This window comes from Marmota flaviventris, chromosome 9 (genome assembly GCF_047511675.1).
Source record: "Marmota flaviventris isolate mMarFla1 chromosome 9, mMarFla1.hap1, whole genome shotgun sequence".
Taxonomy (NCBI): Eukaryota; Metazoa; Chordata; class Mammalia; order Rodentia; family Sciuridae; genus Marmota; species Marmota flaviventris.
Window position 1 is genome coordinate 45637171 of NC_092506.1, and position 70917 is coordinate 45708087.

The following is a 70917-nucleotide window of genomic DNA, read 5'->3' on the forward strand; positions in this document are numbered from 1 at the left end:
GATACACCTGAGGTGTGTGGGGCTAGCCTGCCAGTTTTGTAGCTCAAAGACTTTAAATAGAAACCCAGCAGGACTTAACTGTTGAAGCATCTGCCCTCTGGCCCAGCAGGCCCCTTCCTGAGTCAGTGACTTGGAAAGCAAGATCCTGGCTGCAGGAGCCCCTCTTGCTCCTCACCTCACAGCACACTGGGGCACCATCTTAGTGCTCTTTCCCTGCCCCTCCATCGCCTCATCTCCATTACCTCTTCTCCCTCAGAGCTAAGCAGCAGAGCTGCTCACCTGACTCATGGAGCTGCCAAATGCAGAGCAAAGCTCTGTTGTGTCTTCAAATTGCACAACTGAGGAAAATGACCCATGGATGAAGAACACCTAGAGTCCAGTAAGATTTCTATTGCAGATTTTTACAGGAAATGACCTGCAGAGACTTTCCAGGAATGCAGGTTGGCTCTCCCTCCCTGCCCATGACCTCAGAGGGGAATGCTCAGGATAAATAGCAGCCTTCTCTCCCTGTCCTTCCGCGACCAGCAGATCCACCCAACAAGACGTCAGGTGATTGTCAAGTGCAAGGAGTGAGTTTTTAAACCTTTACTCTATTTTCTCTTTCCTATCAAGATGTGATTTTCTTTGAACGGAATGATCCCTTACATTTTTATTTATTTATTTATCTCATGTGTGGTGTGGATTGGGTTTAGGGGACCCATGGAGAATGCATTATAGCCTCCTCTAGAGTGGCAATCTGGTCCCAACTCCCCTATCCTCTGTTGGAGCCACCATGCTATTCTCTCAGACAGACTTGGATTCAGGGCTGATGGGGTCAGAGTGAAGGCTTTTGGTACCAAGTGAGTTCCTATTGCCAGATTTCCTAGAGGAACTACTAGCACTATAACGAGAACCAGTAGAAATGAAGAACTAGGCTCTCTTAGGATATAAATGTCAAAGGGAAAGGTGCCAGTCTCATCGGTGGCTGATTATGCCTCTCTTTCATTTCAGCACCATGAAGCTTCTCACAGGCCTGGTGTTTTGCTCTTTGGTCCTGGCAGTCAGTGGTGGGGTGTTTTCATTCGTGAGGGAAGCTGCTCAAGGTAAGGGTGGTGGAGAGATGGCTCTAGGGTTTACTTGGAGCACTCTGAAGGCCTGGAGCCAGTCTTATGTTGTGCTATCTTGTGTGGCAGGATGCCCCAGGTACACTGAGGAGCATTTCTTTAAAGGGACTGAAAAAAGCAGGTGGCAGAGTAGAGGTTTCCAATGAGCTATATATGAAGCCAATTTAGCCCAGTTGATGTGTCTGCTCACCACTTCCTAAAATTCCATTGTCAACAATGTCAGGCACACGTGAAATCACCTGGAGTTTAAACCCTGTGGATGCTTGGATTTTCTTCCTCCTCATATAGTCTGAGGAATTGGGCAGGGTTGTGTTCTGGGTGTCAGGACTTTCAGTATCTCCCCAGGTGATCAAAACAGGCCAACCCAGGTGAGAACCATTACACTAGGGTTTCCTCAAGCAACCACAGCATCAGTGCACTTCACTGAGCTTGCCAGAGGCACTCATGTCACAGTGATGTGCATTTAGGGTACAGAAACACATTTTCCTTGGGAGTCAGGGCAGAAGTGCCTCATGTCTGCAGCCCACTCAGGCTTTCCCCTCCTGGATGCCCCCTCCCTCACTGCAATTTCTAATCACATGGAACTTCATTCTGGAACAGTGGTTCTGGACCCGGTGTAATGTGCTGGCCCAGGGGACATTTTCAATGTGTGGCAATGTCTTTGGTTGTCCCACTGGGCGAATTTGCTGCCAACATCTAGTGGCAGACCAGAGAGCTGGTGAATATCCTACAGGACTCAGGGCAGCCCTGAACAACAGAGAACCACGTGACCCAATTTTTTCAACAGTGCTGAAGGTGAGGAATCCTGTTTGACAATGACACCTCCCTTCTGTCCTTAAACATAGCACATCTAAGTATGGTGAAGCTCACCCCAGCACAGTGGACCACCAAAGACAAACAGGTGTGGCCCCTAACAACTCTCACTAGAGTGACTTGCAGAAGCCAGCTAGGAATAGAGACGATTCCACTCAACCCATGATATCTATGGGTGCAAAAATCACAGATGAAATTTTGAATATATTAATTCCTGGATCCCCCTTGAAGGTGTTGTCACGATCTTTATGTATACTTGATATCCCTTTTGTCTTTTCTTTTCCAATTCAGGAAGTTGGGACATGTGGAGAGCCTACCAGGACATGAAAGAAGCAAATTTCATAGGTGCAGACAAATACTTCCATGCCCGAGGGAACTATGACGCTGCCCGAAGGGGACCTGGGGGTGCCTGGGCTGCTGAAGTGATCAGGTAAGGCAGGTTCCTGTGGATGCCAGGCCTGGGTGAGCAGAGCTTGACTGCCCTGGGGATCAGGAGGGAATGAGCCTGGCAGCAGTTTTCTGTGAGGCTTGAGTCTTCCTTATGTCCTCTCTGCCTAGCCCTCCACCATGGTCAGTGCAGGGCCTGGGCCATTGACAGAGCCAGAGATGGCTGAGGTTATGTGTGCCAACTCAGAACTAGAGAAAGGGAGGGCCACAGAGTGATCCCTAACCCTCCCTCCCTGGTGCTGTTCATCCAGGTTCAGGGTGAGGAGCCAGGCTGAGTAGGGCTGTGCCAGGCAAGGGTGGTATCTCAGCCCCTCTTCCTTGATCTTCCTGGGCTCCCCTCAGATCCATCCCCTGGACAGCAGAGAATTGGGAGGGTAGCCTGGGGTTTATCAGCCTTCTGAAGAATCTCCTTGCTGCCTTGCTTGATTTCAGTGATGCCAGAAATAACATTAAGAAATGTTTTGGCCGTGGACATGAGGACTCCCAGGCAGACCAGGAAGCCAACAGAGCGGGCAGGAGAGGAGAAGACCCTAATAAATACAGACCTAAAGGGCTGCCTGGTAAATACTGAGCTTCATCTTCATTTTGTCTCAGGAGACTGTCTGTGAGCCACCAAAGATTGGGATATGAAATCACTGCATTCTGTGTCCACATAAATGTGTGGATGGCCCATAGTTGTTGTTCAATAAATACATAAGAGATGGAAACTCTAGCAAGTGGGTGTTATATTTTGCATTGAGGGTGGGAAGTTTGGTACAAAGTGGTATACAATAAACACCAAGAAGACCCAGCCTGGACCTCAGGGTGTAGGGGATGTGATTTCAGTGGTCACACAACACAGACAGATACTGGCACTGAGCCTTCTCAGAATCAGACTCTCTCACTTGTCCAGGCCCCCGTGGTTAGCTGTTGCTATTTCCAGGCCTTTCCATGTCCAGACCACCTACTCCTGACAACTGTGTCCTGTCACCTTCTCTGCCCCCAGGGCCTTAGTCCTCAGTTCGTCTGCCTTTGGAGACATGGGGCATGGCTATGGGAAGGCTGGCTCTGTTATCCTGCCCCAGATACCACCATCTTGGTTTTCTGCTTAGTTTTTAGCAACATCTGCAAAGCCAATTATTCACCAATTTCTGTTCATTCTATCCAAGAAATACCTTCAGAGCAGTGTCTCCCACTCTATTTTTATTGCCTTATTTCAAGCCTAAATAAAGATGTAAGTGAACACCATTTGTGGTGTTGTATTTGTGAAGAACAGTCATGGTGGAAAAGATCTCCTTATCAGTCAGGTCCTGTAGGAGACAAACCAGGCAGAGATTTGAAAAGGGAAATTTTAATACTAGGAATGCTTAATTATCAACAATAGTTACCACCATGGATAATAAATCAGGAGGGTATAAACTTTGTATGATCCTCCCTAGAGGTAGACATTTGGTTCTCCTAGGCAAATCTATAGCCCATTACATGGAGAGAATGTTTTGTTGGGTGCCATAGTCAAAGCTGAGAAACAGGAACTCTATAGAGATAGCAATGGAACTTGATAGCATGCTGTCCAGGAGCCACTGTGCTCACTGGGAATGTGGGGTGAGGGAGCTATAAACCTGCTCAGAAGCTGTTCTCATGGGAGTAGCAGAAAGCATGCTACTGATCTCTCTGGAAAGCCAGCTGTGGAAGGGATGGATTTCTGAGTGAGTTGTATGCTCTCCACTTCATGTGCTGAAGCCTTTTTCCCAGAGTGGCTTTATTTGGATTTGAACCGATAGTCCTTATGAGTGAAGACAACAAAGAGCCTCTCTCTCTCTGAAACCCACAAGGTCACAGTAAGGAGGTACATGTTTGTAAGCCAGGAAGCGCACAGTCACCAGGTGCTCAATTAGCGTGTACCTTCATCTAGAACATCCTGGTGTTCAGAATTTTGAAAAATAAATATCTGTGTGGAAGCCACCTGTGGTACCTTGTTATGGCAGCTCAGGCTAACAGAAGTGGAGTGCTGTTGAACACACTGAAAATCTAATTGAGGTGCCACAGAAATTGTTGAAACAACCACGTCCTTCAGGTTTCACTAAAACTCCCTGGGCTGAGTGTCACTGGGTGTGGCAGGGGAGGATCCTCACAGGAGCCTGGGAAGCCAAAGCAGGGTACCAGGAAGATCTTCATTTCCCCCTATTTCTCCATTGCCCTCTACTGACAGAGATTAGCATCCTGCACAGCTGGCCAGAGTGAGGTGTTTAAGGGTCCAGCTCCAGGACCACAGACAGTCAAGGAAATGTGGATATGGGGCTCAAAGTAAACAAATTGATTACAGGTCTCCATTTTTGCTTTGAAAGTGGAATGAAGGAGGACTCTTAAGGGTAGGAGATTGATGAGAAAGTGAGATTTATAAGCTAAAGTCATTAAATTAGTTGTCAATTTGATTAGTAGGGAAGCTGTTGCTATAGTAAATCCCAAGAGAACTTTCTCATATAGTTCTTATCTGAAAGCACTAGTAGACATGGAGGTAAAGGAGATTTGGGATATTTGAGGGTGAGTTTATTTCACAATAAGACATGGGCAAGATCAACATGACAGTATGGATATTGACATCAGACTGGCTGGTGAGAGCAGTCTCAAGGCATTTTATCTTAGGGTTCCGGGAGGGTCAAGTTTGAAGGTGTTAAAAATTGTCAAAAGTATGGGGTGAAGGTGGGAGTTCATAACCCACTTGAATCAAAGTGTGGAATATGATATGTCAAGAAATTTGTAATGTTTTGAACAACCCACAATAAAAATTAAAAAAAAAAAAAAATTGTCAAAAGACAGTAATGCTCAGGACAGCACTGTAGATCCGTTGTAGAGCGATTGCCGAGCACATGTAAGGCACTGATTTTGATCCGCAGCACTACATAAAGAAAATAAAATAAAAGTATTATGTCCACGTACAACTAAAAAGTTTTTTTTAAAGGAGTATAATGCTGATATGTGGATGTGCATAAGTCGATTATTTGTTGCAGTATTTAAATAGATTTGGAAGCAGTAGGGCAGCAGCAAAAGAAGAATAAGAGAAAGAATGACTTTTATATCCAAGTAAGGTAAACTATTCAATCTTCTGTAGGTATGTAAAACTTCCTAATTAGTATATTATTACTAAAAATAATACACGGGAATGAAACTTGGGTACAGAAATTCATTCACCAATTTGTAATGGATCACCTTGTCATGGGAGAAGAGGTGACTCCTGAGTAGGGTCTGAGAAGCTCCCAGAGGGAAAGGGAAATTCAACTCAGGACCAGTGGGGATCTTGGCATGCATAAGGGAATAGCATTTCAGACTGAGCCACAGACAAAGGCATAGACAGGTTTATTTAGGAAGTAGGTGCACACTCAAGGGAAAATGTGGGCTATCTCAGGAGGGCGAAGTCCCTCCTTGGGTTGGGAAGATCCGACATTTATAGAGGAGCTGTAGTTTGGGACCAGTCTGGAGATAGAGCCAGTGTAGTACTGAGCCATGTACAGGAAAAAGTAGTCAACGGAACAAAAATCTCCAAGTAAGTCCTGAGTGCGTATGATAATTTAGTACATAATAAAGACTGTATATCAAAGTAGTAATAAGGGAGGGGTTATTCAATGAATGGGATTGGGATAATCAGGTGATCATCTTAATGATGTAAAGTTGAAAACATATTTTGTTATGTTAAGACAGGTTCTAAATGTACTTCATATTTACAAAATAATGCAAATGTTATCAATTTTTTAAAATTTAAAAGTAATGAATACAAGAGGTAGTGAGGGGAAAGGGAAAAATAATACAAGTGGGACAAATGAATGACACTAGAGGGGGTAGAGAGAGAAGAGGGGAGGGGAGGGGAGGGGAGGGGGGATAGTAGAGGATAGGAAAGGCAGCAGAACACAACAGACACTAGTATGGCAATATGTAAATCAATGGATGTGTAACTGATGTGATTCTGCAATCTGTGTATGGGGTAAAAATGGGAGTTCATAACCCACTTGAATCAAAGTGTGAAATATGATATATCAAGAACTATGTAATGTTTTGAACAACCAACAATAAAAAAAATAAAAATAAAAGTAATGAATAGTTACAAAATAATGAAAATATTGTAGCAACAATAAAATCTGCAGCACCCATGGAACATGAAGTGGGGAAAGTCAAACTATACCACAAAATTTAGAGGGCACTAACGAAAATATCAATAAAGAATATATAGAATTACTTTGCATACTGAATCACCACATGAAAATATAAACGGAAGCTGGAAAAAATAATTGTAACTCATATCAAAGAAAAAGGGCTAATTTTTCCTTGTATAAAAAATTCTTGGTGTCTGGGGTGTGGCTCAGCAGTAAAGTGCTTGCCTCCACGTGTGAGGCACTTGGTTCAATCCTCAGCACCACATAAAAGTAAATAAAATAAAAATACTGCATTCATGTACAACTAAAAAATATTTTTTAAAAAATTCTTGCAAAATAATAAATAAACACACCAAGCACCAATATGAAAAATACCATTTTGAAAAGAAGATATCATTGTATAATTCCTAAAAAATACAAATGGCTCTTTTTAAAATTTTTTAAATATTTCTTTTTTATTTGTTCTAAGTAGTTATACCTGACAGTAGAAGCAAATGTCTCTTAAACATAGGGGAGGATGTGAAATCAAGCTCATAATAAGAGAAATAAAAAACTAAAATTACACTGAGCTATATTTTATCTACCAAAATTTCAAACATCAAAAGGTTTGATAGTATACTATGTAAGAGAAAGTGTGGAACTAGGCATTCTCACGCATTTTGGTGAGAGTGCAGATTTATAGAGACCTCATGGAAGGTAATTTGTGACCTACATAAAAGTTTTTAAAGTCTCCTATCTTTTCACCAGGTCACTTACTTAAAAATTTATTCTAGAGAATATTTGTACATGTTCCAGAGATGTATAAACAATAAATGAAGTATAAGCCTGTTTTGTTTACAATAGCAATATATGAGTAACACTCACAGCGGCCATCAATATTGTATTGTGTAATAATGGTCTATTCAAACAGCGTAATCATGTGCTGCTGTTAAAAACAAACAAATAAATAACACAAAACTGATATGGAAGGATTTCCAAGATATATTAAATTTTTAAAATATAAGTAATATATGTTGGTATGAAAACGAAGTATCTATCTATCATCTATCTTGAATCAACTACCTAGAAGACCCTTACCCTTGATCTTCCTGCTGTATGCCCTTTCTTCCTCTGTTTTGCCAGATCATTACTTCATCTCTTGGCTGGTAGAGTAGCTGGAGACTGTTGTTCTTTAGGGAGAATACAATCATAGGATCCTTGGTGAAACCTTACTTTTTCTTTAATCAAATTTTTGTACACATAATCTTTCTTGTTTATTGATCGGAATCTTACAGGTTTTATCATCAAATAAGTGTGAGATTTCTCTTATATATTTATAATCATTATCCCCCAATTATAAGACTCATTTTTATGAAGACACAGCCTGGATTTGATGCCCATTTTCTGCCCAACATGTCATGGAGTGGCTGTCCCATAGAAGGCACTCACTAACTGGTGCATGAATAGACAAAGTCATGCTCATAGAATAATAGAAGTGAAAAACTCTTACCACCTAGCAATGTGATAACCACAATAACACTGTACTCCAGGTTATTAGTCACATGTTTGTGTAATGCTGTTGTAAACAAACCTACAACACTGCCAGTTACATAAAAGTATTACACCAAAAGTTCTGTATGCATATAATAGTAGATGATGATAATAAATGACTATGTTACTGTTTATGTATTTACTATGTCACACTATTATGGGGGGGGTACTGAGGATGAAATTAGAACCCAAGGGCAATTAACCACAGAGCTACGAACCAGACGTTTTTTTTTTTTTTTTCTTTTAATTTTGAGACAGAGTCTCTCTAAGTTTCTTAAGACTTCTCACTAAGTTGCTGACCTTGGCCTTGAACTTGTGATCCTGCTGCCTCGGCCTCCTAAGTCACTGGGATGACAGGCATGAGCCACCAAGCCTGACTCTACCCCACATTTTATTGGTATTTCCTAGTCTACACTATGACTTCTTCTTAGTAAAAGAAAGCCTTGCTGTAGAACACTATGCCCTGTGCTGCCAGCAGCAGTCTCATACATTTGTATCCACTGTGTGTCCTGATGGAGTCAAGAGGCCACATGGACTGACTGACCTTCACTCGAAGATGTCCACTCAACAGCATGATAGCCTCATGCATCAGTCAGAACACATCCCTGCCTTTAAGTGATGCATGATTGAACTTGTGAAATTCTGAAGACCCAGAGTAACATGAGCTTCCCACTACCTAGAAACATAGACACCATTTGATGTCCAACTTCCTAGGTGGCCTTTCACTAAAGAATCATTTCTTTGACCAAATGTCATCTGCACTTCTCGAGTATGTGGAAACCCCCGCCCCCACGTCAGTATGGCAGAGCAGAAGTCACACCAGTTCTGTCTGAGCCCAAGACATGGCTCTTTACTTCAATGCCAAGCTGCTTCCAAGTCCAGGTGGCCAGATTTGAGGATCTTTGCTAGGAGGGAACCCAATGGCACAGCCTCTACTGGATAGGTATTGGGGTGTTTAGTAATGGAACTTTGTGGTAGAAGCATGGCAAGACAGCAAGGGGACAATGTTCAGGTGTTGGCTGCCAGAGCTGATATTGCTGTGCCCTATGGCATTCTTCCAATCCAAACCACTCAACCTGTGATTTACCATAATCCACCCCTCCTCTTGTCAAGGGGTTTACAAATTCCAAGAAAGGAACATTTGGGATGTTCTGGAGGCAAAGAACTAGAGTAGGAAGAGCATAAGCCACAGGGCGGAATGTGTCCTGGGTGCCGGTCCTTGAAAGGTTCCCTTAGATGCTCTAAAGCTTCCCTTCAGAAAGGGTTTACAGGCAGATTCATCTTTAGTTGTAATTTTTGATTTTGTTAGAAGGGATTGAACCCAAGGGCATTGTGCCTCTGAGGTATACCCCCAGACCTTTTTATTTACAGAGAGGTTCTCAATGAGTTGCCTATGTTGACCGCTTATTTGTGATGCTCCTGCTTCAGCCTCCTGAGGCTCTGTGATTTCAGGCATATGCCCCAGAGCTCAGCTCATTCATCTTTATGAGTAACAGAAAGTCATTCCTAGGACATGTGCCTATATGACAGAGGAACAAAGTGTTTGTGACTCCATGAGTTCACAGAAAAACGGAGCACCCTTCCTCGGGGGAGACTCCTCTGTCTAGGTCTCAAAAAGCAGACCTGGCCTAGGAGACCTATTGCATCCACATTTATAGGCTGTGCTCAGCTCTAAGAGCAAACTTCCTACTCATAGATGCTTCCTGTTGCACACATGTTGGAACCTTAGCTCTTATCTACCTTTCACTCACCATGATTTATCTACCCTCCTCCCAGTGCCCTCCATCTGTCCAGAACTTCTGTGAATAGTAGTATTAGCCCCTGTGGGAGGAGATTTGGAGGGCATCCCCAGGGCTTCATTGTGCAGTCCATGTGGGCCTCTGGGGAGGTCCTTCTGCTGGCTCCTAAGAATCTGCCCTCCTTTGCACAACACCCCACACTCAGCACCAGAGCAAGAAAGAACCCCATCTTCTGTTGCTGGCCCATGTGCTAAGCCACTGTTGCCTTTATCTCTCCCAGCCTGACCTGCTTTCCCTGCACAAAAATAGTTTCTCTCTGGGTCAATCTCCATCCTTCTCTTCCCCTTTTGCCTTCTGGTGAGCTGTAGCCAGAAATCTGTTCTGCCTACTTCATTCACCATTGCAACAACCTAAAACCACCCTATCTCTGTGGATCACACTTTATGTTCATCCTCACCCATGGGGTGCTCCTCTTGCAGTTCCTTTTAAAGTGGAACAGTAGGATCTATGTCCTTTTGGTCCCACTGCTATTTCTCCTTTCTTTACCTCCCCATCTCCCACAGATCCTCTTTGGCCTGTGCTATTTTGAGTCTGTGCCACATTATTTATCACTCTCTTTCCCAACAAAGCAATGTTCTCTGTACAAGTTACCTATAAAACAGGGAAAATTTCAAACACAGATACTATTGAAGACCACTCAAAGTTGCTGACCAGCACCTCCAACATTCTGGCCCAGGAATTTGTTTTCTTAAAACACCCACCAGGGCTGGGGATATGGCTTAGTGGTAGATTTCTTACCTAACATGTATGAGGCCCTGGGTTCAATCCCTAGCATCACAAGAAACAGCAACAAAACTCCCTAGCCGATCCTTCTGGTGTAATTAATACATAAATATTGTAATCCATTCAACTATGTAATCACAAACACAATCTTACATTGTCAGAACCTGGGTAATTGAAAGTAAGTGCATTAGAAACAGATGTTCATTTTACAAGAGTGTGTTCCAAAGTGTGTTCCAAAAAGCATCATCTAGCTCTGAGACAGGATCTTGCTAAGTTGCTTAGGCCCTCATTGGTTGCTAAGGCTGGCTTTGAACTTCCAATTTCTCCTGGGATTATAGGCATGCATCACCACACTGGCCCATGGACAAACTTTCCATGGTCAAATAGGGATGGCTGTCACTCAGGTCTTTGAATCTGAAACATATATGATGTAAAGGAAAAAGAAAATCTTGACATATCTCTCTTCTCCCATATGCTAGATATATTATTCAATTAAGAATGTGTCTAGAAGGGATTAAGCAGAGTTTTACTCAACAATAAAAAAGAATGAACATATGACATTTTCCACTAAATGGGTGAAAGGACTTAGAGATCATTGTGCAAAGTAAAATAAGACAGACTCAGAAAATCTAAAGTCTAATGTTTTCTCTCATATGGAGATGCTAGAGGAAAGTAAGGGAACAAAGGAGGGAGATCAGATCTCAGGAGGATAGAGGGAATATCATTGGAGTACAGGAAGGAGATTGAGGGGGGAGGGAAGATGAATGGAAAAGGAAGGAAATGCAGAATTTTGAGGGCCACAGCCGAGTCGGGATGACGCATGGCATTTTTGCCAGAAGTAGTGGTTGAGAGGCGATGCCAGCAAGCCATTAAGATGATGACTTTTGAGTTCTCTAGGAGTTCCCCTTGAGTTCAGGTTGAGCTCTCCCGGGGATTCCTGAAGAGTTCTCATTGGTTGGGGAAGTGTCGGAGGAGGGATTTCTGGTTGGTGGTTGCTGGAGGAGCCTGGTAGGTGGCATTCGGGAGAGTTCCCGGGAGCATGTGTAGAGTGTGCTGCTGGAGTTCAAAAATAAAGTTTGTTCCTCTTGAGTGGCTCCTGATTTGTGCCCAGCCAGACTGCGGCAAGAATTAATTTGACAGAATTATTCACAGAGAGCGGCTGGGGTTTAGCTCAGTGGTAGAGCACTTGCCTAGCAGGTGTGGGGCCCTGGGTTCTATTCCCAGCACCACATAAAACTACGTAAACAAAATAAAGGTATTGTGTCCATGAACAACTAAAAATATTTTTTAAAAAATTTACAGAAAATTCCACCTCATGGGTATCTATAAAGCACCAATTAAAAAAATAAATAGAAGAAACACCAATGGAGTAGAGGAAGGGGAAGAACCAGGAGGCACTGGGGACTGAAATGGAGTAAATTCAATTCAATTCATGTATTATTATGTCAAAATGAATCCAACTATTATGTGTAACTATAACACACAAAAAACATTTTTAAAAAGAGTGTAAGAGTCTGTAATCCTTTTTATGAGTAAAAAATGAGAATATAACTGTTGACTAAAAAAGCAAGAGGTTTGAGTGACGAGTAGCCCTTGCTGCTCCAAGTAGCATCCAGCAAAAGGAAGGGGTAACAATCAATTTCATTTGGTTTCAGGCACAGAATCAGACTTTCTCTTTAACTCAATTTAGAGAGTTTTGTAAATGATATTCCTTTCTTTAGGCTGAACTATGGTGCCCAGAATTCTCTTTCTAGAATGTTTCGGTTAAGGTAAGTAATGAGAGGTTTTCTCTTGAGAGCTGGTGACTGTTCACATACATACAAGCCTTAGCCTTGCTGAGCTCTTGTGGGAGCCTTGGAACTCATTTCCAGCACCAGCTCCTGCAGAGCAGGGCTTACTTGGCTGAGATTCACAGTGAAAGAGGCCAGATAGTGACACTCTCACCCTGCAAAACCCACAGGGTAATATAGCTCAAAGTGCTCTCCCCAACTTTCACCTGCCTGGATGCTTAACCCTTCCCAGTTGGGCTCCCATTTTCCCACTGCAGATTTTACCTTCATAATGCTTTATTATAAGCTTCATAAATTACACTTTAGCTCCTTACACCCAGAAGCTTTCCTCCCACTATGTGGGTCTCTAGGATTTACATTTTCTAATTCGCTAAATCAGCTGAGCAGGCATTTTCTATGCCTTTGAGAGCTTAGATACACCTGAGGTGTGTGGGGCTAGCCTGCCAGTTTTGTAGCTCAAAGACTTTAAATAGAAACCCAGCAGGACTTAACTGTTGAAGCATCTGCCCTCTGGCCCAGCAGGCCCCTTCCTGAGTCAGTGACTTGGAAAGCAAGATCCTGGCTGCAGGAGTCCCTCTTGCTCCTCACCTCACAGCACACTGGGGCACCATCTTAGTGCTCTTTCCCTGCCCCTCCATCGCCTCATCTCCATTACCTCTTCTCCCTCAGAGCTAAGCAGCAGAGCTGCTCACCTGACTCATGGAGCTGCCAAATGCAGAGCAAAGCTCTGTTGTGTCTTCAAATTGCACAACTGAGGAAAATGACCCATGGATGAAGAACACCTAGAGTCCAGTAAGATTTCTATTGCAGATTTTTACAGGAAATGACCTGCAGAGACTTTCCAGGAATGCAGGTTGGCTCTCCCTCCCTGCCCATGACCTCAGAGGGGAATGCTCAGGATAAATAGCAGCCTTCTCTCCCTGTCCTTCCGCGACCAGCAGATCCACCCAACAAGACGTCAGGTGATTGTCAAGTGCAAGGAGTGAGTTTTTAAACCTTTACTCTATTTTCTCTTTCCTATCAAGATGTGATTTTCTTTGAACGGAATGATCCCTTACATTTTTATTTATTTATTTATCTCATGTGTGGTGTGGATTGGGTTTAGGGGACCCATGGAGAATGCATTATAGCCTCCTCTAGAGTGGCAATCTGGTCCCAACTCCCCTATCCTCTGTTGGAGCCACCATGCTATTCTCTCAGACAGACTTGGATTCAGGGCTGATGGGGTCAGAGTGAAGGCTTTTGGTACCAAGTGAGTTCCTATTGCCAGATTTCCTAGAGGAACTACTAGCACTATAACGAGAACCAGTAGAAATGAAGAACTAGGCTCTCTTAGGATATAAATGTCAAAGGGAAAGGTGCCAGTCTCATCGGTGGCTGATTATGCCTCTCTTTCATTTCAGCACCATGAAGCTTCTCACAGGCCTGGTGTTTTGCTCTTTGGTCCTGGCAGTCAGTGGTGGGGTGTTTTCATTCGTGAGGGAAGCTGCTCAAGGTAAGGGTGGTGGAGAGATGGCTCTAGGGTTTACTTGGAGCACTCTGAAGGCCTGGAGCCAGTCTTATGTTGTGCTATCTTGTGTGGCAGGATGCCCCAGGTACACTGAGGAGCATTTCTTTAAAGGGACTGAAAAAAGCAGGTGGCAGAGTAGAGGTTTCCAATGAGCTATATATGAAGCCAATTTAGCCCAGTTGATGTGTCTGCTCACCACTTCCTAAAATTCCATTGTCAACAATGTCAGGCACACGTGAAATCACCTGGAGTTTAAACCCTGTGGATGCTTGGATTTTCTTCCTCCTCATATAGTCTGAGGAATTGGGCAGGGTTGTGTTCTGGGTGTCAGGACTTTCAGTATCTCCCCAGGTGATCAAAACAGGCCAACCCAGGTGAGAACCATTACACTAGGGTTTCCTCAAGCAACCACAGCATCAGTGCACTTCACTGAGCTTGCCAGAGGCACTCATGTCACAGTGATGTGCATTTAGGGTACAGAAACACATTTTCCTTGGGAGTCAGGGCAGAAGTGCCTCATGTCTGCAGCCCACTCAGGCTTTCCCCTCCTGGATGCCCCCTCCCTCACTGCAATTTCTAATCACATGGAACTTCATTCTGGAACAGTGGTTCTGGACCCGGTGTAATGTGCTGGCCCAGGGGACATTTTCAATGTGTGGCAATGTCTTTGGTTGTCCCACTGGGCGAATTTGCTGCCAACATCTAGTGGCAGACCAGAGAGCTGGTGAATATCCTACAGGACTCAGGGCAGCCCTGAACAACAGAGAACCACGTGACCCAATTTTTTCAACAGTGCTGAAGGTGAGGAATCCTGTTTGACAATGACACCTCCCTTCTGTCCTTAAACATAGCACATCTAAGTATGGTGAAGCTCACCCCAGCACAGTGGACCACCAAAGACAAACAGGTGTGGCCCCTAACAACTCTCACTAGAGTGACTTGCAGAAGCCAGCTAGGAATAGAGACGATTCCACTCAACCCATGATATCTATGGGTGCAAAAATCACAGATGAAATTTTGAATATATTAATTCCTGGATCCCCCTTGAAGGTGTTGTCACGATCTTTATGTATACTTGATATCCCTTTTGTCTTTTCTTTTCCAATTCAGGAAGTTGGGACATGTGGAGAGCCTACCAGGACATGAAAGAAGCAAATTTCATAGGTGCAGACAAATACTTCCATGCCCGAGGGAACTATGACGCTGCCCGAAGGGGACCTGGGGGTGCCTGGGCTGCTGAAGTGATCAGGTAAGGCAGGTTCCTGGGGATGCCAGGCCTGGGTGAGCAGAGCTTGACTGCCCTGGGGATCAGGAGGGAATGAGCCTGGCAGCAGTTTTCTGTGAGGCTTGAGTCTTCCTCCTGTCCTCTCTGCCTAGCCCTCCACCATGGTCAGTGCAGGGCCTGGGCCATTGACAGAGCCAGAGATGGCTGAGGATATGTGTGCCAACTCAGAACTAGAGAAAGGGAGGGCCACAGAGTGATCCCTAACCCTCCCTCCCTGGTGCTGTTCATCCAGGTTCAGGGTGAAGAGCCAGGTTGAGTAGGGCTGTGCCAGGCAAGGGTGGTATCTCAGCCCCTCTTCCTTGATCTTCCTGGGCTCCCCTCAGTGCCATCCCCTGGACAGCAGAGAATTGGGAGGGTAGTCTGGGGTTTATCAGCCTTCTGAGGAATCTCCTTGCTGTCTTGCTTGATTTCAGTGATGCCAGAGAGAACATTCAGGAATTTTTTGGCCGAGGACATGAGGACTCCCAGGCAGACCAGGAAGCCAACAGAGCGGGCAGGAGAGGAGAAGACCCTAATAAATACAGACCTAAAGGGCTGCCTGGTAAATACTGAGCTTCATCTTCATTTTGTCTCAGGAGACTGACTGTGAGCCACCAAAGATTGGGATATGAAATCACTGCATTCTGTGTCCACATAAATGTGTGGATGGCCCATAGTTGTTGTTCAATAAATACATAAGAGATGGAAACTCTAGCAAGTGGGTGTTATATTTTGCATTGAGGGTGGGAAGTTTGGTACAAAGTGGTATACAATAAACACCAAGAAGACCCAGCCTGGACCTCAGGGTGTAGGGGATGTGATTTCAGTGGTCACACAACACAGACAGATACTGGCACTGAGCCTTCTCAGAATCAGACTCTCTCACTTGTCCAGGCCCCCGTGGTTAGCTGTTGCTATTTCCAGGCCTTTCCATGTCCAGACCACCTACTCCTGACAACTGTGTCCTGTCACCTTCTCTGCCCCCAGGGCCTTAGTCCTCAGTTCGTCTGCCTTTGGAGACATGGGGCATGGCTATGGGAAGGCTGGCTCTGTTATCCTGCCCCAGATACCACCATCTTGGTTTTCTGCTTAGTTTTTAGCAACATCTGCAAAGCCAATTATTCACCAATTTCTGTTCATTCTATCCAAGAAATACCTTCAGAGCAGTGTCTCCCACTCTATTTTTATTGCCTTATTTCAAGCCTAAATAAAGATGTAAGTGAACACCATTTGTGGTGTTGTATTTGTGAAGAACAGTCATGGTGGAAAAGATCTCCTTATCAGTCAGGTCCTGTAGGAGACAAACCAGGCAGAGATTTGAAAAGGGAAATTTTAATACTAGGAATGCTTAATTATCAACAATAGTTACCACCATGGATAATAAATCAGGAGGGTATAAACTTTGTATGATCCTCCCTAGAGGTAGACATTTGGTTCTCCTAGGCAAATCTATAGCCCATTACATGGAGAGAATGTTTTGTTGGGTGCCATAGTCAAAGCTGAGAAACAGGAACTCTATAGAGATAGCAATGGAACTTGATAGCATGCTGTCCAGGAGCCACTGTGCTCACTGGGAATGTGGGGTGAGGGAGCTATAAACCTGCTCAGAAGCTGTTCTCATGGGAGTAGCAGAAAGCATGCTACTGATCTCTCTGGAAAGCCAGCTGTGGAAGGGATGGATTTCTGAGTGAGTTGTATGCTCTCCACTTCATGTGCTGAAGCCTTTTTCCCAGAGTGGCTTTATTTGGATTTGAACCGATAGTCCTTATGAGTGAAGACAACAAAGAGCCTCTCTCTCTCTGAAACCCACAAGGTCACAGTAAGGAGGTACATGTTTGTAAGCCAGGAAGCGCACAGTCACCAGGTGCTCAATTAGCGTGTACCTTCATCTAGAACATCCTGGTGTTCAGAATTTTGAAAAATAAATATCTGTGTGGAAGCCACCTGTGGTACCTTGTTATGGCAGCTCAGGCTAACAGAAGTGGAGTGCTGTTGAACACACTGAAAATCTAATTGAGGTGCCACAGAAATTGTTGAAACAACCACGTCCTTCAGGTTTCACTAAAACTCCCTGGGCTGAGTGTCACTGGGTGTGGCAGGGGAGGATCCTCACAGGAGCCTGGGAAGCCAAAGCAGGGTACCAGGAAGATCTTCATTTCCCCCTATTTCTCCATTGCCCTCTACTGACAGAGATTAGCATCCTGCACAGCTGGCCAGAGTGAGGTGTTTAAGGGTCCAGCTCCAGGACCACAGACAGTCAAGGAAATGTGGATATGGGGCTCAAAGTAAACAAATTGATTACAGGTCTCCATTTTTGCTTTGAAAGTGGAATGAAGGAGGACTCTTAAGGGTAGGAGATTGATGAGAAAGTGAGATTTATAAGCTAAAGTCATTAAATTAGTTGTCAATTTGATTAGTAGGGAAGCTGTTGCTATAGTAAATCCCAAGAGAACTTTCTCATATAGTTCTTATCTGAAAGCACTAGTAGACATGGAGGTAAAGGAGATTTGGGATATTTGAGGGTGAGTTTATTTCACAATAAGACATGGGCAAGATCAACATGACAGTATGGATATTGACATCAGACTGGCTGGTGAGAGCAGTCTCAAGGCATTTTATCTTAGGGTTCCGGGAGGGTCAAGTTTGAAGGTGTTAAAAATTGTCAAAAGTATGGGGTGAAGGTGGGAGTTCATAACCCACTTGAATCAAAGTGTGGAATATGATATGTCAAGAAATTTGTAATGTTTTGAACAACCCACAATAAAAATTAAAAAAAAAAAAAAATTGTCAAAAGACAGTAATGCTCAGGACAGCACTGTAGATCCGTTGTAGAGCGATTGCCGAGCACATGTAAGGCACTGATTTTGATCCGCAGCACTACATAAAGAAAATAAAATAAAAGTATTATGTCCACGTACAACTAAAAAGTTTTTTTTAAAGGAGTATAATGCTGATATGTGGATGTGCATAAGTCGATTATTTGTTGCAGTATTTAAATAGATTTGGAAGCAGTAGGGCAGCAGCAAAAGAAGAATAAGAGAAAGAATGACTTTTGTATCCAAGTAAGGTAAACTATTCAATCTTCTGTAGGTATGTAAAACTTCCTAATTAGTATATTATTACTAAAAATAATACACGGGAATGAAACTTGGGTACAGAAATTCATTCACCAATTTGTAATGGATCACCTTGTCATGGGAGAAGAGGTGACTCCTGAGTAGGGTCTGAGAAGCTCCCAGAGGGAAAGGGAAATTCAACTCAGGACCAGTGGGGATCTTGGCATGCATAAGGGAATAGCATTTCAGACTGAGCCACAGACAAAGGCATAGACAGGTTTATTTAGGAAGTAGGTGCACACTCAAGGGAAAATGTGGGCTATCTCAGGAGGGCGAAGTCCCTCCTTGGGTTGGGAAGATCCGACATTTATAGAGGAGCTGTAGTTTGGGACCAGTCTGGAGATAGAGCCAGTGTAGTACTGAGCCATGTACAGGAAAAAGTAGTCAACGGAACAAAAATCTCCAAGTAAGTCCTGAGTGCGTATGATAATTTAGTACATAATAAAGACTGTATATCAAAGTAGTAATAAGGGAGGGGTTATTCAATGAATGGGATTGGGATAATCAGGTGATCATCTTAATGATGTAAAGTTGAAAACATATTTTGTTATGTTAAGACAGGTTCTAAATGTACTTCATATTTACAAAATAATGCAAATGTTATCAATTTTTTAAAATTTAAAAGTAATGAATACAAGAGGTAGTGAGGGGAAAGGGAAAAATAATACAAGTGGGACAAATGAATGACACTAGAGGGGGTAGAGAGAGAAGAGGGGAGGGGAGGGGAGGGGAGGGGGGATAGTAGAGGATAGGAAAGGCAGCAGAACACAACAGACACTAGTATGGCAATATGTAAATCAATGGATGTGTAACTGATGTGATTCTGCAATCTGTGTATGGGGTAAAAATGGGAGTTCATAACCCACTTGAATCAAAGTGTGAAATATGATATATCAAGAACTATGTAATGTTTTGAACAACCAACAATAAAAAAAATAAAAATAAAAGTAATGAATAGTTACAAAATAATGAAAATATTGTAGCAACAATAAAATCTGCAGCACCCATGGAACATGAAGTGGGGAAAGTCAAACTATACCACAAAATTTAGAGGGCACTAACGAAAATATCAATAAAGAATATATAGAATTACTTTGCATACTGAATCACCACATGAAAATATAAATGGAAGCTGGAAAAAATAATTGTAACTCATATCAAAGAAAAAGGGCTAATTTTTCCTTGTATAAAAAATTCTTGGTGTCTGGGGTGTGGCTCAGCAGTAAAGTGCTTGCCTCCACGTGTGAGGCACTTGGTTCAATCCTCAGCACCACATAAAAGTAAATAAAATAAAAATACTGCATTCATGTACAACTAAAAAATATTTTTTAAAAAATTCTTGCAAAATAATAAATAAACACACCAAGCACCAATATGAAAAATACCATTTTGAAAAGAAGATATCATTGTATAATTCCTAAAAAATACAAATGGCTCTTTTTAAAATTTTTTAAATATTTCTTTTTTATTTGTTCTAAGTAGTTATACCTGACAGTAGAAGCAAATGTCTCTTAAACACAGGGGAGGATGTGAAATCAAGCTCATAATAAGAGAAATAAAAAACTAAAATTACACTGAGCTATATTTTATCTACCAAAATTTCAAACATCAAAAGGTTTGATAGTATACTATGTAAGAGAAAGTGTGGAACTAGGCATTCTCACGCATTTTGGTGAGAGTGCAGATTTATAGAGACCTCATGGAAGGTAATTTGTGACCTACATAAAAGTTTTTAAAGTCTCCTATCTTTTCACCAGGTCACTTACTTAAAAATTTATTCTAGAGAATATTTGTACATGTTCCAGAGATGTATAAACAATAAATGAAGTATAAGCCTGTTTTGTTTACAATAGCAATATATGAGTAACACTCACAGCGGCCATCAATATTGTATTGTGTAATAATGGTCTATTCAAACAGCGTAATCATGTGCTGCTGTTAAAAACAAACAAATAAATAACACAAAACTGATATGGAAGGATTTCCAAGATATATTAAATTTTTAAAATATAAGTAATATATGTTGGTATGAAAACGAAGTATCTATCTATCATCTATCTTGAATCAACTACCTAGAAGACCCTTACCCTTGATCTTCCTGCTGTATGCCCTTTCTTCCTCTGTTTTGCCAGATCATTACTTCATCTCTTGGCTGGTAGAGTAGCTGGAGACTGTTGTTCTTTAGGGAGAATACAATCATAGGATCCTTGGTGAAACCTTACTTTTTCTTTAATCAAATTTTTGTACACATAATCTTTCTTGTTTATTGATCGGAATCTTACAGGTTTTATCATCAAATAAGTGTGAGATTTCTCTTATATATTTATAATCATTATCCCCCAATTATAAGACTCATTTTTATGAAGACACAGCCTGGATTTGATGCCCATTTTCTGCCCAACATGTCATGGAGTGGCTGTCCCATAGAAGGCACTCACTAACTGGTGCATGAATAGACAAAGTCATGCTCATAGAATAATAGAAGTGAAAAACTCTTACCACCTAGCAATGTGATAACCACAATAACACTGTACTCCAGGTTATTAGTCACATGTTTGTGTAATGCTGTTGTAAACAAACCTACAACACTGCCAGTTACATAAAAGTATTACACCAAAAGTTCTGTATGCATATAATAGTAGATGATGATAATAAATGACTATGTTACTGTTTATGTATTTACTATGTCACACTATTATGGGGGGGGTACTGAGGATGAAATTAGAACCCAAGGGCAATTAACCACAGAGCTACGAACCAGACGTTTTTTTTTTTTTTTTCTTTTAATTTTGAGACAGAGTCTCTCTAAGTTTCTTAAGACTTCTCACTAAGTTGCTGACCTTGGCCTTGAACTTGTGATCCTGCTGCCTCGGCCTCCTAAGTCACTGGGATGACAGGCATGAGCCACCAAGCCTGACTCTACCCCACATTTTATTGGTATTTCCTAGTCTACACTATGACTTCTTCTTAGTAAAAGAAAGCCTTGCTGTAGAACACTATGCCCTGTGCTGCCAGCAGCAGTCTCATACATTTGTATCCACTGTGTGTCCTGATGGAGTCAAGAGGCCACATGGACTGACTGACCTTCACTCGAAGATGTCCACTCAACAGCATGATAGCCTCATGCATCAGTCAGAACACATCCCTGCCTTTAAGTGATGCATGATTGAACTTGTGAAATTCTGAAGACCCAGAGTAACATGAGCTTCCCACTACCTAGAAACATAGACACCATTTGATGTCCAACTTCCTAGGTGGCCTTTCACTAAAGAATCATTTCTTTGACCAAATGTCATCTGCACTTCTCGAGTATGTGGAAACCCCCGCCCCCACGTCAGTATGGCAGAGCAGAAGTCACACCAGTTCTGTCTGAGCCCAAGACATGGCTCTTTACTTCAATGCCAAGCTGCTTCCAAGTCCAGGTGGCCAGATTTGAGGATCTTTGCTAGGAGGGAACCCAATGGCACAGCCTCTACTGGATAGGTATTGGGGTGTTTAGTAATGGAACTTTGTGGTAGAAGCATGGCAAGACAGCAAGGGGACAATGTTCAGGTGTTGGCTGCCAGAGCTGATATTGCTGTGCCCTATGGCATTCTTCCAATCCAAACCACTCAACCTGTGATTTACCATAATCCACCCCTCCTCTTGTCAAGGGGTTTACAAATTCCAAGAAAGGAACATTTGGGATGTTCTGGAGGCAAAGAACTAGAGTAGGAAGAGCATAAGCCACAGGGCGGAATGTGTCCTGGGTGCCGGTCCTTGAAAGGTTCCCTTAGATGCTCTAAAGCTTCCCTTCAGAAAGGGTTTACAGGCAGATTCATCTTTAGTTGTAATTTTTGATTTTGTTAGAAGGGATTGAACCCAAGGGCATTGTGCCTCTGAGGTATACCCCCAGACCTTTTTATTTACAGAGAGGTTCTCAATGAGTTGCCTATGTTGACCGCTTATTTGTGATGCTCCTGCTTCAGCCTCCTGAGGCTCTGTGATTTCAGGCATATGCCCCAGAGCTCAGCTCATTCATCTTTATGAGTAACAGAAAGTCATTCCTAGGACATGTGCCTATATGACAGAGGAACAAAGTGTTTGTGACTCCATGAGTTCACAGAAAAACGGAGCACCCTTCCTCGGGGGAGACTCCTCTGTCTAGGTCTCAAAAAGCAGACCTGGCCTAGGAGACCTATTGCATCCACATTTATAGGCTGTGCTCAGCTCTAAGAGCAAACTTCCTACTCATAGATGCTTCCTGTTGCACACATGTTGGAACCTTAGCTCTTATCTACCTTTCACTCACCATGATTTATCTACCCTCCTCCCAGTGCCCTCCATCTGTCCAGAACTTCTGTGAATAGTAGTATTAGCCCCTGTGGGAGGAGATTTGGAGGGCATCCCCAGGGCTTCATTGTGCAGTCCATGTGGGCCTCTGGGGAGGTCCTTCTGCTGGCTCCTAAGAATCTGCCCTCCTTTGCACAACACCCCACACTCAGCACCAGAGCAAGAAAGAACCCCATCTTCTGTTGCTGGCCCATGTGCTAAGCCACTGTTGCCTTTATCTCTCCCAGCCTGACCTGCTTTCCCTGCACAAAAATAGTTTCTCTCTGGGTCAATCTCCATCCTTCTCTTCCCCTTTTGCCTTCTGGTGAGCTGTAGCCAGAAATCTGTTCTGCCTACTTCATTCACCATTGCAACAACCTAAAACCACCCTATCTCTGTGGATCACACTTTATGTTCATCCTCACCCATGGGGTGCTCCTCTTGCAGTTCCTTTTAAAGTGGAACAGTAGGATCTATGTCCTTTTGGTCCCACTGCTATTTCTCCTTTCTTTACCTCCCCATCTCCCACAGATCCTCTTTGGCCTGTGCTATTTTGAGTCTGTGCCACATTATTTATCACTCTCTTTCCCAACAAAGCAATGTTCTCTGTACAAGTTACCTATAAAACAGGGAAAATTTCAAACACAGATACTATTGAAGACCACTCAAAGTTGCTGACCAGCACCTCCAACATTCTGGCCCAGGAATTTGTTTTCTTAAAACACCCACCAGGGCTGGGGATATGGCTTAGTGGTAGATTTCTTACCTAACATGTATGAGGCCCTGGGTTCAATCCCTAGCATCACAAGAAACAGCAACAAAACTCCCTAGCCGATCCTTCTGGTGTAATTAATACATAAATATTGTAATCCATTCAACTATGTAATCACAAACACAATCTTACATTGTCAGAACCTGGGTAATTGAAAGTAAGTGCATTAGAAACAGATGTTCATTTTACAAGAGTGTGTTCCAAAGTGTGTTCCAAAAAGCATCATCTAGCTCTGAGACAGGATCTTGCTAAGTTGCTTAGGCCCTCATTGGTTGCTAAGGCTGGCTTTGAACTTCCAATTTCTCCTGGGATTATAGGCATGCATCACCACACTGGCCTATGGACAGACTTTCCAGGGTCAAATAGGGATGGCTATCACTCAGGTCTTTGAATCTGAAACATATATGATGTAAAGCAAAAAGAAAATCTTGACATGTCTCTCTCTTTTTTTTAAATTTTTTATTGTTGGCTGTTCAAAACATTACATAGTTCTTGATATATCATATTTCACACTTTGATTCAAGTGAGTTATGAGCTCCCATTTTTACCCCATATACAGATTGCAGAATCACATCAGTTACACATCCATTGATTTACATATTGCCATACTAGTGTCTGTTGTGTTTTGCTGCCTTTCCTATCCTCTACTATCCCCCCTCCCCTCCCCTCCCCTCCCCTCCCCTCTTCTCTTCTCTCTCTGCCCCCTCTACTGACATTCATTTGTCCCCCTTGTATTATTTTTCCCTTTCCCCTCACTTCCTCTTGTATGTACTTTTGTATAACTCTGAGGGTCTCCTTCCATTTCCATGCAATTTCCCTTCTCTCTCCCTTTCCCTCCCACCTCTCATCCCTGTTTAATGTTAATCTTCTTCTCATGCTCTTCGACCCTACTCTGTTCTTAGTTACTCTCCTTATATCAAAGAAGACATTTGGCATTTGTTTTTTAGGGATTGGCTAGCTTCACTTAGCATAATCTGCTCTAATGCCATCCATTTCCCTGTAAATTCTATGATTTTGTCATTTTTTAATGCAGAGTAATACTCCATTGTGTATAAATGCCACATTTTTTTTATCCATTCATCTATTGAAGGGCATCTAGGTTGGTTCCACAGTGTTGCTATTGTGAATTGTGCTGCTATGAACATGGATGTAGCAGTGTCCCTGTAGCATGCTCTTTTTAGGTCTTTAGGGAATAGACCGAGAAGGGGAATAGCTGGGTCAAATGGTGGCTCCATTCCCAGCTTTCCAAGAAATCTCCATACTGCTTTCCAAATTGTCTGCACCAATTTGCAGTCCCACCAGCAATGTACAAGTGTACCCTTTTCCCCACATCCTCGCCAGCACTTGTTGTTGTTTGACTTCATAATGGCTGCCAATCTAACTGGAGTGAGATGGTATCTTAGGGTGGTTTTGATTCGCATTTCTCTGACAGCTAGAGATGGTGAGCATTTTTTCATGTACTTGTTGATTGATTGTATGTCCCCCTCTGAGAAGTGTCTGTTCAGGTCCTTGGCCCATTTGTTGATTGGGTTGTTTGTTCTCTTATTGTCTAATTTTTTGAGTTCTTTGTATACTCTGGATATTAGGGCTCTATCTGAAGTGTGAGGAGTAAAGATTTGTTCCCAGGATGTAGGCTCTCTATTTACCTCTCTTATTGTTTCTTTTGCTGAGAAAAAACTTTTTAGTTTGAGTAAGTCCCATTTGTTGATTCTAGTTATTAACTTTTGTGCTATGGGTGTCCTATTGAGGAATTTGGAGCCCGACCCCACAGTATGTAGATCGTAGCCAACGTTTTCTTCTATGAGACGGCGTGTCTCTGATTTGATATCAAGCTCCTTGATCCATTTTGAATTAACTTTTGTGCATGGCGAGAGAAAGGGATTCAGTTTCATTTTGTTGCATATGGATTTCCAGTTTTCCCAGCACCATTTGTTGAAGATTCTACCCTTCCTCCATTACATATCTCTCTTCTCCCATATGCTAGATATATTATTCAATTAAGAATGTGTCTAGAAGGGATTAAGCAGAGTTTTACTCAACAATAAAAAAGAATGAACATATGACATTTTCCACTAAATGGGTGAATGGACTTAGAGATCATTGTGCAAAGTGAAATAAGACAGACTCAGAAAATCTAAAGTCTAATGTTTTCTCTCATATGGAGATGCTAGAGGAAAGTAAGGGAACAAAGGAGGGAGATCAGATCTCAGGAGGATAGAGGGAATATCATTGGAGTACAGGAAGGAGATTGAGGGGGGAGGGAAGATGAATGGAAAAGGAAGGAAATGCAGAATTTTGAGGGCCACAGCCGAGTCGGGATGACGCATGGCATTTTTGCCAGAAGTAGTGGTTGAGAGGCGATGCCAGCAAGCCATTAAGATGATGACTTTTGAGTTCTCTAGGAGTTCCCCTTGAGTTCAGGTTGAGCTCTCCCGGGGATTCCTGAAGAGTTCTCATTGGTTGGGGAAGTGTCGGAGGAGGGATTTCTGGTTGGTGGTTGCTGGAGGAGCCTGGTAGGTGGCATTCGGGAGAGTTCCCGGGAGCATGTGTAGAGTGTGCTGCTGGAGTTCAAAAATAAAGTTTGTTCCTCTTGAGTGGCTCCTGATTTGTGCCCAGCCAGACTGCGGCAAGAATTAATTTGACAGAATTATTCACAGAGAGCGGCTGGGGTTTAGCTCAGTGGTAGAGCACTTGCCTAGCAGGTGTGGGGCCCTGGGTTCTATTCCCAGCACCACATAAAACTACGTAAACAAAATAAAGGTATTGTGTCCATGAACAACTAAAAATATTTTTTAAAAAATTTACAGAAAATTCCACCTCATGGGTATCTATAAAGCACCAATTAAAAAAATAAATAGAAGAAACACCAATGGAGTAGAGGAAGGGGAAGAACCAGGAGGCACTGGGGACTGAAATGGAGTAAATTCAATTCAATTCATGTATTATTATGTCAAAATGAATCCAACTATTATGTGTAACTATAACACACAAAAAACATTTTTAAAAAGAGTGTAAGAGTCTGTAATCCTTTTTATGAGTAAAAAATGAGAATATAACTGTTGACTAAAAAAGCAAGAGGTTTGAGTGACGAGTAGCCCTTGCTGCTCCAAGTAGCATCCAGCAAAAGGAAGGGGTAACAATCAATTTCATTTGGTTTCAGGCACAGAATCAGACTTTCTCTTTAACTCAATTTAGAGAGTTTTGTAAATGATATTCCTTTCTTTAGGCTGAACTATGGTGCCCAGAATTCTCTTTCTAGAATGTTTCGGTTAAGGTAAGTAATGAGAGGTTTTCTCTTGAGAGCTGGTGACTGTTCACATACATACAAGCCTTAGCCTTGCTGAGCTCTTGTGGGAGCCTTGGAACTCATTTCCAGCACCAGCTCCTGCAGAGCAGGGCTTACTTGGCTGAGATTCACAGTGAAAGAGGCCAGATAGTGACACTCTCACCCTGCAAAACCCACAGGGTAATATAGCTCAAAGTGCTCTCCCCAACTTTCACCTGCCTGGATGCTTAACCCTTCCCAGTTGGGCTCCCATTTTCCCACTGCAGATTTTACCTTCATAATGCTTTATTATAAGCTTCATAAATTACACTTTAGCTCCTTACACCCAGAAGCTTTCCTCCCACTATGTGGGTCTCTAGGATTTACATTTTCTAATTCGCTAAATCAGCTGAGCAGGCATTTTCTATGCCTTTGAGAGCTTAGATACACCTGAGGTGTGTGGGGCTAGCCTGCCAGTTTTGTAGCTCAAAGACTTTAAATAGAAACCCAGCAGGACTTAACTGTTGAAGCATCTGCCCTCTGGCCCAGCAGGCCCCTTCCTGAGTCAGTGACTTGGAAAGCAAGATCCTGGCTGCAGGAGCCCCTCTTGCTCCTCACCTCACAGCACACTGGGGCACCATCTTAGTGCTCTTTCCCTGCCCCTCCATCGCCTCATCTCCATTACCTCTTCTCCCTCAGAGCTAAGCAGCAGAGCTGCTCACCTGACTCATGGAGCTGCCAAATGCAGAGCAAAGCTCTGTTGTGTCTTCAAATTGCACAACTGAGGAAAATGACCCATGGATGAAGAACACCTAGAGTCCAGTAAGATTTCTATTGCAGATTTTTACAGGAAATGACCTGCAGAGACTTTCCAGGAATGCAGGTTGGCTCTCCCTCCCTGCCCATGACCTCAGAGGGGAATGCTCAGGATAAATAGCAGCCTTCTCTCCCTGTCCTTCCGCGACCAGCAGATCCACCCAACAAGACGTCAGGTGATTGTCAAGTGCAAGGAGTGAGTTTTTAAACCTTTACTCTATTTTCTCTTTCCTATCAAGATGTGATTTTCTTTGAACGGAATGATCCCTTACATTTTTATTTATTTATTTATCTCATGTGTGGTGTGGATTGGGTTTAGGGGACCCATGGAGAATGCATTATAGCCTCCTCTAGAGTGGCAATCTGGTCCCAACTCCCCTATCCTCTGTTGGAGCCACCATGCTATTCTCTCAGACAGACTTGGATTCAGGGCTGATGGGGTCAGAGTGAAGGCTTTTGGTACCAAGTGAGTTCCTATTGCCAGATTTCCTAGAGGAACTACTAGCACTATAACGAGAACCAGTAGAAATGAAGAACTAGGCTCTCTTAGGATATAAATGTCAAAGGGAAAGGTGCCAGTCTCATCGGTGGCTGATTATGCCTCTCTTTCATTTCAGCACCATGAAGCTTCTCACAGGCCTGGTGTTTTGCTCTTTGGTCCTGGCAGTCAGTGGTGGGGTGTTTTCATTCGTGAGGGAAGCTGCTCAAGGTAAGGGTGGTGGAGAGATGGCTCTAGGGTTTACTTGGAGCACTCTGAAGGCCTGGAGCCAGTCTTATGTTGTGCTATCTTGTGTGGCAGGATGCCCCAGGTACACTGAGGAGCATTTCTTTAAAGGGACTGAAAAAAGCAGGTGGCAGAGTAGAGGTTTCCAATGAGCTATATATGAAGCCAATTTAGCCCAGTTGATGTGTCTGCTCACCACTTCCTAAAATTCCATTGTCAACAATGTCAGGCACACGTGAAATCACCTGGAGTTTAAACCCTGTGGATGCTTGGATTTTCTTCCTCCTCATATAGTCTGAGGAATTGGGCAGGGTTGTGTTCTGGGTGTCAGGACTTTCAGTATCTCCCCAGGTGATCAAAACAGGCCAACCCAGGTGAGAACCATTACACTAGGGTTTCCTCAAGCAACCACAGCATCAGTGCACTTCACTGAGCTTGCCAGAGGCACTCATGTCACAGTGATGTGCATTTAGGGTACAGAAACACATTTTCCTTGGGAGTCAGGGCAGAAGTGCCTCATGTCTGCAGCCCACTCAGGCTTTCCCCTCCTGGATGCCCCCTCCCTCACTGCAATTTCTAATCACATGGAACTTCATTCTGGAACAGTGGTTCTGGACCCGGTGTAATGTGCTGGCCCAGGGGACATTTTCAATGTGTGGCAATGTCTTTGGTTGTCCCACTGGGCGAATTTGCTGCCAACATCTAGTGGCAGACCAGAGAGCTGGTGAATATCCTACAGGACTCAGGGCAGCCCTGAACAACAGAGAACCACGTGACCCAATTTTTTCAACAGTGCTGAAGGTGAGGAATCCTGTTTGACAATGACACCTCCCTTCTGTCCTTAAACATAGCACATCTAAGTATGGTGAAGCTCACCCCAGCACAGTGGACCACCAAAGACAAACAGGTGTGGCCCCTAACAACTCTCACTAGAGTGACTTGCAGAAGCCAGCTAGGAATAGAGACGATTCCACTCAACCCATGATATCTATGGGTGCAAAAATCACAGATGAAATTTTGAATATATTAATTCCTGGATCCCCCTTGAAGGTGTTGTCACGATCTTTATGTATACTTGATATCCCTTTTGTCTTTTCTTTTCCAATTCAGGAAGTTGGGACATGTGGAGAGCCTACCAGGACATGAAAGAAGCAAATTTCATAGGTGCAGACAAATACTTCCATGCCCGAGGGAACTATGACGCTGCCCGAAGGGGACCTGGGGGTGCCTGGGCTGCTGAAGTGATCAGGTAAGGCAGGTTCCTGGGGATGCCAGGCCTGGGTGAGCAGAGCTTGACTGCCCTGGGGATCAGGAGGGAATGAGCCTGGCAGCAGTTTTCTGTGAGGCTTGAGTCTTCCTCCTGTCCTCTCTGCCTAGCCCTCCACCATGGTCAGTGCAGGGCCTGGGCCATTGACAGAGCCAGAGATGGCTGAGGATATGTGTGCCAACTCAGAACTAGAGAAAGGGAGGGCCACAGAGTGATCCCTAACCCTCCCTCCCTGGTGCTGTTCATCCAGGTTCAGGGTGAAGAGCCAGGTTGAGTAGGGCTGTGCCAGGCAAGGGTGGTATCTCAGCCCCTCTTCCTTGATCTTCCTGGGCTCCCCTCAGTGCCATCCCCTGGACAGCAGAGAATTGGGAGGGTAGTCTGGGGTTTATCAGCCTTCTGAGGAATCTCCTTGCTGTCTTGCTTGATTTCAGTGATGCCAGAGAGAACATTCAGGAATTTTTTGGCCGAGGACATGAGGACTCCCAGGCAGACCAGGAAGCCAACAGAGCGGGCAGGAGAGGAGAAGACCCTAATAAATACAGACCTAAAGGGCTGCCTGGTAAATACTGAGCTTCATCTTCATTTTGTCTCAGGAGACTGACTGTGAGCCCCCAAAGATTGGGATATGAAATCACTGCATCCTCTGTCCACATAAATGGATAGATGGCCCACAGTTGTTGTTCAATAAATGCATAAGAGATGGAAATTCTAGCATGTGGGTGTTATATTTCACATTGAGGGTGGGATGTTTGGTACAAAGTGGTGAACAATAAACACCAGGATGATCCAGCCTGGACCTCAGTGTGTAGGGGATGTGATTTCAGTGGTCACACAACACAGACAGATACTGGCACTGAGCCTTCTCAGAATCAGACTCTCTCACTTGTCCAGGCCCCCGTGGTTAGCTGTTGCTATTTCCAGGCCTTTCCATGTCCAAACCACCTACTCCTGACAACTGTGTCCTATCACCTTCTCTGCCCCCAGGGCCTTAGTCCTCAGTTCGTCTGCCTTTGGAGACATGGGGCATGGCTATGGGAAGGCTGGCTCTGTTATCCTGCCCCAGATACCACCATCTTGGTTTTCTGCTTAATTTTTAGCAACATCTGCAAAGCCAATTATTCACCAATTTCTGTTCATTCTATCCAAGAAATACCTTCAGAGCAGTGTCTCCCACTCTATTTTTATTGCCTTATTTCAAGCCTAAATAAAGATGTAAGTGAACACCATTTGTGGTGTTGTATTTGTGAAGAACAGTCATGGTGGAAAAGATCTCCTTATCAGTCAGGTCCTGTAGGAGACAAACCAGGCAGAGATTTGAAAAGGGAAATTTTAATACTAGGAATGCTTAATTATCAACAATAGTTACCACCATGGATAATAAATCAGGAGGGTATAAACTTTGTATGATCCTCCCTAGAGGTAGACATTTGGTTCTCCTAGGCAAATCTATAGCCCATTACATGGAGAGAATGTTTTGTTGGGTGCCATAGTCAAAGCTGAGAAACAGGAACTCTATAGAGATAGCAATGGAACTTGATAGCATGCTGTCCAGGAGCCACTGTGCTCACTGGGAATGTGGGGTGAGGGAGCTATAAACATGCTCAGAAGCTGTTCTCATGGGAGTAGCAGAAAGCATGCTACTGATCTCTCTGGAAAGCCAGCTGTGGAAGGGATGGATTTCTGAGTGAGTTGTATGCTCTCCACTTCATGTGCTGAAGCCTTTTTCCCAGAGTGGCTTTATTTGGACCTGAACCGATAGTCCTTATGAGTGAAGACAACAAAGAGCCTCTCTCTCTCTGAAACCCACAAGGTCACAGTAAGGAGGTACATGTTTGTAAGCCAGGAAGAGCACAGTCACCAGGTGCTCAATTAGCGTGTACCTTCATCTAGAACATCCTGGTGTTCAGAATTTTGAAAAATAAATATCTGTGTGGAAGCCACCTGTGGTACCTTGTTATGGCAGCTCAGGCTAACAGAAGTGGAGTGCTGTTGAACACACTGAAAATCTAATTGAGGTGCCACAGAAATTGTTGAAACAACCACGTCCTTCAGGTTTCACTAAAACTCCCTGGGCTGAGTGTCACTGGGTGTGGCAGGGGAGGATCCTCACAGGAGCCTGGGAAGCCAAAGCAGGGTACCAGGAAGATCTTCATTTCCCCCTATTTCTCCATTGCCCTCTACTGACAGAGATTAGCATCCTGCACAGCTGGCCAGAGTGAGGTGTTTAAGGGTCCAGCTCCAGGACCACAGACAGTCAAGGAAATGTGGATATGGGGCTCAAAGTAAACAAATTGATTACAGGTCTCCATTTTTGCTTTGAAAGTGGAATGAAGGAGGACTCTTAAGGGTAGGAGATTGATGAGAAAGTGAGATTTATAAGCTAAAGTCATTAAATTAGTTGTCAATTTGATTAGTAGGGAAGCTGTTGCTATAGTAAATCCCAAGAGAACTTTCTCATATAGTTCTAATCTGAAAGCACTAGTAGACATGGAGGTAAAGGAGATTTGGGATATTTGAGGGTGAGTTTATTTCACAATAAGACATGGGCAAGATCAACATGACAGTATGGATATTGACATCAGACTGGCTGGTGAGAGCAGTCTCAAGGCATTTTAACTTAGGGTTCCGGGAGGGTCAAGTTTGAAGGTGTTAAAAATTGTCAAATGACAGTAATGCTCAGGACAGCACTGTAGATCAGTTGTAGAGCGATTGCCTAGCACATGTGAGGCACTGATTTTGATCCTCAGCACTACATAAAGAAAATAAAATAAAAGTATTATGTCCACGTACAACTAAAAAACTACTAAAATGGGTACAGAAATTCATTGACCAATTTGTAATGGATCACATTGTCATGGGAGAAGAGGTGACTCCTGAGTAGGGTCTGAGAAGCTCCCAGAGGGAAAGGGAAATTCAACTCAGGACCAGTGGGGATCTTGGCATGCATAAGGGAATAGCATTTCAGACTGAGCCACAGACAAAGGCATAGACAGGTTTATTTAGGAAGTAGGTGCACACTCAAGGGAAAATGTGGGCTATCTCAGGAGGGCGAAGTCCCTCCTTGGGTTGGGAAGGTCCGACATTTATAGAGGAGCTGTAGTTTGGGACCAGTCTGGAGATAGAGCCAGGGTGGAACTGCATAATTTTGCACCACTTTTTCCTGAACTTGTGTATTTCCTTCATTTTACAAGGGAGCAGGTCAAGGGCAAGTTGCTCAAGGTGTACAACTCTCCTTCTGCATCTCAATGGCTCATGGGCATTTCCTTTCAGATTTGGTATATCCCTATATCCTAAATTCCTAAGTCAACATCATTTGACTTCTTAGAATTTGTAACCTAAAAATATATCAGAGTTTAATCCAAAGAAGAAAGTACTTGTTTACTCAAGCATTTATGATTTATATTGTCACCCTTTATCCTTACGCTTGAATATACTGAAACACTTTTTTTTTGTTTTCACATATTTTTAAGAGCTATCATGTGGAAAATGCCAAGTTGATCATATTTTATTATATACTAATTAATTTTCTTGCTCCCAAAACACTTTTTATTAGTGACCTTGTTTGTTTGCTTGTTTCCTATTTTGTGTTGGTGGGGATCCAACTCAGGGCTTCATGCGTGCTAGGCAAGCACTCTATCACTGAACCACATCTCCAGCCCCTGTTAATGACTTTATTTTGCTCAAGGAGTACTAAGTTTTTCATTAGTATGTGGTTGCAAAGCCTGTAATCCCAGCGGGTCAGGAGGCTGAGACAGGAAGATCGCACCTTCAAAGCCAGCCTCAGCAAAAGTGAGATGCTAAGCAACTCAGTGAGAACCAGTCTCTAAATAAAATACAAAATAAGGCTGGGGATATGACTCAATGATTGAGTGCCCCTGAGTTCAATCCCCAGTTCCCCCCCCCCAGAACTACAAAAAGACTATGCATGGCCTTTGGAGCTTGTTCTCAGTATCTACCATTGGAGTCTCCATTTGTTAGAAGTCCTGAGAAATGTTGGATTCAGCAAAATAGACTGAAAAGGAACAGCTATTGGGGAAGGAGGACTGGAGAATGTGGAGTTCCAGAATCAATGTCAGTAGTATTTGAGAGGCTGTGAAGTTGACCCTTGCCTAAGCAATGTGGAGTGGTTGCTGATCTTGTTAATGTGGTTGCAGAGGAAGAGTGGCCTGAGGCCTAGTGAAACAGGTGTAGAGAGAATGGCAGGGGAGGACATGGGACTCCTGAACACCCCACACATCAACTGAAACACCCATACAGACAAGGAGACAGTTGAGACAGGTGGTGGGCAACACAATTTGTAAAAATCATCAACAGTGTTTTTGGAAGCAAAAACTAACAGGTAAAGGAAATAACAGAAAATGAACCTCAACTACTTCTAAAAAAGGAGAGCAACGAAGGCAATGACGACATTGAATAAAGTCTGAATAAGTACGACAGTGTAGTACTGAGCCATGTACAGGAAAAACTAGTCAATGGAACAAAAATCTCCATGAGTGCGTATGATAATTTAGTACATAATAAAGACTGTATGTCAAAGTAGTAATAAGGGAGGGGTTATTCAATGAATGGGATTGGGACAATCAGGTAATCATCTTAATGATGTAAAGTTGAAAACATATTTTGATATGTTAAGACAGGTTCTAAATGTACTACATATTTACATAATAATGCAAATATTATCAGCATTTTAAAATTTTAAAAGTAATGAATAGTTACAAAATAATGAAAATATTATAGCAACAATAAAATCTGCAGCACCCATGGAACATGAAGTAGGGAATGTCAAACTATACCACAAAATTTAGAGGGCACTAAAGAAAATATCAATAAAGAATATATAGAATTACTTTGCATACTGAGTCACCACAGGAAAATATAAATGGCAAGCTGGAAAAAATAATTGTAACTCATATGAAAGAAAAAGGGCTAATTTTTCCTTGTATAAAAAATTCTTGGTGTCTGGGGTTTGGCTCAGCATAAAGTGCTCGCCTTCATGTGTGAGGCACTTGGTTCAATCCTCAGCACCACATAAAAGTACATAAAGAAAATAAAGATACTGCATTCATGTACAATTAAAAAATATTTTTTTAAAAGATTATTTATTATTGCTGTATATATATATTTGACTGCATGACCAATGTGATTCTGCAACCTGTACACTCAGAAAAATGAAAAATTATACCCCATCTGATTCAAATGTATGATATGTCAAGATCATTGTACTGTCATGTGTAACTAAAACAAATAAAAAAGAAAAAAAAGAAAAAAATTTCTTGCAAAATAATAAATAAACACCCCACACACCAATAAGAAAAATACCATTTTGAACAGAAGATATCAATGTATAATCCCTAGAAAATACAAATGGCTCTTTTTAAAAATTTTTTAAATATTTCTTTTTTATTTGTTCTAATTAGTTATACATAGCAGTAGAAGCAAATGTCTCTTAAACATAGTGGAGGATGTGAAATAAAACTCATGATAAGAGAAATGCAAACTAAAATTTCACTGAGCTATATTTTATCTACCAAAATTTCCAACACCAAAAGGTTTGAGAGTATGAAACCAGGCATTCTCACTCATTTTGGTGAGAGTACAGATTGATAGAGACCTCATGGAAGGTAATTTGTGATTTACAAAAAATTTTTAAAGTCTCATATCTTTTCATCAGGTCATTTACTTAAAAATTAAAATATTTGTACATATGTCAGGGATGTATAAACAATAAATGAAACATAAGCCTGTTTTGTTTACAATATCAAAATATGAGTAACACTCACAGTGGCCATCAATATTGTGTGGTGTAATTATGGTCTATTCAAACAATGGAATCGTGCTGCTGTTAAAAACAAACAAACAAATAAATAAATAAATAAATAACACAAAACTGATATGGAAGGACTTCCAAGATATATTAATTTTTTAAAATATAAATAATATATGTTAGTATGAAAGCAAAGTATCTACCTTTCGTCTATCTTGAGTCTACTACCTAGAAGACCCTCACCCTTGATCTTCCTGCTGTATGCCCTTCCTTCCTCTGTTCTTCCAGAATCATTAGTTCGTCCCTTGGCTGGTAGATCCAAGTCTTACTTGTCCCTTGTCCTTAAATTCCTTAGGAAAAAAGGCACAAGAGATAAGCAAACATCTCTTTTGCAAATAGTTAGTATTGATGACTTCTTAGAGCATAATATCTATGTGCAACTTTGGCAGGTGAGAATGGAAAGCCACAGATGGGAAAAGTGGAGAGAGACCCTGGTTCTCCTACAATTTATTCTGCAAGTACAACTATTTTCTGTGATGATAGAAAACTATAAAAAGAGAGAGAAAAATGGCAATTAGGAAACATTTCCAGAAAACTAAAACCTTGGGTAACCCAATTTGGAAATCTACTGTGAATAAACAAATTCTGTTACCTAATATGCTGATCTTTTATTTACTGAGAAGGGTTGAGCAAGAGGGTTTTTGCCAAGGCAGGTTGTTGGAACCCCTCTTCCCATTAATACTGAAGTCAGGAGAGACACCAGGAGCTGCTTCATCGCAAGAAGGTCCTAGAAGCCCTGCTTCCCCTGGAATTTTAGCTGGAGAAAAGGCCACAGGTGACTCTGTCTTCCAGGGAGAAATATTGTCTTGTTTTATTTTTGAGATCCATTTCTCATACAGTTAGTACATTCTAATTGGGAAGAAATCGTGTGTTCTATTTCTTCATGGGGTCAGTGCTGAGCAGAGTAGGCACTCAAGAAACGCTTGTTGGGGCTTGGGGATGTGGCTCAAGTGGTAGCGCGCTCGCCTGGCATGCGTGTGGCCCGGGTTCGATCCTCAGCACCACATACAAAGATGTTGTGTCCGCCGATAATTAAAAGATAAATATTAAAAAATTAAAAAAAAAAAAAAAGAAACGCTTGTTGATTGATTTTAGCCTATTTTATTGGGTGCAAATGGGCCACAAACCAATAACACTTTGGATCGCTCTCTTTTCCCCCTAATGATCTGGCGGGTTTATGCTTCTTCCCCAACCTGTTTCAAAATTTTTTTAATATTTATTTTTTAATTGTAGTTGAACACAATACTATTTATTTATTTATTTATTTTTATGTGGTGCTAAGGATCCAACCCAGGGCCTCGCACTCGCTAGGTGAGCTCTGCTGCTGAGCCACAACCCCAGCCCCATTTTAATTTTTTTATACAGTAACAATTCTAAGATAAACAAATGGAAATGCAGAACTAGGCTATCTTTGAAATTCCAAACCTCAGAAACTAGATCTAATTCTGCTGCTCTTCCTTTCCTTTCAGCACAATGAAGCTGTGCACAGGAATTGTTTTCTGCTCCTTAGTCCTGGGAGTCAGCAGTGAAAGCTGGTATTCATTCTTCAAGGAGGCTATCCAAGGTAAAAACCTGGAGGATGGGGAGCACATCCAGTGGTCCCCAGGACTCATCTGAGCAGAGGCCACATAACTGCAAGATGTGGGTTCTCCTGAGAAGCCACAGATGGGGCAGAGCAGGAGTGTGGTTTTCTGTATCTGTTTCTGCTTCCTCATTTGGACCCAACCTGTGCTATTGGTGTTTTGTGCAGAGGGATCTGGAATTCCAGTGGGGAGCTCTCACTGTGGGAATTCACAGATGGAAAATTTCTTAGTCCTAGAGTGTGGTTGTGAATTCATATGCCCCTGGAGGCTAGAGGTGGCTGAGCTGAATAAATATTATGCTTTATCCCAGGGAGGGAGAGTGCCCGGGACAGAGGAGAACAGCAGCACTTGCACAGAGAAATCCCACCCTGTCCCAGACATATGGCCGATGACTGGGATGCAAAGCTCACGGAGATTAACTTCTAACTTATAGCTGTGTATTAAAAAGAGAAAGCTCTCACTGATTAGCCACTCTGAGCTGAGATAGGGTGAGGAAACTGACACCGGTCTTTCCTGATGGAAAAGAAGCTTGTCGGCCAATTGTTAAAATGAAAAAAATATGTTGTTAGATTTTGTAATACTTTGAACTTGAAGTGTGTTGTAATTAATTTTGCAACTGAATTTTTATAGATTCTTAAGTGAATGTGTATGAATTCCAATTTTTCTAAATTTTAAACTTCATGTGGTTTTGTTGTTGATTGTGGTGCTGCGGATGTAATCCAGGTCTCCAAGCACACTAGGCAAGTGCTCTATACTTGCTATCTCCCAAGCCCTCATGTGCTATTTTTAAAATGAAAAAAAGTCTCTGAATAACAGCTTTTAAAAAGAATTTTGTTGGTAATTGATAATTTTTTCTATGTATAATGAAGAATATCTTCTTCTTTAGGTCAATGTATTTCAGAATTTGTTGTGTGATCCTCCAGCATTTATATCTGCTAGGTGTGTTTGTTTTAAAAGTACATCTCTTGGGCTGAGGATGTGGCTCAAGTGGTAGCACGCCTGGCATGCGTGAGGCACTGGGTTCAATCCTCAACACCACATAAAAATAAAATAAAGATATTGTGTGCACCTAAAACTAAAAAATAAATATTAAAAAAAAGTACATCTCTCAGAGGGAGAGAGGAGGGAAGGGAAAGGGAAAATACGGGGGACTGAATTAGAACAACTTATACCAAGTTTTCATAATTATGTCAAAATGAATCCTAATGTTATATATAATTTTAAAAAAATCAATTAAAAAAAGAGAAGTGGGTAAACCAGGCTGATGAGTCAGACACAATGATATAAGCTTCCTTATATCATTAGGCCTAGTCATTTGAGATAATACATCTCAGGCACTTAGTAGAGCAGTGCTAAGTTGGTAAACACATATATACATGCAAACATATTTAAAAATTAAAAATGTTAGGCTAAAGTCTAGTAATTTGCATTAATATGGAAGTTACTGCTTCCCAGAAAATATATAATATGTAAATATATCATAGAAATATAATTGTAACCAGCAAAGTAACTGTTCAATGTATTTTGAATAAACAATGACAAATGAGTCTGGCATTGTCTTTACTGGTTTCAAATTATATTTCTATGTTATATTTATATATTATATATTTTCTGGGAATGAGAAGAGCAAGACAAACTATGGTTTTCCAAGTTTTTTTTTTCCCTCTCCCAACCTGCCTTTCCACCTGCCAACTTCCAACTTCCTTTTCAAGGTCTTTTTGTGTGTATGGTTCTGGGGATCAAATCCAGGGAATTGTACATGATAAGCAAGTCCCCTACAACTGGGCTACACCCTTAACGCTGTTATGATTTTTTTTTTTTCATCACAATTAGTTTTGCCTTTTCTGGAAATTCAAATAAATAGAATTATATAGTTAAAAGAAGTACATGTGCTAGTCAGAATCTTAGAAGTTAAATGGACTAGGGATCACATTTTAAACTATAAATTCCTCTGGTTAATACAAATGAGAAAGATGGTCTAAGGTTTTGCTATCACACCCAGTGACAGAATCTGTCAGATGCTTGAAGATGATGCTTGGTAAGCAATTTGAACAACATGAATGATTACTAAGTAGATATCTGAGAAAGAAGTCACTATACCATGTCAGAGATAAATTACTTGGCTGAATTATAGACACAAAGTAAGTAATACATGCAAATAGTGAGAAAGTACATAAAGAATAATTAAAACTATCCATCTCCACTTTTCTTTTGTCCAAGTGAGATGGTATAAATAAGCTGGCTTACTTTAGACCCAAGCCGTGGCAGGAATAAAAAACATTCATTGAGTGGACAACTCAGACACAAGTAAACGATTCCTGTGGTTCTTCTTCCCATAGACCTGTTCTGAGCAGCTGCTTTTCCCAGTATTCTTAAAAAAAAAAAAAAAAACACTTTAAAAATGAGATATAACTTACATAGAGTAAACTGTACAGTTTGACAAACTTTTACACATATAATAAACACCCATGTTTCTACCATTGGATCAAGAGGTGGAACATGCTAAGCACTCTATTAATTAAAGTTAATTAACTTTCCCAAGGGTAGCACCTATTCTTATTTCTATTATTAAAGATTAGTCTTGTCTGCTTCTGATCTTTGAATATAAGGAGCCTTGTAGAATGTATATTTTATGTCTTTCTTTCACTCAACATTCTGACCATAAAATTCATTCAAGTTGTCTTTTAATCCACCAGAAAGGTAAGTATGATTCTCCCAATTAAAAGGTGAGTTAAGGTGGAGTGTAGTTGGCAGAGCAGAGAGCTGAACATTTACATTTATGCTCTTCAGGTAAACCTCACTTCCCATGTCCTTTGGAGCTCTCCAAAGACAATTCTACCTCCTCACTTATTAAATGCCTATTTCAACAGCTTTTCTGTGCAATTTACACCCATATCAGCCAAATTTACTTAAATCAGAATTGCCTTCATACAACTTTTTTCTTCAGGCCATGATCGATGTGCAACACTCTTCTCGCTGCATCCCCCATGCAGTCCCTGGATCCTACAGATGTAGTGTCATTCTCCATTTTTTTTTTTCTCCCTTACATGACAGTCCCACCTCTTCTTTGTACACAGCATATGCAGAACCATATAAGACATAGCCTAGGGCAACAGAACTGCTAATCAATCCAATCCAATTTAATTCACTGAGAAGTAGCATTTCTAGTGTTGCATATCTTTGTCTCGATGTATAATTTCAAAGGATTACTTTGTCAAGAGCAAAAATTTGGAAATCAGTAGAAATTTTTCATTCCTCCACTTCATCAATACATCACTAGGTTCATATTCGTCATTTTTGTTCCTTTCCAGGGACTGCGGACTTGTGGAGAGCCTATTGGGACATGAGAGAAGCCAATCACCAAAATTCAGAGAGATACTTCCATGCCCGGGGGAACTATGATGCTGCTCAAAGGGGACCTGGGGGTATCTGGGCTGCTAAAGTGATAAGGTAAAGTGGAAATGCCACTGAGCAGCAGGCAGAGCTGGTCGCCCTCCAATCCCTTCTGCCTGTGGCGTGTCCTCTTTCCGTCTAGGCTTCCAGGGCCTGGATGGCCTGCAGAGTTGGTCAGTGTTGTCGCCTCTCACCTCTATAGAAAAAGCAAAAACTAGAGAGGGCATCTCAAAAGTGCCCTGTGTCAGGGTACAGAAAGAATCAGCTGATTCAATGCCTTTTCCCAAGAGCGTTGATATTTTAGTTTTTCTGTCCTTGAGGACTGGCTTCTCTAGGCTTCTCTTGGTCATTCCTTGAGCATCAGGGGAGGAGGGAGTTAGGAGGCAGAGCTATCTCAGGTGTCAGATTAATTTCCTCTTTCCCCCTTCTTTGGATTTTAGCACTGCTGGCAAGTATTTTCGGGGGCTCCTAAATCAGTATTATTATGGAGGCGGCCACCGTGGATGGGAGAACATTCAAGCCAACCGGAAGGCTGAAGAGTGGGGCCGAAGTGGCAAAGATCCCAAACACTTCAGACCTTCCGACCTGCCTGAGAAGTTCTGAGCTTGCCGCTCCTGCTGCTGTCAGGAAACTAGGCTGGGGGCCACACACCTCTCCTGAATGCTGGGCTTCGTGTCCCAGGGACTGGTACAGGGCATCCAGAGTTGTCCAATAGATGTTTTCAAATTTAATTTCTTGATGGAAACTAGAAACTTTGAGATCTACTTTTTGAGAAAAACGGTCATTTTGTGTCACAATGAAGGTAAACAGCCCCATAAAGGAGGCGCCTGTGACTGTGGGGTTGCAAGGACCCCCAACTGGCCCATGACAATAAAGGTCCCTCACATTATCCCCACCAAAGCCTCTCTCATTCTTAGTGGTCCCAGATTCTCATGCTGAGTAAGTCTGAGCTGACAAAGTACTGACCATCATGCTGGGTCCTTCATGACGTCATCATGGCTGGCACAAGTTTCACAGGCAGCCTCCCATCAATCTCTGCATAAACCCAATCATAATTATATCAACCTCTATCCTCCCCCTATTTCTGGTTTCAACCCAGGCCTCTCTCAATACAGACTCTACTCTGCTCAATCAGTTGCGTCCTGTTCACTGTCTGGCTCCAGGTCTTGTCCCCCATGACCTCCTTCCATATTGAGGGGGTACATTGCTTCAAGAAGCCTAATCCCAGGAGCCCTATCCTAGAAATCATCATCTTGGACCCCATCTTATTTCTTAACAATATCAGTACCTACCCCAACTAAATTTTAAATAGTCTCTGCTTGTTTTACCTAATGAATAGCTCTCACATTAGTTTTTCTTGTCTTTATTCTCACTGTCTTTTAACTTGGATAAAATTCTACTTCCTGTTCTAGAGGGGAAGTGAGATATGCAGATAGACACAACATTACTAAATATGAAAGGCTGTGTAAAGTTTGTACCTCTTTGTTAAGGCAGAAAATCCCAGTTAATTTACTAATAAAGCCAAGATTTTCTTTCCAAAGAAGGTCAGTATAGTTTCAAGGAACAGTAAAGTATTAATAAAAAGGAAGATTCCAAAGATAAAAAGAGACAGGCTGGGTGCAGTGGCACACATCAGTAATCCCTGTGGCTAGGGAGGCTGAGGCAGGAGGATCTCCAGTTTGAAGCCAGCCTCAGCAAAAGTGAGGCGCTAAGCAACTCAGTGAGCCCCTGACTCTAAATAAAATACAAAATAGGGCTGGGGATGTGGCTCAGTGGTCTAATGCTCCTGAGTTCAATCTCTAGTACACCCTCCCCCACAAAAAAAAAGATAAGAAGAGATAGAATAACTGCTGCACCAAAGTCAAGCAGAAGCCTGAGGAGGTAGATCAATCCCATAGGTGATGGGTTAATTGACAAATGAGTAGAAACATCTCTTGTTTGAGAAAAGAAGGAAGGTGAAGAGAATGAGACCAGGGGAGACAGAACATTTAAAATGGACAGCAAGAGACTGGGGTTGTGGCTCAGCAGTAGAGCACTCGCCTCTCACGTGTGAGACCCTGGGTTCGATCCTCAGAACCACATAAAAATAAATAAACAAAATAAAGATATTTTTAAAAAAGGGCTGGATTGTAGCTCAGTGGTAGAGCACCCTTGAGTTCAATTCCCAGTATGAAAAAAAAGGGGGGGGGATTCCACCTCTTGAGTCCTCTTCTTCCTCCGGGGAGAAGTCTTTTCTACTGTCCTTTATTTATTTATTATTTTTAAAGAGAAAAAGAGAGAGAGAGAGTTTTTCAATATTTATTTTTTAGTTTTCGGCGGACACAACATCTTTGTTTGTGGTGCTGAGGATCGAACCTGGGCCGCACGCATGCCAGGTGAGCGTGCTACCGCTTGAGCCACATCCCCAGCCCCCTACTGTCCTTTAATAAAGCTTCTACTTTCCACTCTAAGAAAACAAAACCAAACAAAAAAAATGGACAGCAGACCTGAGGGAGTCATGGTGACTCCTAGAGCTCAGCATGTTTCACTGCATTTGCCCACATGCTCATCATTGCTGGGGGCAAGCATGTAAGAAAACAAAGGGCAAAAATCATGGCTATCTGACTGCATGTCATTTTTAAAAAAACATTTATTTATTTATGTATTTTTTTTTTAGTTTTAGGTGGACACATTATTATTTTTTTTAATGTGGTGCTAAGGATCGAACCCAGTGCCTCATGCATGCTAGGTGAGCATTCTAGCACTGAGCCACAACTCCAGCCCCTGCATGTCAATTTTGCATTCATGTACCTATTCTAGCCCCTGGCATAGTGTAGATGCTCAATAAATATGTGATGAAATGAGTGAATGAAAAATTATTCTTCAGAAATTAACAGATCTAGGAGGAGGGTTTAGGAATTGTAGAAAGTATGGATGTTTTACACAAGTGTTAGCCTGTGGAATGTGCTAATGAGTTACTTCAATATGATTATGCAAATCTATACTAAAATACCAGCAAAAATGACATAATTGTACTCTATCGCAGATAATATTTGATTTTATCTGGCAATGCTTTGCACACTGTCTCATAGAAACAAGAATTATGACTCCTATATCTAAATAAGCCATCAGTCATAATGGTATCTGATGGAAAGCATTGGGAGAAAGGAATAAATATTTTGAACTTCCAAAGTACTGTGCTCACAGAACACACTGTGAGCCACACTGAATTTCTCTAAGACACCATAGACTTAAGGATGCATTATAATTTTTAACTGCCAAGAGAAACATGCTGCCAATTACACTAAGACATAATGCTTTCTTATCACCCAGAGATTTATTTTACACTTAATGAAAATGTTTAGACTCACTTAGACATAGATTTTGGTCTTATATCACTTTGTGTATATACAGAAAGGAAAGCATAAAAAAATAAGTATTCCTAAAGCAATGAAGTGCTTAATGAATGCTAACTTGTTTTTAGAGAATCTTTCTCAAATTTATTGATTATAAATTTCTCAAATCTAATATAATTTGAGAAATTTATAATCAATAAATGTGTGTCTTAGAAGTGATTAAGTATGATATTTAAATTTAAACCTAGATAGGTTCTCTCTTATTGTATTTACTGAGAAGGAATAATAAACTTTTAGTCATTAATTGCCGCAGTCTGGCTGGGCACAAATGCCGCAGTCTGGCTGGGCATACAATCACGAGCCACCACACAGCTTGTAGATTCAAACAGCAACTCTTTATTCCCGAACTCACACCAGCCGTCTACAATCACGTTCTGGGGAAATCCACGTTCTCTGCCCAAATCCACCTCCACTGGGCTTCTATCTCCCAAAGAATACTGTCTGAATCCCGTGAGAACTCAAGGGGAACTCAGGCAGCAGGATACGCCCTATTCCCAGCAGGAATAATCTTAAACCTTAAACCTGGAACCTAAACTGGGAACGCCCTAAACCCGATTATCTTAAACCGGGAACACCCTAATCCGCCCTGGTCCTTGAGCAAGGTCACCTACATTCAATGTCACTGCAAAATGTCAGCAACATGGGGGTATGCTGGCAAGGAAATTGTCATACCCACTTGGCTAATGGCTCCCAGCATCTCCCCCCTTCTGATTAATTAAACAATAAGCAATGTGGCTTAAGGACCGTGCCTGGTAGGTTGTCCAATTCAACATATGGTTCTTACCCGTCATTGGAAAACTGACCTTTAGGCGTCAGCCTCCTGTCTTAGGTTGATACCACTGCAATTGAATCATACCCGTCACTGACTACCGGTCCAGCATACAGCCATACTTGTGGATAGGTCTATGCACCAGTGGGGGGGTGAGGTTCTTTGCCTCACCTCTGTTGGCCCCCAAATTTGGCCTTGGTGCCAGTGGGGGAGTGAGGTTAATGTGGCTTAAGGACCGTGCCTGGTAGGTTGTCCAATTCAACATATGGTTCTTACCCGTCATCGGAAAACTGACCTTTAGGCGTCAGCCTCCTGTCTTAGGTTGATACCACTGCAATTGGATCATACCCATCACTGACTACTGGTCCAGCATACAGCCATTGGCCCCCAAATTTTAGACCATCACTAGCAGAAGGGAGGAGGATACAGAAATACCACGACACCAAGCCAATTGACGGCTCCTTGGGAAAAATTGCATCACTGGTGACACCATCAGCAAAGATATGCCAGCACTACCACAACTAACATGGGGTGCGCTGGCAAGGAAATAAAAATTGCATCACTGGTTAAGATGCCAAGAATGGCCAAGCTGGAGCTCTGGATATCAGCTGTTATGGATTTGAGTCAAATCATCTTCTTTTCGATCTGTAGAAATTGTTTTAGTTAATCTCTCTGGAATCCAAATCGGCTGCTGTTCTCCCTGTGGAAACACACAAACAAAACCCTGACTCCAGACAATCACTGGGTCAGGATCTTTCCATTGTCCTGTTAGAATATCTTTCCAAAGTACCTTAGGCTTATGTACATTTTTTGGATACATATGTCTTTCCGCAGCACTAAGTCCTGATGAATCCAAATTTAAAAAGTTTAGAGTAAAAAGGGTTATTTTAAGTTTATCTATGGGGGATATATACCCCTTTCCAATTCCCTCTTTTTGCTTTAATAAATATGTCTGTATCTAATAGTTGTCTTAGCTTTTTGCATTTTCTATCTGTGTAATACCTTACTTGACATTTTCAACCATTTTCTATCTTATTTCTATCTTCTAGTTTTTTTTCCTAAGGTTTGTATTTTTACCCTTAGTTGCTTATTTTCCTCCTAGTTTTTTTTTTTTTTCCTATTTTGTGGGTTTAAAATTCTTGTCTTCCTACATCTTTTCTATATTTCTACATCCTCTTTATCTTTTTTCTTTTTAACTTTCTATACTTCTGTCTTTAAAGTTTTTCACTTTAAATTTTTAATCTTCTTTATCTAAATATCTTTTATCCTATTATCTTCCCATTTTTTTTAAGTAATGCCTTTAAGATTAACTAGGCTTCGAATGATGCAATAAAGCAATCTTTTTTCCGCCATGAAGGTATCTCGACCACCTTCAATTTAACCTTTTAATTATCATCTATACTGTACTTTTAAATGTACTTTTTCACCACCTACAACTTCACTCTTTTAAACGAGGCTTAGATTTTGTTTAAATCGCTTCAATGTTAGTTTACATGGCTGCCCTTCAACCAAAGGCTTTTTTTTTTCACTCCATTGAGAAGCTTTGTCTCAATCTGCCATGTACAAATACCTTTTTCTTCTTTCTTCCTTTCTCAAGCTTTTAAAGTAAGTCTAGTTTCCTCAAAATCTTTTTAAATGGCATTTTACAACTTTTTACTTTACCACACAGAGATTATCTCATCTAGAAACATTTCTTTTTCCTTTAACCTTTTATATTAAAATATATTTCCATATCTTGAATCTTTTTCTATCTCTTTTTTAACCATTAACCCTTTTTATAAATTCACATTTTGAAACAACTCTTATAAAATTTCTGATTTAGACAAATTACTCCACTTTAACAAGATGAAAGACTTTCATGTTTTTTATGATACTATAATACTATAATTGAAACCCAACTGAAACTTCTTATACTCTTTGTATATAAATTACACATGATAGAATCTTAACACTTAGTAACCTTGTTTCAGCAAAGACATAGACCAAAGCAATATTAAACTTTTTTTCCATTCACCAATTTATGAAAACACACATAATGTTTAAATATATTACCTTATGGAACTTAATAAGTAAAGAGTACTTGATTTTATATTTAGTGATTGATATTTTAACACTTTAGCTTTGTAAATTAATCAGATGTCTGTAAAAACCAAGATCTTAGACAAATGTAGTAAGTAGAACTAGCCATCTCTTTCTTGAAGAAAAATCCTTCTATAGGATACCATGATGGTTCCATTGATATACTTAATAACTCGTCTTTAAAAAGCCATGGGCTACATTTTTGTATTGTATCAACATATGTCCTAACTGTTCTTGGTCTTACTGGGGTGCCTCCTTCCTCTAACAATTTTTCTTCCTCGGAGGCGAACAACTTCAAACCTTGAGTCAACCATTTTTTCCAATTTGCCTGAGAAATTTCTAGGGATAGGCAGCTTGAAACAAAAACAAGATAAATCAAAACATTGTTTTTTGAATTGGTCACCCATTCTTTCGCTCTTCCTCAGGGGCGAGCAATTTCACTTACCTCCAAGCTTTAGACGTTCCCCGTACGAGCCGCCAAATGCCGCAGTCTGGCTGGGCACACAATCACGAGCCACCACACAGCTTGTAGATTCAAACAGCAACTCTTTATTCCCGAACTCACACCAGCCGTCTACAATCACGTTCTGGGGAAATCCACGTTCTCTGCCCAAATCCACCTCCACTGGGCTTCTATCTCCCAAAGAATACTGTCTGAATCCCGTGAGAACTCAAGGGGAACTCAGGCAGCAGGATACGCCCTATTCCCAGCAGGAATAATCTTAAACCTTAAACCTGGAACCTAAACTGGGAATGCCCTAAACCCGATTATCTTAAACCGGGAACACCCTAATCCGCCCTGGTCCTTGAGCAAGGTCACCTACATTCAATGTCACTGCAAAATGTCAGCAACATGGGGTACGCTGGCAAGGAAATTGTCATACCCACTTGGCTAATGGCTCCCAGCAATTAATCACAAAGTTTTTAAAGAACCTCCCGCCACCACCCCCCCCCCCCCCCCCCCGTAGGAATGTGACCTTTAGCCTCAAAGCATGGTATGACCACATACTTGGAAAACATCACAGAGTTTACTTAATCCATAGCAAATAAAAGGACATGGAATTTGTTTATTTATTATAATTAGCCTTGGAAAATTGGTTCATGCATACATCCTTCATAAGGCAGAAAATTCCAGATTCTGTGGAACTACATAAGGCTTAGTCTGTTTTCTGTTGCTGCAACTTAATATTATAGACTGGGTGACTTTTAAAGAACAGAGGTTTACCAGGCTCAATGGTGCATGCCTGTATTCCCAGCAGTTTGGGAGGCTAAGCAGGAGGATCACCAGTTCAAAGCCAGCCTTGGCAACTTAGGGAGACCCTAAGCAACTCAGTGAGACCCTAGCTCTAAATATGTACATATATTTAAAGGGCTGGAGATGTGGCTAAGTGTTAAGCACTCCTGGGCTCAATCACCAAAAAAAAAAAAAAAAAAAAAGAAGAAAGAAAAAGAAGTGGATTATGTAGCTCATGTTTTGTAGGTGGGAAGTCCAAGAGCAGGGTGCCGGCACCTACCTGGTAAGGGTCTTCTCATTGCATCACAACATGGCGGAGGACACCCTGGTAAGACAGGGCAAGTGTGCTAGCTCAGGTCACTCCTCCTCTCCTTATAATGCCATCATGGGAATTCCATCCTCATGACCTCTTCTAATTATAAATAAGGACCCTATCTCCAAATACTGTTAACATATAAATTTGGGGATTAAGTGTTTAACACATGAATTTTTAGGGGACATATTCAAACTTGGTAGATGCTATGTCAGGACCCTGGCTGGAAAGAGAGGACACATTCAAACAGGTACTGTGAGGAGAATTTGATAAGGGACTATGAAGTACTGGCACAGTACAGAGCAATCACAAGGGCTGGGCCATGCCTTGGTCTAGAAATTACCTGTGTGTCTGGGGGAAGTGGGGACATTTTACCCTTTAGACCTAAGGCCTAGAGGATGGAGTGACTACTGAAATCAGGGATGGAGAAGGAGAAACAGGGAGTCAGGAGAAAAGAGAATGCCAGAGACATAGATCTGTGTGGACAGGGTTCCTGACAGGAGTTTGTGATCTTTCGGTTTGTGGTGACTATATTCTGAGGAAGTTGTGAGAATAAATCATCAAATCTCCCTCTCCTCATCTCCTGCTAGCAAGAAGTCAGAGAAAAAGGTCTATATAGTTCAACCACCTAGAACAGAAGGCAGAGTGAAGAGGGCAGAAGGTGGCTCTTGAGGAGCCTCAGGCAGCTCTCCTATAGCTGTGGGGGATTGATTTTGTAACTGGGGCTTGTGCCAACTGATAACCTTTGTTTCTTGTGGGACGCTATCTTATGTGAAGGTTGTTGCCTCAGGACTTAAAGACCATTACTGATGAAACTTGTAGATGCTTCAGGGGGACTGGAAGGGCAAGGGGGGAGGGTACAACAAAGGTTACCGGTAAAGCCAGATGCAGCTTGCAAACCAAGGCTCTCTATTATTATAAACACATGACATGAATACAGTACATACTAGACAAAGGTGCCATAAACATATATTGGAGAAAAGAGCCTCTTCAACAATGGTGCTGGGAAAACTGGAAATCCATATGTAGCCAAATGAAATTTAACCCCTATCTTTACCCTGCACAAAATTCCAAGTGGATCAAGGACCCAGGCATTAGACCAGAGACCCTGTACCTACTAGAAGAAAATGTAAGCCCAACTCTCCATCATGTCAGCTGAGGAACTGACTTCCTCAACAAGACTCCTAAAGCACAAGAAATATAATCAAGAATCAATAAATGGGATGGTATTAAACTAAAAAGCTTCTTCCCAGAAAAGGAAACAATTAAAAGCATGAAGAGAAAGCCTACAGAATGGGAGAAAATCATTGCCACCTGCACCTCAGATAGAGCATAAATCTCCAGAATATATAAAAAACTCAAAAAACTTAGCATCAACCCCTCCCCAAAGAACCCAATCAATAAATGGGCAAAGGAACTGAACAGGGAGTTCACAAAAGAAGAAATACAAATTATCAACAAATACATGAAAAAAGGCTCAACATCTCTAGCAATTAGAGGAATGCAAATTAAAAAACACACTGAGATTTTACCTTACTCCAGTCAGAATGGCAATTATCAAGAATACAAGTAACAATAAATGTTGGAAAGGATGTGGGGAAAAGGCACATTCATACATTGCTGGTGGGGATGCAAACTGGTGCAAACACTCTAGAAATAAGTATGGAGATTCCTTAGAAAACATGGAATGGAACCAATACTTGACCCAGTTATCCCACTCCTTGGTTTATACCCAAAGGACTTAAAAACAGTATACTACAGTGATGTAGCCACATCAATGTTTATAGTAGCTTAATTCACAATAGCTAAGCTATGGAACCAACCTAGGTAGCCTTCAACAGATGAATGAATAAAGAAAATGTGGCATATATAAACAATAGAATATTACTCAGCTATAAAAAAGAATGACTATGACTTTTGCCGGTAAATGAATGGAACTGGAGACTATCATGCTAAGTGAAATATACCAATCCCCAAATAACCAAAGGTCAAATGTTCTCTCTGATATGCAGATGCCACCATGCAACAAGGGGAGAGGGAGGGAAGAGAAGTTCATTAGAATAGACAAAGTGGAATGAAAGGAAGGGAAGGGGATGGGAATAGGCAAGACAGTAGAATGAATCAGACAAAACTTTCTTATGTTCATATATGAATGACCAGTGAAATGCCACAGGAATGGGATCCTAATTAGAATAAGCTACACTCCATGTATGTATAACTTGTCAAAAATCCACTCCACTATCATGTATCTAAAAGAAATAAATGAAAAATAAACAGATGAAGACTAGGTCTATAAATGATATACGTGACCCAAATATAAACCATCTAGAGAGGAGTCTCAGTTCAGAGCTTTTAACTTCAAGTGGTTTTGTTTTCCTCCACTTCGTTTCAACTGTGATATTATACTCTCCTCTCTGTCCTTAACAATTGGGCCTTTTTTAATTATTAAAAGTTGCTGTACTACCGTTCTGTTCCAAACTTCAAAATCATGTGTGCTTTAAAGCAGTCCCCATTGCTGGACACATTGCATTTGGGACACTGGGAGGGGTGAGGGCTCAACAAGTTCTGTCACCGTTGCTCCTGCTCCAGCACCTTGGAGGAGGGTGGGGAGAGTCCAGCTCTGTGGTTCTTTTCACCGGGCCTCCTGGCCTCAGGGTTGGGATAGGAGAGAGCAGTAGCAAGCAGGGGACCACCCTGGCCTCACCTTGGTTTGATGTGCTCCTCACTGTTGCTGATAGTCCTTGCTGATTTGGGGGTCTCCCCAGAGATGGTGGGCATGATTACTCCTGGGGTGAAGTTTACCTTCACATCATCCCTCTCAGAAATGGAGGACTCCCTAGAGAGGCAGAATCACAGTAGGCATCAGAGTCTGTGACTGGTCCTGGCAGGGGCTTGCCTCTTCTCTGGGTAAGGTGTTGCCTCACCGGGCCCAGTCACTGCCTTTACACTAATGTCAGTGTGGTCCCTCTAATAGGTCCACCCTAATGACCGAGGGTCTGTTCCCATCCAGGCAGCAGAGGTGGATAACAGCTCACCCCCATCTTCTCTCTGGGCACTCTCTAATACCACCCTCTCCTTCAAACTCCACTGGTGTGGACTGCTCTATCTTTCCCAGATTTCTAAATGAGAAGCAAACACCAGAATGTCCCTGTCTGACCCACCCACACATCAAGCTCCCCCAAGAACACTTTCCCTACACTCTGCTGCTTGGACAGGGATGCCAGAACAAGCTGACTATTTTTGCAGCTTAGTATGCACTCAGCTGGGGACTGAGAAGGCATTTTTCTTTTCTCTTGTACCCCAAATCTAGATGAAGAGGCCAACAATATCTACAATACCATATTCCCCGTAGCAGAGCAACCCTGCTCTCTCCTGTCCCTGCCTTTGGTCCTCTGCTATGGACCAGCTGGTGCACTAGGGATAAGGAGGGCATGGTTGCTGAAGGCCTGCACTGCTCCCTCTCTATATGTCCTGGGAGCTTATGAGGTCTGACCCCACTTCTTGGATGCTCTCTGTAGGATGTTGGGTACTTGGATAAAGGATCATTCAACAGCCTGCTTTTCAAACTCAGGGGTAAAGGGAGCCTCCTCACAACCCTCCAATTTTCCAGGTTTATATTTTGAAACCTGTTTTTTGTTTGTTGTTTGTTTTTCTTGGTCTTGGAGATTGAACTCAGAGGCACTCAACCACTGAGCCACATTCCCAGCCCAATTTTTTATATTTTATTTAGAGACAAGGTCTCACTGAGTTGCTTAATACCTCGCTAAATTGCGGAGGCTGGCTTTGAACATTCTTTTTTTTTTTTTTTTTAATTCAATTTTTTTTTATTGGTTGTTCAAAACATTACAAAGCTCTTGACATATCATATTTCATACATTTGATTCAGGTGGGTTTTGAACTCCCAATTGTACCCCAAATACAGATTGCAGAATCACGTCGGTTACACATCTACATTTTTACATAATGCCCTATTAGTAACTGTTGTATTCTGCTACCTTTCCTATCCTCTACTATCTCCCCTCCCCTCCCCTCCCATCTTCTCTCTCTACCCCATCTACTGTAATTCATTTCTCTCCTTGTTTATTTTCCCATTCCCCTCACAACCTCTTATATGTAATTTTGTATAACAATGAGGATCTCCCTCCATTACCATGCAATTTCCCTTTTCTCTCCCTTTCCCTCCCACCTCATGTATCTGTTTAATGTTAATCTTTTCTTCCTGCTCTTCCTCCCTGCTTTGTTCTTAGTTGCTCTCATTATATCAAAGAAGACATTTGGTATTTGTTTTTTAGGGATTGGCTAGCTTCACTAAGCATAATCTGCTCTAGTGCCATCCATTTCCCTGCAAATTCCATGATTTTGTCATTTTTTAGTGCTGTATAATACTCCATTGTGTATAAATGCACAATTTTTTATCCATTCATCTATTGAAGGGCATCTGGGTTGGTTCCACAGTCTAGCGATTGTGAATTGTGCTGCTATGAACATCGATGTAGCAGTATCCTTGTAGTACGCTCTTTTAAGGTCTTCAGGGAATAGTCCGAGAAGGGCAATAGCTGGGTCAAATGGTGGTTCCATTCCCAGCTTTCCCAGGAATCTCCATACTGCTTTGTGGGGTCAGGCTCCAAATTCCTTAATAGGACACCCATAGCACAAAAGTTAATAACAAGAATCAACAAATGGGACCTACTTAAACTGAAAAGTTTTTTCTCAGCAAGAGAAACAATAAGAGAGGTAAATAGGGAGCCTACATCATGGGAACAAATTTTTACTCCTCACACTTCAGATAGAGCCCTAATATCCAGAGTATACAAAGAACTCAAAAAATTAAACAATAAGAAAACAAATAACCCAATCAACAAATGGGCCAAGGACCTGAACAGACACTTCTCAGAGGAGGACATACAATCAATCAACAAGTACATGAAAAAATGCTCACCATCACTAGCAGTCAGAGAAATGCAAATCAAAACCACCCTAAGATACCATCTCACTCCAGTAAGATTGGCAGCCATTATGAAGTCAAACAACAACAAGTGCTGGAGAGGATGTGGGGAAAAGGGTACTCTTGTACATTGCTGGTGGGACTGCAAACTGGCTTTGAACTTTCAATCCTCCTGCCTCCACCTCCCAAGCCACTGGGATTATAGGCATGCACCATTGTGCCTGGCTGAAATCTATTTATGGGAAGGAAACTTCTTGTCCATTCTTAGAGTCAAGTACATTTTGTTTACATATGATTTCATCATAATTGATGAAATTGAGTCTGGTCAATGACTCAATTTTATCTTTTCTGAAAGTGCTGGGGAATTTACAGAAACCTCAAAAGGTATTGCGTCTAGTCAATGACTCAGTTTTATCTTTTCTGAAAGTGCTGAGGAATTTACAGGAACTCCAGGCAGGTGCCTCAATGTACTCTGCTCTCAGATTGATCCTGGTTTAGTCTTGTGCAGGGCTGGACTTAGTACTGTCTAAATAGTGCCATGCTTCTCTTTAACATAGAATCCTAAAAACAAAACAAAACAAAACAAAACAAAAAACCCTCAACCAATTTACCTTTCCAGTAAAAAGACACTTGTAAAACTTATTTGTCTTTCTATTCACTTGTTCAACACCTATTTAATGAACTCCTAGTACGTGGCAGGAACTGTTCTAGGGCCTGGGAATATAGTAGAGAGTGAGACAGACAAGATCAATGTTCTTGTGGTGCTGAAATTTCAAAGGGAGAATGATTATTAAGCGAGAAAGAATTTAAAACAACCAAATCACAAGTTCAGGTGGCAACTGTATAGTACATGGCTAAGAATCCAAACGCTCAGTCCTAACATACGAGATTTGAGTTTCAGTTTTGCCACTGACTTATTGTTAGTAAAGGTAGTAACATGGAAACCTGTTCATGCTAGGTTATTAAATGAAACAGTAGAATATAGAGGTGATAGCTTAGTTGTAGAGCACTGAGGCTCTGGGTTCAATCCATAGCAACAAAGGAAAAAGAAAACAAAAGCAGAACAGAAAATGCAAGGTATTTTTTTAATATTTATTTTTTAGTTGTAGTTGACACAATACCTTTATTTTATTTATTTACTTTTATGTGGTACTGAGGATCGAACTCAGGGTCTTGCATGTGCTAGGCAAGCGCTCTACCGCTGAGCCACAATCCCAGCCCAACACCTTATGTTTGTGTATGTTTTCATATATTTATATAAATCTAGAAAATAGAGACCAAATATGAAATTTTCTACAGTGTGTCTCTCCACCCCTCCCCCAATCTTGACTTATAAAATTGGTATTGCTGGGGCTGGGGATATAGCTCAGTTGGTAAAGTGCTTGCTTTGCATGCACAAGGCCCTGGGTTCAATCCCCACCACCACAAAAACAACAACAACAACAAAAAAAACAACTTAAATTGGTATTGCTTTTTCTTTTCATTTTTGTGTTTTTTTTTATTTTTCATATTTTCAACAGTGAACATATTTATTCAACCAAGATTCATAAGTTAAATATGTTTCAAGTTCTTTTCTAGGCACTGAATTTGGATGGTGAAAAGAATCCAACAACCCAGTTCCTATCCTCATTGGCATTCCAGGGTTGAGATAAGGAAAAACAACATTGTAAAGAAATAATAAATGGGGGCTGGGGATGTGGCTCAAGCGGTAGCAAGCTCGCCTGTCATGCGTGCGGCCGGGGTTCGATCCTCAACACCACATACAAACAAAGATGTTGTGTCCGCCGAAAACTAAAAATAAATATTTAAAAAAATAATAAAAAAAAAAAACATAAAAAAGAAATAATAAACGTTTAAGGTGATGGACATGCTAATTACCCTGATTTGATCATGACACCACGCATCTATGTGTTGAAACATCACATCATATGCTATAAATATGTACAATTATTATGTGTTAAAATTTTTTTGAAAAAGAGATAAAAATATTTTATTCATAATATGGGTTTACAGGTATGACTTATTCTCTGTATACACACACTGGCAACAATAAATGTACAAACACATAGATACAAATAATGCATTGCAATTAATAAAGAGTACAATAAGATATACTATATATTTCTTCTGTTAATCCTGCTCTGACCTTTTCAGTTCCATAGATTCCATTTCTTTTCGGGCCCCCATCCAATTTTTTTGTATTTTATTTAGAGACATGGTCTGGCGGAGTTGCTTTGGGCCTTGAAGTTGCTGAAGCTGGCTTTGAGCTCTCAATCCTCCTGTCTCAGCCTCTGGGCTGCTGGGATTACAGGTGTACACCACCACACCCAGCATGCATTTCTTTTGGGGCCAGTCAGTGGAATTTCAGCACTTGGCTTTGAAAACTAGAGACTTTACTAATTTCTGGTGGGAGAAGTTTTTTTTTTAAATATAGGGAAGAGAAAATGGGCTCTTTTCTTGCACAGCTGTAAGACTAGCATATAGGGTAATAAAAGCTGTGCTTACAAAAGTTATTTCTAACAAAGGAATTCTGTAGAACAATAGTAACAAACACCAAAAGACTTCAGAGATTGTTACTGTGTTCTGTAAAAGCAGCCCTATAATATTTTATTAATATCTCAATGTGAATCACTTTGTTTAAAAATAAATTTTTTTGTGAGAGGCGTATTGAGGATTGAACTCAGGGGCACGCAACCACTGAGTCACATCTCCAGCCCTAGTTTGTATTTTATTTAGAGACAGAGTCTCACTGAGTTGCTGAGGCTGGCTTTGAACTTGCAATCTTCCTGTCTCAACCTCCTAAGCTGCTGGGATTACAGGTGTGAGTCACTTTGCTGTCTTGCACCTTATTTTTTCTTAATTTATTTTATTTTTTTTAAAATATATGACAGCAGACAGAATGTATTAAAATTCATAATACACATATAGAGCACTTTTTTCATATCTCTGGTTATATATAAAGTATATTCACACCAATTTGTGTCTTCATACATGTACTTTGGATAATGATGTTCATCGCATTCCACCATCATTTCTAATCCCCTGCCCCCTACCTTCCCCTCCCACTCCTCTGCCTTATCTAGAGTTCCTCTATTCCTTCCAAGCTCCTCCTGCCTACCTCACTATGAATCCGACTCCTTATGTCAGAGAAAACATTCAGCATTTGTGTTTTGAGGATTGGCTAACTTCACTTAGCATTATCTTTTCAAATCCCATCCATTTACCTGCAAATGCCATGATTTTATTCTCTTTTATTGCTGAGTAATATTCTATTGTGTATATATGTCACATCATTTTTTTTATCCATTCATTTACTGAAGGGCATCTAGGTTGGTTAGCTATTGTGAATTGTGCTGCTATAAACATTGATGTGGCTGTGTCCCTGGAGTTTTTAAGTCCTTTGGGTATAGAGCGAGGAGAGGAATAGCTGGGTCAAATGGTGGTTCCATTGATTTTAATTCTTGTACTATAGGAGTCTTTTTTTTTTTGCTATAGGAGTCTTATTAAGGAAGTTGGGGCCTAATGCTACATGATGAAGATTAAGGCCTGCCTTTTCTTCTATTAGACGCAGGGTCTCTGGTTTAATTCCTAGGTCCTTGATCCACTTTGAGTTGAGTTTTGTACATGGTGAGAGGGGTTTAATTTCATTTTGTTGCATATGGATTTCCAGTTTTCCCAGCACCATTTGTTGAAGAGGCTATGTTTCTCCAATGCATGTTTTTGGCACCTTTGCCTAATATAAGATAATTGTAATTTTGTGGGTTTTAGTCTTTGTGTCCTCTATTCTGTACCATTGGTGTACCAGTCTGCTTTGGTGCCAATACCATGCTGTTTTGTTACTATTGCTCTGGAGTATAGTTTAAGTTCTGGTATAGTGATTCTACCTGCTTCATTCTTCCTAAGGATTGCTTTAACTATTCTGAGTCTCTTATTTTTCCAGATGAATTTCATGATTGCTTTTTCTATTTGTATGAGGAATGCTACTGGGATTTTAATCAGAATTGCATTAAATCTGTATAGTGCTGGTCTGGGGTTGTGGCTCAGGGGTAGAGCACTTGCCTTGCAAGTGCAAGACCCTGGGTTGGATCCTCAGCACCACATAAAAAATAAATAAGTGAAATAAAGGTATTGTGTCCAAATACAACTAAAAAATAAATATAAAAAATCTGTGTAGTGCTTTTGGTAGTATGGTCATTTTGATAATATTAATTTTGTCTACCTAAGAGCAAGGTAGATCTTTCCATCTTCTACGATCTTCTTTGATTTCTTTCTTTAGGGTTCTGTAGTTTTCATTGTATAGCTCTTTCACCTTTTACTTTGATTCCCAAGTATTTTTTTGAGGCTATTATAAAATAGGGTAGTTTTCCTCATTTCCATTTCAGAGGATTTGTCACTGATACACAGAAATGCCTATGATTTTATATTCTGCTACTTTGCTAAATTCATTTACTAGTTCTAGAAGTTTGCTGGTGGAACGTTTTGGGTCTTCTAGATATAGAATCATATCATTAGCAAATAGTGCCAATTTGAGTTCTTCTTTTCCTATGTGTATCCCTTTAGTTTCTTTCATCTATCTAACTGCTCTGGCCAGTGTTTCAAGAACTATGTTAAATAGAAGTGGTGAAAGAGGGCATCCCTGTCTTGTTCCAGTTTTTAGAGGGAATGCCTTCAATTTTTCTCCATTTAGAATGATGTTGGCCTGAGGCTTAGCCTAGATAGCCTTTATAATATTGAGATATGTTCCTGTTATCCCTATTTTTTCTAGTGTTTTGAACATGAAGGGGTTGCATCTTATTTTTTAAATGGATTTGTTTCTTTATCTTCCTCTCTCCCTGATCCTTCCTATTCTCTCCCACTGCCTAATCTGGGGGAAATCTTTCTTCCCCATTTTAGGCCAATTTATCTGTACTTGAGTACACACCCAAGCCAGTAATGAAGTAATCCAGACTTTGGGGATGGTACCAGAAGATCTCAGAAATTACTGTCTCCCAAATTAAGAAGTGAATTACAACTCCAAACAAGAAGGTGTGGAATGGATACAGTCTTTGAATCACCTCTTTAAAAGGCTCCTGTTCTTGCTGATTAGCAGAATCACAGATTTTGGGACAGGACAGCAAAGCCATAAACCTTCTTTTTCCTTTTTCTCAAAACTGCATTCTTATTATGGGATTGGATCGGGGACAAGAACTGAGCTTTCAGCCACATGTGGAAACTACAGAGGAAAAAGGAAAGGAAGGGGGAGGCACCTCATGAAAACTGAAGGAAGAGCAGTATTGTAGAAGAAAGAAAGGCAGGGAGAGAAAGGAGAAATACTGAGGCCTGATACTGGCCAAATTATATTTTTATGTCATGTGCACTTATGAATATCTAATAATAAATCTCCCCAATATGTATAATTATAATGCATCTATTAAAAATGGGAAAAATAACTTCCACATCTTTAAATCACAAATATGTTCTTTGATGTTCTTTTCTCTTAGCTTTATGATTTTATAAGTATTTAATATTTCCAGAGTGGACATTTGTATGTGTGTTAGGGAAGGATCCAATTTTATTTTTCTCTGTTAAGTGACCATTTGCTCCCAAACTATCAATTAAAAAATGCATCCTTTCCCCATTGATTTTTATTGTGTCCTTGATTATATATTAAGATATTATCTACATGGCTCTTCTCTTATATTGGTCAATTTGTCCTTTCCTGGGCCAATTCCATTGTTTCTATTACTGTGCTTTGCTGTATGTTGTAACACCTGCAGGATATGGACAATAGGAGCCATGGAACGTCCCTTAACTACAACTGTTCCCTTACCCACCCTCCTGCTACACCCTAAATGAGCCCACCACCAAAACTCCTCCCATGACCTAGTCTGCTAAAACCCTATAAAACCTAGATCCTTATTGCAGCCTGTTGTCATTTTTCTTTTTGAGAACGTGCCCCTCTGCTGCTTACTGCTGATCCTTTAGGGTCTGTTTCCATTTCTTTTTCTTTGGTATTCCCTTTCATTTGCTTTCAATACCTGGTAAAACAAGTGCCCTTTCTTAGTATCTGTTTTTTTAAAGATTGACTTTTCTATGCATAATTAATTTTAGAGTAAGCTTATTTAATTCCTCAAGTGCTCGAGTGGAATATTGTTAGGATTGCACTAAATTTGTAGATTAATTTGAAGGAAAACTGACATCTCTACAATATAATGTTTTCCCATCTCAGGCATGGATGTACATCTCCGTGGTAGAGCACTTGTCTAACATGCTTTCTCTCTATTCAAATTATATATATATATATAATTTGAATACACACCCAAGACATATTTTTCTTTTTTTTTTTTAGTACTGGGATTAAACCCAGGGCCGCTCAACCACTGAGGCACATCCCCAGACCTTTTTTGTGTTTTATTTAGAGACAGGGTCTCGCTGAGTTGCTTAGCACCTTGCTTTTGCTGAGGCTGGCTTTAACTCAGGATCCTCCTGCCTCAGCCTCCTGAGCAGTTGAGATTACAGGCCTGTGTCACTGCACCTGGTTCAAATTATCTTTTAAGTTGTTTATCTTCTCCACAGTTTTGTTGTATAGTTCTAGATGAATTAATCCCTAGATCTCTTAAAATTTTGTTGTTATCATGAATGACATATTATTTTTAATTATGTTTTCCATTTTATTATTTCTTTTTTAAATATATATATATTTAGTTGTAGGTAGACACAATATCTTTATTTTTTTTTAATGTGGTGCTGAGGATCGAACTCAGTGCTTCATGCGTGCTAGGAGAGCACTCTACCACTAAGCCACAACCCCAGCCCCATTTCATTATTTCTGTTTTGAAGAAATGTTGTTTTTTGGATCGAGTGTTTGACACCTTATTGAATTTCCTTATTAATTTTGATATTTTGTTGATTTGAATTTTGTGGCTTTTCTAGATTAGTGATTATACCACGTGGACGCTTAGAGCAAAAATAACCAAAATGGGGACAGACCTCAGTGGATCAGCCATGCTTTTCATTAAGCATCAGAGGGGCACATTTTTCAGGAAAGAAAATGGTGCAAGTCACTACAATGGTCTGGGTTTTATAGGGTTTATCAAGGCCAGGTCATAGGAGGAGTTTTGGTGGTCCACTCATTTAGGGCCCGGCAGAAGGGCAGACAGGGGAACAGTAAGGGAAGTTCCCTGGGGCCTCTTGTCCATGTCCTTCAGAAGCAAGGGCAGTTTTCCCTGACTCTTCTCAATCTTTCTCTCTTTGTTTCTCTTTATTTTCTATGGTGTTGGCCAGGGCTTCTTCCAGAGTACATGAGCTAACAGTGGTGATAATAGGCATACTTTTCTCATTCCAAATCCTGAAGGCAATGATTAAAACAAAAAATTCACTAAATAAAATGTTTGCTGCAATTTGGGGGCACACAACATTATAAAACTAAAAAAGTTTCTTTTATTTTTGTTTGGCAGTACTGGGGATTAAACCCAGGGCCCCCTGGCATGCTGGCCAAGTGCTCTACTTCTGAGCTACACCCCTAGCCCATTTTTTTATTTTTATGTTTTTAGATTTTATTTTGAGACGGGGTCTCACTAAGTTATCCAGTCTGGCCTTGGACTTTCGAACCTCCTGGCCTTTGCCTCCTGAGTAGATGAGATTACAGGTGTGTGCTACTGTGCCTACAAAAGTTCCTTTTGATATGTACTTTTCTAGAGGATTTTTGAAAACTTAATTATGTCTTGAGTTTTATCAAAATGATCGAGCCGGGTACAAACTTCATGGATCAGCACAGTCTTTATTCAGTGGTGACCCACTTTATTCTCTGGTGGACCCACTTTCCTGATGGAAAATGAGCCATTGCCCAAAGGGGGAGTCTCTGCTTATATAGGTTATACTGAGAGGTGACTCAATTATTAACAGAGCATGTCAGTTGGGCGCTCAAGAAACAGGTTTGTGAGAATTTGAAATTTTTTTTTTTTTCTGGGCAACATTTTTGCTTGGAAAAGAATGGAGGGTCTGGGGTTGGAATTTAGTACTTTTCTCTTTCCCTTCAGGATCCCATTGTACTGTCACTGGGAAAGGATTTAATTTAATTGTGATAATAACATAATTTTTCTCTTTTAGGTTACTAATGTGGTGAATTACATTGATTGAATTTGTAATGTTGACCTATTCTTGCATTCAGAGAATTAAACTGCACTCAATCATGAGGCATTTATAATATTCAGATTTGGTTTGTTAATACTGCATTTTATTTTGGAATTTGGCATTTTTTAAAAAGTGAAGTGAGATTACTATTTTCTTGTACTTTTCACCTTCTTTAAAATGAGCTATATAACTTTATCCTTTATCTGTTTTCTCCAACAACTTGTATAATTAACTGTCCCCTGATATTTTAGCAGAACTCTCCTGAAAAATCATTTGGACTCACAATGTGACAGTGGTCTACTTTACCTTTTGAATATAACCCTTACTGCTTATTTTATTCATTTTTTATTTACTTACTTTCATTTTCCTTTTTTCCCTCTCCTCCCTAACCTGGGGACAGGGAACAGATTACCTTGAGTAACCTGTTCTCCAAAGGAAAAATATGTCACCAGAAGAACTAGAAAGTGACTATCTCCCAAATTAACAACTGGGCCATTAGGGAGCACCTGGGACTCCCTGTCAGGATGCACCTGGAATGTAGCTTTTTTAAAAAAAAATTTTTTTTTTCAGTTGTTGATGGACATTTATTTTATTCATTTATTTATATGCAGTGCTGAGAATCCAACCCAGTGTCTCACACATGCTAGGCAAGCACTCTACTATTGAGCCACAATCCCAGCCCCTGGAACATAGCTTTTTAATAGCTTCTTGAAAAGTGCTCTGTTTTCCCTGATGGGCAGAATCACAGCCTCTGGAACAGGAGTCCGCCGTGTTTCTTCTTTGCTAGCAAAGCAATAAAACTTCTTTTTCTTTTCTCCCAAAAGTGCATCTTCGGTGTTGCATTGGCATTGGGGACAAGGAACAAGCTTTCAGTAACACCATGGGATGCTGGGGAGAGATCTCTGATCATCATTTCAATTTATCTATACTTATTTGGCTTCCAAAAGATGATGTGTCTCCTGGCCTCGAAAATGTGTCTTACTTAAATAAATGGCGTTGAGGATGTTGTCTCATCTAAATTAGCAAATAGTTTACTGTGGGCTGATTAAATTGAGATCTGAGAACAGGGACTCCACACTAAACCTAATCTGAGCCAGGAAAGGGAAGTGGGATTAAGCTCTGTGGGAGTCTCTCAAGGGAGTCTGTCTGCCTCTCTGAACTGTTTCTAACCAGCTGCTAAAGAGATTTTTGCCTGAGAAATGCTAGTGATTGAAAGGCGGAATAATCATGGGCATTTGTGTCATGTCCTGATGTATTTATTGTAGATATCATTGTTGGCTTGTGGCTTTTTCCAGAAGTCATTTGGTGCTTATCCATGGAACAAATGCGTAGTCTTACCTGTGAGCCCTCAGCAGTTGGCTCAGAGGACAAACATGTAGACCTGTTTCCCTAAACAATTGTTTCCAGGTTCGATAGTTGGGTTAGGATTGTATATGATTCAAGGAAAGTCGGTCATCTACCCCTGTGATACTTGCATTTCAGTTGAGCAGTCTTTCCTATAGCCCTGGAGGAGGAACCCTGTGAGGAACTACTGAGAGCAGAAACCACCCAGTCATTGCCTTAGCATATTGTCTTGCCTAAGTTATCAAGGAGCTGCTGCCCTCTGCAGGATCCACGGAGGCAAAGGTCTTGCTCTCAGGAAGGCCCAAGCACTATGTAAATAGGTTTTCTTTGAAATACCCAATATATTATTATTAACTAAGACCACCATACTGTGCAATAGATCGCTAAAACTTATTCCTCTTGTCTAAAACGTTGCACCCTTTGATCAACATCTCTGCATTCCTACCTACCCTCACCCCCATCCCACCCTCTGGTAACCACTTTTCTACTCTCTACCTAGAAGAGTTTGACATTTTTTAGAGTCCACATATAAATTAGATCATTCGGTACTTGGGTCTGCCTGTCTAAATTATTTCACTTAGCATAATGTCCTCCAGGTTTATCCATATTGTCACAAATGATAATTTTCCTTCATTTTAAAAAGCTGTATTACATATTTCAAAATTTCTAAAAGAATAGATTTTAAATGTTCTCATAAAAAAAAGAGAGAGGTATGTGAGGTTATGTGGTATGTCAGCTAGCTTGATATAATAATTTCATAATGTATACATATATCAAAACATCACATCATGCCCCATAAATATATACAATTATTATTTGTCAATCATTATACATTTTAAAATCAAAATTAATATTTAGTTTCCTGATATACACTTTTTTTCCTTATGTGTGTTTTACTGGGAAGAAAATGCACATGTACAACCAACAGCTTACACAGGGAGTTCTTCATTTCTTCTGTTGTTTCAATGTGACATTTTCTTTTAATCCCTCAGTGAATTGAGTGATATAGACTGGGGACTCCAGCCTTTCTGGTGCTGAGGTTTTGTATTTGCAGTAGCTTGTGGGGAGCCATTCTCACACGTGACTGGGCAACTCCCAGTTTGGGTCTGAGGTGCTCTGGCTAAACTGTGTCGGAGCTTTCCCGACCCTCTCCTGGTGCGAGAGCCTGTCCGTATGGGGGTGTGACTGACCACTGACCTTGGGGCCAATCACTGACCCTGACCTTGGAGTGCTACCCCCCTCAACCTTCTTTGGATGGAATTCTCCCCTGAATTTCTTGTTCCCCAATAAAAGGCCACTCCCTGGCATGCTCTCTCTCTCTCTCCTGCTAGCCCTGAGTAATTCCTGCTGCCCTACCGGGTGGTTTGAGGTGTGAGCCAGAGGGAGAGCCGTCTCGGACCTGGTCATAGAAAAAGGTAATTGAGTCTGTGTGTTTATTTTGATCTCACTAGCTAACTTTTATGCCAAGAACCTCTTTAATGAAACCAGTGTGCTGGTCACTTGGTGGAAGTAGCTGCTCATTCAATGGTCCAGTACAAATTAGAGGAGACCATTGTTTTGGACTGAGATCCTGCATCAGGCCCTAACAGACCAGACCAAATCTAAATGGTGTTCTCATACTAGGTACCACATAATTAAATTAAAATTTTAAACAAGTCAATTTTTCACAACAAACAAACAACAACAACAACAAAAAAACCCCCCGGAGATTTACAGCCATCAATCAAAGGGGATCCAGTCAAGCTTTTGGATGAAGATCCCTCAGCTTTAATCCATACAAGGAAAGAGTGATAACAACAGATCCACTTTTTATACTATGCCCTTTCCTTTTGTTTGTTAAAGTTAATTGACATACCAAATCACCTCGCCTACCTATCTCCTCCTCCTCCTCCTCCTCCTCCTTCTTTTGTAATGAAAACACTTAAAATCAATTATTTTAGAAATTTTGAAATATATAATACAGACTTGAATTATTTTATTTTATTTATTTATTGTTCTTTTTAGATATACATGACAGTAGGGCATATTTTGACATGTATTCATGGAGTATAACTTATTCTAATTAGGACCAGTTCTTGTAGTTGTACATGCTGTGGAGTTTTATTGGTCATGTATTCATATATGAACGTAGGAAAGTTATATCCGATTCATTCTACTCTTTCCTATTCCCATCTCCCTCCCTTCATTCCCCTTTGTCTAATCCAAAGTACCTCTATTCTTCCCTCCCCTACCCTTATTATGTGTTAGCATCCACATATCAGAGAGAACATTTGACCTTTGGTTTTTTTTTTTTTGATTGGCTTATTTCACTTAGCAGGGAAGTTTTCAGTGCCCTCCATTTACTGGTAAATGCCATGATTTCATTTTTCTTTATGGCTGAGTAATATTCCATTATGTATATATACCACAGTAACAGTTGAAAGGCACCTAGGTTGGTTCCATAGCTTAGCTATTGTGAATTGAGCTACTATAAACATCGATGTGGCTGTGGCACTGTAGTATGTGGATATTAAGACCTTTGGATATAAGCAAAAGAATGGGATAACTAGGTCAAATGGTGGTTCCATTCCAAGTTTTCTGAGGAATCTCCATACTGCTTTCCATAGTGAATGGTTGCACTAATTCGCATTCCCACCAGCAATGTATGAGTGTACCTTTTCCCTACATCCTCACCAACATTGTTACTTGTATTCTTGTTAATTGCCATTCTGACTGGAGTGAGAAAGAATCTCAGTGTATTTTTAATTTGCATTCCTCTAATTGTTAGAGATGTTGAACATTTTTTTATATATTTGTTGACCATTTGTATTTCTTGAACTCCCTGTTCAGTTCCTTTGCCCATTTATGATAGGGCTATTTGGGTTTTTTGGTGCTAAGTTTTTTTTTTTAATATTTATTTTTTAGTTGTAGTTGAACACAATATCTTTATTTTATTTATTTATGTTTATGTGGTGCTGAGGATCGAACCCAGGGCCTCTCACGTGCGAGGCAAGCATTCTACCGCTGAGCCACAACCCCAGCCCCTGATGCTAAGTTTTTTTGAGTTCTTTCTATATCTTGGCGATTAATACTCTGAGGTGCAGGTGGCAAAGATTTTCTCCCATTTTGTAAAATGTGTGACTTAGGCCATTTATTGATTCTTTATTTATTTATTTGTGCTTTAGGAGTCTTGTTGAGGAAGTCGGTTCCTAAACTGGCACTACTACATTTTCTTCTAGTAGATGCAGGGTCTCAATTCAGCCTTTTAAAAAGAAGGAATGTACGAATATATAACAACAAATCCCATTATTATGTACAAGTGTAAGGCACCAATAAAAATGTGGAATAAAAAAGTAATAAAACTGAAATTCTGATTGGTCATAATGTGTTGCCTTGATAATAATATTTTTACTAATCTTTCTGCTTTCTGGAAAGTATAAATTATTGTGTGTTTCCTTAGTTAATCTGGAAGTGCTAAAATTCATTAAGTGCTTTATGTGCATTCAAAACTAATTAAAACCCCTTTTAGTATCAATCATTTAATCTCACAACTCTATAAAGTAAAATCATTATTTTACTTACTTATATTTAAGGAGTTTCCCATCATTCTTCCTGCTGACCCTCAAAGACTGGGGCTTATGTCTGAGATGCCACTCTTAGCCATGTTACTGTGGACTTCTTTATTTTTTCTGATTTTTGTTTTTCTAGTTTTTAATAGAATTAAGCGCTATTGTTCTCTTCTTCCACTTAAATTAATAGTAAGAAAAAAAATGTGTGGCTTAGGCCTCTCAAGCAGCCTGGTCATACATGGTTTCTAGTGAAAAATTACTACTAATTTATTATTCACACCCAGTTATTTTTTAGAGTGAGAGGAGGTGCTACGTTAATATGTAAGCTGGGAAAGTAGGCATCAACAGAGATTACTCTATTCAAACTAGGACACTTGGCTTCTTGGAGGAGTCTTGGGAAATTCCCTGCAGGCCTAGAGACTCAAAAAACTCTTTTTTTTCAGGAAAAACAAGAGAAAATAGCTAACTGCCCTTGTGTAAATTATTCTAAGCTCAGCACTGCAAAAAACTGTGTGTCCCTTTCTGGGAAGCAGAACACATTAAGTAATAAAGGAAGAGAACATTCAATGCTTATGAAAGTCTCTGAAGAGTTCCTCCTGGCACCTAGAAATTTTCCTGGCTTGCTTTCTTTTTATCAGAGAGGAGAAGCACTTGAATGAGTGAAAAAGTAGAGAGTGATTTTCCAGCGTCAAAGGGTCTTAAGGGAGTAAAGTAATTGTGACTATCGCTGGCTCACAATTTCTATTTCCAGGAAAGTAGGAAAAAAGGGGTCTGGATATAATAAGTCCTCTCCTATGAAGCGGTCTCCCGAAGCATGCCCATGACTTGACTGTGGGTAGTTGACAACACTCCTCCTCTTCATTCTCTCTCTCTGTTCACTCCTAGGACCAAGTGAGCCAAGACAACTTGGAGCTTACTTGAACTATTGGGAATCTCACCTTTCCAAGGATTTGTGTAGGGACTACTCAAATATTGTTTATCATTGCTTTGGATAAGAACCAAAGGGACAGGAAAAATTCTTTGATAGGTATCTGTCTTATAACTTTCACCTCATTGTGCCTAAAAAAATTAAAATGAGGCCCAGACCTAGAAAAAGACATCATCCCTAATTTCAGCAGATTCTAAACTTAAGACAATGATTCTCTAACGTGGTGTCAATCCTTGCCTGATTTCCTTTATCTCGAGTTGATTTGCTTCATTCTGCATCCTCTTTCTAATATCCAACTCGTAACTCCTTCAGTTTTGTAACAAAATTGAAAGCATTTCACCTTCATTCTTCTCTGGGTTACTAGATGAGTGTAAGTCCCATCTCCTTACTAGTTGTTATATATCATCTTCCAGTATCTCTTCTATCAAGTCTCCATGATTTGCTTGCATCAGTCTTGGAGATTACTAGTATCTCTAATGCAATGCCCACTTTCTTTTCTCCCAGCAAACATTCCAGGCAAAAATCCTGAGCTATCACAACCTGGGCTGGGCCTTGGTTTCTACGTGAGAAGGACCAGTTCTGGTGTCCTCTGGGTTCCCACGTCATCTCTGCCCCATCACACACATGTTATTCTTTCTTCTCTAGGAAAATCTAATTGTCATTAAAATTTTCCATTTGGATGAAGGGATAGGTATTGGTGGGCTTGATTCTGGTCCCTCATGGAGGACTGCTTACCTTGCTCATTGTGCAGCAGGGAAGTCCTAACATAGAACACTATGTTTTGGGACAAAGTGCTGTCAGAACACTGACAAGCACTATTTCCTTGTTCCTGTCACAGGAAGTTATTCCCCTGTTGGTACAAGGCCAGCCTGTGTGACAGTTTCTGAACTCTTGGTGTCTGGACTCCTGTAATGTATGTTGTTTATTACCTCTGGCCTATCGTGACTATTGTATGTAAGTTAGCATATATCCACTATAAAAGCTATTTTTGCTGCTCAATAAAGCAGATGGAGTTCTCTGAAACTGTCTCTGGAGGGGTTTCTCCATGCCCTCAAGCTTCAGATGATGCTAGAAGGGCAGATCCCACAGCTGGGTAGGGATGGGATAAATGAGAAGACCGTGGATTGTAGTTCCTTGATAGCATCTGCATAAAGGTTCTTCCCCAAATACTCTTACTAAACTTATATAATAAAGCACAGTCTTGCTTTCCTGACTACAACAGCACCCTCCCAGCATTCTTGTGCTGCATCCCAGCTCTCTCTGATGCCTTCCTGAATCTACTACTTTGATAATTAGTAGCCAGTGGGCCATTTTCTGACTATCTTTATCATGTATCAAATCTACATGACTTTGTAGCAAATTTCTATACTACTGTTCAACATTCCTGGATTATAGCATCCTTCAGATATAACCTGCCATGTGATCTTCCATAGCAACTCATCACAAATACACTGGCATCTGGAAGATTTCTTTTCTCAGTGCTGAAAACATCCACATGGATGCTAACAGTTTTATTTTCCTGGGTTGTCTATTTTTTTCTTTACCTACTCCTGTACCCTAAGTCCCAGTTCATGTCCCTTGCGGTGGAACCAGCTCAGCTGTTCCATTTGCTCTGTATTCTTACATTCTTCACAAGATCAAAGCTATTTTTTCCAATATTGACTACCCTTTACCTCAAATTGTCAGTACATTATTATGTAGAGGGAGAAAACCTTTGCCAGTCAGTAGTAATATGGGAAATAGGCAGAAAACCCCAACTTGCTACACTCCTGAAAGTTGTCAGATTGCATCATCTGGGAAAATCAAGACCCTATGTGTGAAGAGACATCTGGATGCTGGATTCTGACCAAAAGGAATTGTGCAAGAGGGAGAAGAGGTTTGCTCCATTAGAAAGCGCCAGTATATAAATACCAGCCACATCTCTCCAACAGGTGGCACAGGCAGCAGCTGCAGCTTTACTCAGCAGGAACCACAGCCCAGGGTGAGGTGTTAGAACTTTTCAACCATTTTACTCTGACAATTCTCTTTTTCCACCAGTGTTCTTGTGCTGCACCTCAGCTTTCTCTCTCTACATCCTTCCTAAAACTAATATTCTGATAATTAAAATTCACTAGATGTGAATACTTTTCAGGGTAGAGTTCTGTTATGTGCATCTGTGTGAATTCAGTGGTGGTTACAATAGGCATTATATTAATATTTATTGATGATTTAACTCATCTCATATTACAGAGAGGAATGTATCAAAATCCCCAAATGCTTATTTGGAAATTTCCTGTACAGTGGAGGTTTAGGGCTGATAAGGAATGACTGAAATGGGAAGTAGTTTATTCTAACAGTGCATTGCAATCTCTAAGACACTGGATTCTAATAAGATTGATGAAAATGAAGGATCAAACCTTTTGAAAACCTATTTACCTCTCATCTCTCTCTCTCCACACACACACACACACACACACACACACACACACACGCATGTTTGTGTGTAAAATTGATTGAGGTTTATTATTGGAATGCAATGATGAATCAACACCACAAAATATAAAAATCCCTCCAAAAACACGAATCATTCTAGGTTGTGTTTCTTTGACTCTGCAGCAAAATGAAGCTTTTAATTAGCATCATTTTTTGCTTCCTGGTCCTGGGAGTTAACAGCCAAAGATGGGGCGAATTCCTCAAGCAAGCTGGTCAAGGTAAGGATCAAAGGATGGGGGCAGGAGGCTACATCTGGCTCAGGTGATTCACCTGAGCAGACATCCCCACTGTCAAAGTCACAGCTGGATAGAGAAGGAACTTTTTTTGTTTCTTAATTGTAGTTCATGGAGCTTTTCTGGCTACCTTTTTCACTCTTTTATGGGGATCACTAGGCTAGAGGCCACTTAAAGTTTGAGAGGCAGCTTTTCAGCAACAATATAGGTAAGCTCTGGAATTTGGTGGTGTTCTCCTAAAACAAGTGGGGCTCTACTGCCCCCTAGTGGGAATCCAGGGATAGCTTATTTCTAAGTCAAGGCCATCTATCCTTGGTTTGCATCCACATGTTTGTGGGAATGCTGAGCAGAATCAGTGCAGTCTCAACCACATAGTAAGAGCAACCACGATTAACTAAGCTCTTAATATGGGCTAGACACTGTACTACGAGTAATAAATGAATTAGTGTTTATCTTTTAATCCCTGTGATGTAGTCACCATTCTTACCCCTTACCAGAGAAACTAAGGCACACAAGAGCCTAAGGTACCTGATAAAACCCCAAAGAAGAGTAGGATTGAACTTAGGTAGATTTCCTAGAATTTTATCTACTGCTTATAAACAGTATTGAGGGATTGTGCATAATATTCCGTTCTTTACCCGAGAAATGGTAAATGGTTGGGATGGGGTACCTTTGGGAGGTAACTCTAGTTCCTCTGTCCACAACAGAAGATGCAATGAATTTCCTCCCCAATGGTTCTATTAGGAACAAGACATCACCAGGAAACCAACAGCATGGGAAAAATACTTCCTTAGCCATAATGGCAAGATTTTGTTTTCAAAATGTAGTATTTAAAATTTTAGCTGTTGGGGTTGGGGATCAAGTTAGTGGTACAATGCTTCCCCAGCATGCCTGAGGCCTTGGGTTCAATACTCAGTACTGAAAAAAATTTTCAGGTATTATTAATTTTCTGCAATACTTTCTGAATAATTATTTTAAGGATTTGCTGTTGATCCATCTAGATTCTCACACATCCAGCTAAAAATACCTTTTTTTTTTTTTTTTTTGCCATGCTAGGGATCAAACTCAATACCTCACAATGCTCTATTGACTCCTTAGATCAATGTTCTTTCATTTTATTAGGGAGGACACTGAAGTTTTGAACCTGATTTGGTTTATTTAAATCTCTCTTAGAGAACTCACCTTTGTCACCTCTGTTTGGATTCTGATAGTCATTCAGGCTCAAATATAGCCTGGACATTCAGATGTACTCAAGATAGGACTGTCCTCACTCTGCTCATGAGCATGACTTTCTCCCATTGCCTAGGTTTGGAGAGGTCATATGTATGTCATAGCCTCCCTCAGAACCTCGTGTTCTCACACTTAGTCAGA

The 70917-nt window shown here is 40.9% G+C and overlaps 3 protein-coding genes and 1 long non-coding RNA gene across 9 annotated transcripts in view; 3 read left to right on the forward strand and 1 right to left on the reverse strand.

Moving 5' to 3' along the window:
* The first annotated feature begins 994 nt into the window (after positions 1-994).
* LOC114084396 (serum amyloid A-5 protein-like) lies at positions 995-15676 on the forward strand. Of its 3 annotated transcripts, XM_071617130.1 has the most exons (5): positions 995-1082; positions 2208-2346; positions 13733-13824; positions 14950-15088; positions 15538-15676. In XM_071617130.1, the coding sequence occupies exons 1-5, from the start codon at positions 995-997 to the stop codon at positions 15674-15676; spliced, it is 597 nt and encodes a 198-aa protein (XP_071473231.1). The 3 variants fall into 3 exon arrangements, with proteins under 3 accessions (XP_071473231.1, XP_027781298.1, XP_071473232.1); XM_027925497.1 differs by lacking the exons at positions 13733-13824; positions 14950-15088; positions 15538-15676 and adding an exon at positions 2796-2934; XM_071617131.1 differs by lacking the exons at positions 13733-13824; positions 14950-15088; positions 15538-15676 and adding an exon at positions 2883-2934.
* Positions 15677-17888: 2212 nt separating this feature from the next.
* On the reverse strand, positions 17889-47349 carry LOC139706871 (uncharacterized). Of its 2 annotated transcripts, none has more exons than XR_011708546.1 (4): positions 46863-47349; positions 39029-39152; positions 35342-35488; positions 17889-17980 (listed from the first exon to the last, which is right to left on the reverse strand). It is a non-coding gene; the product is annotated as an uncharacterized lncRNA (long non-coding RNA). The 2 variants fall into 2 exon arrangements; XR_011708547.1 differs by lacking the exon at positions 17889-17980 and adding an exon at positions 34146-35213.
* On the forward strand, positions 24696-41090 carry LOC114098241 (serum amyloid A-5 protein-like). 3 transcript variants are annotated; one of them, XM_071616354.1, is made up of 5 exons: positions 28005-28092; positions 29218-29356; positions 36668-36762; positions 40093-40231; positions 40615-41090. In XM_071616354.1, the coding sequence occupies exons 1-5, from the start codon at positions 28005-28007 to the stop codon at positions 40775-40777; spliced, it is 624 nt and encodes a 207-aa protein (XP_071472455.1). In that variant the 3' UTR covers positions 40778-41090. The 3 variants fall into 3 exon arrangements, with proteins under 3 accessions (XP_071472454.1, XP_071472455.1, XP_071472453.1); XM_071616352.1 differs by lacking the exons at positions 28005-28092; positions 29218-29356 and adding an exon at positions 35811-35973; XM_071616353.1 differs by lacking the exons at positions 28005-28092; positions 36668-36762; positions 40093-40231; positions 40615-41090 and adding exons at positions 24696-24743; positions 29806-29961.
* Positions 47350-68795: 21446 nt separating the features above from the next.
* Positions 68796-70917, forward strand: part of LOC114098240 (serum amyloid A-3 protein-like) — a 3184-nt gene continuing 1062 nt past the window's right edge. Inside the window, exons 1-2 of the mRNA XM_027942381.2 lie at positions 68796-68822; positions 69437-69531. Coding sequence (XP_027798182.1) covers positions 69441-69531 — 91 coding nt within the window. The 5' untranslated portion in view covers positions 68796-68822; positions 69437-69440. The remainder of the gene's footprint in view (positions 68823-69436; positions 69532-70917) is intronic.

What these genes read in the sequence shown, in the direction of transcription:
- LOC114084396 (XM_071617130.1), top strand. Translation starts at nt 995, where the DNA reads ATGAAGCTTCTCACAGGCCTGGTGTTTTGCTCTTTGGTCCTGGCAGTC. An exon ending in CGTGAGGGAAGCTGCTCAAG is followed by an intron (nt 1,083 to 2,207) that starts GTAAGGGTGGTG and finishes TTTCCAATTCAG; the next exon opens with GAAGTTGGGACATGTGGAGA. An exon ending in TGGGCTGCTGAAGTGATCAG is followed by an intron (nt 2,347 to 13,732) that starts GTAAGGCAGGTT and finishes CTTTCATTTCAG; the next exon opens with CACCATGAAGCTTCTCACAG.
- LOC114098241 (XM_071616354.1), top strand. Translation starts at nt 28,005, where the DNA reads ATGAAGCTTCTCACAGGCCTGGTGTTTTGCTCTTTGGTCCTGGCAGTC. An exon ending in TGGGCTGCTGAAGTGATCAG is followed by an intron (nt 29,357 to 36,667) that starts GTAAGGCAGGTT and finishes CTTTCCTTTCAG; the next exon opens with CACAATGAAGCTGTGCACAG. An exon ending in CTTCAAGGAGGCTATCCAAG is followed by an intron (nt 36,763 to 40,092) that starts GTAAAAACCTGG and finishes GTTCCTTTCCAG; the next exon opens with GGACTGCGGACTTGTGGAGA.